The sequence below is a fragment of the Ammodytes marinus genome (genome assembly GCF_949987685.1).
Source record: "Ammodytes marinus genome assembly, chromosome: 19".
Lineage (NCBI taxonomy): Eukaryota > Metazoa > Chordata > Actinopteri > Uranoscopiformes > Ammodytidae > Ammodytes > Ammodytes marinus.
The window spans coordinates 6,472,850-6,544,938 of record NC_137223.1 but is presented as its reverse complement, the minus strand read 5'-3'; the positions used below and the strand labels follow the sequence as shown (position 1 = coordinate 6,544,938).

The 72,089-nt window shown below is 38.7% G+C and overlaps 3 protein-coding genes across 3 annotated transcripts; all 3 read right to left on the bottom strand.

Annotated features, from left to right (window-relative positions):
* Positions 1 to 24,665: 24,665 nt before the first annotated feature.
* epm2a (EPM2A glucan phosphatase, laforin) lies at positions 24,666 to 32,870 on the bottom strand (the record flags this gene model as incomplete). Its single annotated transcript, XM_080048225.1, has 4 exons — positions 32,624 to 32,870; positions 28,314 to 28,488; positions 26,644 to 26,888; positions 24,666 to 24,949 (listed from the first exon to the last, which is right to left on the bottom strand). Exons 1-4 carry the CDS (start codon positions 32,790 to 32,792, stop codon positions 24,666 to 24,668), a joined length of 873 nt encoding a protein of 290 aa, XP_079904351.1. The 5' UTR covers positions 32,793 to 32,870.
* Positions 32,871 to 34,359: 1,489 nt separating this feature from the next.
* LOC307266332 (hydroperoxide isomerase ALOXE3-like) lies at positions 34,360 to 41,545 on the bottom strand. Its single transcript, XM_080048322.1, has 14 exons — positions 41,212 to 41,545; positions 39,304 to 39,508; positions 39,113 to 39,194; positions 38,881 to 39,003; positions 38,618 to 38,721; positions 37,930 to 38,102; positions 37,594 to 37,737; positions 37,259 to 37,462; positions 36,598 to 36,684; positions 36,289 to 36,455; positions 36,032 to 36,153; positions 35,832 to 35,932; positions 35,266 to 35,436; positions 34,360 to 35,139 (listed from the first exon to the last, which is right to left on the bottom strand). The coding sequence occupies exons 1-14, from the start codon at positions 41,356 to 41,358 to the stop codon at positions 34,960 to 34,962; spliced, it is 2,010 nt and encodes a 669-aa protein (XP_079904448.1). The 5' UTR covers positions 41,359 to 41,545; the 3' UTR covers positions 34,360 to 34,959.
* Positions 41,546 to 59,015: 17,470 nt separating this feature from the next.
* LOC307266248 (hydroperoxide isomerase ALOXE3-like) lies at positions 59,016 to 68,618 on the bottom strand (the record flags this gene model as incomplete). Its single annotated transcript, XM_080048224.1, has 14 exons — positions 59,016 to 59,220; positions 59,451 to 59,621; positions 59,866 to 59,966; positions 60,079 to 60,200; positions 60,362 to 60,528; positions 60,667 to 60,753; positions 61,540 to 61,743; positions 61,897 to 62,040; positions 62,228 to 62,400; positions 66,536 to 66,639; positions 66,789 to 66,911; positions 67,012 to 67,093; positions 67,202 to 67,406; positions 68,472 to 68,618. The coding sequence occupies 14 exons, from the start codon at positions 68,616 to 68,618 to the stop codon at positions 59,041 to 59,043; spliced, it is 2,010 nt and encodes a 669-aa protein (XP_079904350.1). The 3' UTR covers positions 59,016 to 59,040.
* Positions 68,619 to 72,089: the final 3,471 nt, after the last annotated feature.

Genomic DNA, 72,089 nt, shown 5'->3' with positions numbered 1-72,089 from the left:
TGAAATGCCCCTGTCCTTCAACTTTACACAACATTTTAAAATGTACTATGGCATTAAGGCCACAGATTTACAGGAAAGTGTAGCTAAAGACAAGTACAGACTCACCACACATAGACTACTACAGAAACATTTAGATCCGACCAAAAATCTTGACACTGACAGGAGTCTCATACTAGCCTTGAACTGATGCTCAAATCAGAATGCAACACCCATCACCATGCAACACGTCATGATGAATATAAATATTTCCATAATAAATGACCTTAGGGCATACAAAGAAAATAATTAGCATGCAGGTTTAACTCTCCTGCATAGATTTATTTAAAAGTGAAGACAACCTAGAGTCACATTACTTTGTAGTGAAGTGATATCTTTATACCATACCATCATAGCCTAATTGACGTTGATCTAAATGGTCTCTGGGAATTGTAGTAGGCTATGTTAAATGTTAGACATCAGCATAATAAAGTTCATCATGTTCATCTCTAAAAAAAGGGATCTTTTATTAGGCCTTGTATAGCCTACACTTCATCAACGTTACATTCTTATTACTGAAATTACTCTGTATTGAAATTTAACCTACTTTAACTTTCTTTAGGCCTATCATATTTGTTATGCAAAGGGAGAAATACTAAACCTCCTTTATTTGGATCGAAAAGTATTGTTTTATCACTTAAAAGTAGACTTATCTCGTGAAATAACAAGAAAGATGTGTGGGGAATGGGGATATATCTCGTTTCTTGTTTAGAAAATGTCCCTCGCTTTTGAATTGTTACTCCTGGTTTCATATTCTGCTTCTAATCGATTGTAGTAGGCTATGTGTAGCTCTTCTACGAATATGTTTCTAATAGGCCTTCAAAATAATACTAGAAAACTAACTGCATCCGCAATAAAGACGCTACTTCCGACGGCACATGCAAGTCGAGCCAACTCGGAGCTGTCGGGTTTCAGTCAGGCTTTTTGCTCACTCCCCTGTCTGCACTCGGCTACTGTCGAGCCGCAACTGGGCTCTAATGAGCCTAGTGTCTCTCTCTTTGCACCTGTCCATACCTTGTGGCGTCACATCGGCTTATAAACTCACCACAGCTACACATTAGCAGATAGAAATAATGGCCGATAAGCCTTACCTTTTATAACTTATTCCTCCATTTCTTGCTGGCAAAAAAAAACTTCCGACTGAAGGAACATTTTGATCCGAGGCTTTTGTTTACATAAATTTGGCGCGGTTTGGCGCCGCTGCCGCCGTGTCATTGTGGACTGGTCCATGATGGGGGAGGGGGGCACTTTGCTTACACCCAAGTCAAAATAATAATAATTTTTCTCATTAATAATCTTTACAATGGTTCATTTTGTACATGTTTGTGTATCTTCCAGTATATGGCCGATATACAATTAGAAAAAAATGTTTAGGGTCTAATCATTGTCCTGATCATTTGGTGCCCCCCTAATGGCTGTATTTGGCTGGTGCCCCAGGGCACTCGCCCGATTCTTTATATGGATAATCCGGCCTTGCACTTATGGATCTGAGATGATGCTAGATAACTTGCTGCTCGAAGACCGCAGTGCATTAATGTGGTGACGTAGGGACGAGCGAGGGGACTGCTAACTGTAGTAACTGACAGGAAGTTAGCTAATAGAACCATTCCGCTTACAGCTCCTTTAAGGTGTTGGCTTGAAATGTGTACCCCTCACTTTTTCTATCTTATTGTAATAAATAAGAAATGAATCATCAAAGACACCTTTACACATTGTGACAATGTTGTCACACACTACGGGGTTGTTTGTAACAATGTTATCTTAATGGGAATAATCTTAAAAAGAAGGCAAGAAAGCAGAACTAAATTTGAAAGTTTAATTGCATTGTCAAGTTGACAAATAGGCCTACATAACTTACTGTAGCCTTGGCAGCTGGTCTAGTTTGGGATGCATTGGGTTGTTTTGATTTTGTTGCCCTTTTTTCTTTTGCATGCTAGCTGCCTTTTCCTGCTCTATTCTTTACTTCTCTGGGGTGTCAGTGAGGATACAGCTTGACACTTGCTTTCGTTATTGGGTTCCTTTTCTGGCTGCAGCCTTTGGATAACATGTGACAACCAACCCCCCAAAAAATGTGACGAGCAACCCCAACTTGAATTTCTTGCTAGCATCAAGGCCAACAACCATCTGACAACTAATTAGCTTGCTAACCACAATCTAAACTATAGTTTACCCTTCACACTTTTTATGGGTAACAGGTGTTTTGTTATAAACCCATTTTGTAAAAGCCTAGAAGTAAAATACTGAGGAGCTAAATATTATATAACACAAACAGTCCTCTCACCTGAAATTCAGCCGTCTAACTCTAAGGAAGACTATGTAGGTGACCTCTGATCCCAATTCTGGATATTTACATACCAAAATTTCACAGACAGCGCCTTCTGGTTCCGAGATATAACAATTGTGACAGAACCCGTGTGACATATAACCCCGTTCTCCCCTACTGATGGTTGACCAGGGTGAGGATACATTTTTCAATTTGTACTAGCCTTTACATACTCTAAATTGATTTTGTCTGGATCAACAGACCATGACCAGCAACTCAATATCAGATATTATCACTTCTGTCCTAAGGTATTAGGAGACGTTATGGAAAATATTGATCACCCCATTTTTACTCTCATTCTATTGGAGTGAAACGAGGGAGCAGAATAACAGACAAGATAAAATTAAAATCACAAACTCCTGGAGTTTCTTGATTTCCCTCTTACGCCCTCAATACCTCATCATGTCTATATGCCATTATTCATGGATGACAAGAGTTGCCAGGGAAGTGTGGCCCCATTGTTTTCCTCCCTCCCTCCCCTCTTCCTTCTCTCAAAATATTTTGAAGTAAAGCTCAAACCAATCCAGCTTAAGGCCCTCTCTGTATTTCCTCAAAGCCCCTTTCAATTGCTGTAGTCTTAGTGAGAATTAGTTGGGAATCGGGCGTCTGTGTTGGATACAGATTGCAGTTAGAAAGGAGGTAATCATTTCACAGGAAGAGGCCTGGGATGACACCATACAACAACTTGTTTTTTGTTCCCAAATCCAAACGTGAACAATTGAGGACTGTGCTCTGGCTCTAACATCAGCTGAACCATAGCTGCCAAACTTGTCTCCTCCTCACACTTTGTTTCTTAGTGATGAGGAACAAGTCATAGTGCAAAAGTAGAGCATGCATTTACTGTGTACCTTGCTTTGAGTGGGTGCATGTTTCTATTTACCTGAATTATTTCAAACATCAATGCAGTTGTGCTGTCTTATGTTGTGTGCTTTGATGTGACGCAGAGCTTTGTTTACCTGTGTGCAGCTGTGTGCCTGCATATTGTTGAGGTTTATTACAAGTCTATGGCTTTGGGGTATTGTGAGTTCTTCTCTGGGAGATATGTGTTCGGTCTTTCCATTAACTATTGAAAACAACATCTGCTTTGGATAATTCCTTGTCAAGCTCCGGATCTTCGAAGAGCTATCTGATATGTGCTCCAGTCATAATACGCAACTTTTGGATTTGGGAATTTCAAAAAAATTAAAAATACTTACGACCAACTGGTTTTCTTGACATGTTATGCCAGGACAGACAAAAGTTTGATCCGTCAAATTCCTAAAAAAACTTTTTTAAACGGGTTGAAGTTTCTACGACAAATGTGGATGTATTCAATTTGCAAATCAACTGATAGATTTCGAGGGAAAGCTTAGATATGGATTTCTAGGGAGGGCTCCAAGAACATGATTTCAGCTTTGTAATTACAATTTTATAAAGTAATGAAGCGGACCAGAGGCTAAATGAGCATAAAGGTTAATCATCTGATCAATAGCTAGAGGTCACAATTTGTGTACTTTGGATTATGTAAGAAATTAAGTGTGTACAGGCTGCTTATATCAGCTGTGCGCTGACATGAAACTAATGGACATGTTAAGTGTGAGCTCTGACAAGCATTGTTGATTAAAGGTTAATTGTTAATTATCACATTGTGTGGAGAAACACCAATAGCACAGCAGGAAAGAATGAAATATTGTCAATGACCTTGAAACAGCGTGAGAGTGAGCTTGTGTGCGAGACTTGAGAAAAGAAGAGAGTGCCTGCCCTAGATAGTCTTATGTGTTGATGCATATGATTCTGCATGTATTCAGCAGGGAATCGTATTTCCTTTGTACGCTGATTACCATTCAACCTTTGTGTCTGTGTACTGCAGGGAAAAAATATTGCAGGTGAATTAGCTGTCCCAGAGAGTCTTATTAGGAAACATTGCAGCAATCACCTAATGGTCCTTATCCATCCTCTGCATTAATTAATCCCACTCATTTTCTCTTCCCTTTTTGCTTCCCTCCATCACCTTCAATATTTGCTTATCTCCAGTTGAAATTGTGTTATCCCTCTCCCACATTTCTCTCATCCCCTTCTTACGCTTTCCCCCCATTTCTATCATTGTAGCACTTAGTCTTTCATACCTCTCTTCCTTGCTCTCATTTGCTCCTCTGTTCTTTGTGCCTTAATTTTGCATGAACAAAATGGTGAAGAGAATCTCTGTGAAGTTGTTTATGTTCATCCTTAAAGTACATGTTAAGTAGTTTAAGTTAAATGATGCTCCATTTTTGCGTATTTAAACACAAACATAACCAATCAATCCAAATTGCTCTGGTCAAAAGCTACAAAGGAGCAGTGAATATGTATCACATACTTACACAATGAAAAACAACCTAATAAGACTAAGCTCATAAATGTAGTTCTGTCCTCAAATAACACAATAAATATACATATATTGGCACAACTAAATACCATAAGTGAGAGACTTGAATTTTGAAGGTGTTATTTGGTTGGTGTAATTGTCAATCAGTTCCAAAAAAACCTCTTATGCATGTCCTATAGTCAACCTTTATGCTATCTTTCTAAAAAAAAATCCCAGGCCAAGGGTTGAGTAAGAGCAGTTTTTTAATGCTTCTTTGGGAAGCCTTCTGTGGAAAAACCTCCATATATAGGCTTCTCCATGCAGTAGTGGTTTTCTGGAATGACAAACTCATTGATTAGTTGGCTTGATGTGTAGGAATTCTGACTTGCAAGGGTGGCTGTAGTGTATGAGTAAATTAAACAATGCATTCATTAGATAGAAATTTGATTCTCTTCAGTTACTTGAAATACAACAAAGGTAAACCGACACATTGGATTTAACACTTGAATCAATGACACAATGTGAGCTATTCTTTTGGGCAACCTTTTCACTCTTTCACAATAATCCACAGATTCTACATGCTGAAAGCCCTTCCCCTGATTTTGAAAACAAAACCTTGGTAAACAAACTCAAACAGCTCTTTCAGGTAGATGCCAGTTGCTGTAACATGCTCACTGTGTGGGATCATTATTGATTTAGGTTAATCCCTCCCTATGTGCAGGATTATCTCTTCCAGAGACTGTACACACAACTGTTTACCAAAGACAACAGAATGTAGCAGAAAGCCCTGTTGAATTCACTAACACTGATCTGTGCTAATCCGGACAATGAGTGCAGGTGGTCATGGTGAAACCTGATGTACTGGGATGGAAAGGATATATCTTTTGTTGACTGAGCAGTTGTGTAAAGCAAATTATTTTTGGCCTTTTTTGTATTCGACCAATATTTTTCTGCAACACTTGCAGATCTGTGGGCAAGAAATGGACATGCAAAGAAGTAAAGACCTGTGTAAAAAAAAGAAGCTCAGAGATACAAAGGAAAACAGAGAATACACTGTATGTAAATTGAACGTGGTTGTGCATATATTTTCACATACAAAAATACACATACAGATAGGTCGATAGTCCCACACATTCATACAGTTCATATTTGCTATTTCTTTTTCGCAGCCACCACTAAATGAAAATGGGTGCTTTTTTGTCTGGTACACTCCCAAGTGAAGTACACTTCAGGTTGTCTCTTCCTGTGTATTTGTATGCTGCATTGTGTGGAGGGTTGGTGAACACTGTTTGCTGAAAACCTGCACTCCCCTATAGTGTGCTGTTTTTGTTTTCCAGTCAAGTAATGGAGTAGCACAGGACTAAGCATAGTGTGTGGTATTTGCTGAGAGGCTGAAATTGGCTGTTTTATTTTGCTGTTTTTGATGACAACTGTTTCATGCTAATGTGACGGGCTTAGACCTCCCCACTGCCCATTTCAGTGGGGAACGATGTTACACACTCCCCTGCACCCCTGCACCCCCCACCAACTCACTCCTCTCAAGCAGAGGGGTGTTTTAAACTAATTAGTTGTTTTTGAGTTTTGCTTTCTTTGTGAGTGTGGGTGTTGGTATGTACTGTTTAAGTGCTGGATGCATGCACAATTTTAAGCTTAGCTAAGCGTAGCTTGTATACAGTGGATATGAAAAGTCTACACACCCCTTCTAAAATGCATGGTTTGTGTGATGTAATAAAAAGGAAACAAGATAATCATTTCAGAACTTTTTCCATCTTTTAATGTGTCCTATAACCTGGACAAGTCAAAGAAAGACAAACTGAAATCTTTTCAGGGAAAATTAGAAAAACTAAAAATACACAATAACCTACTTGCATAAATATGCACACCCTTAAACTAATACTTAGTTGAAGCACCTTTTGCTTTAATTACAGCACTCAGTCTTTTTGGGTAGGAGTCTATCAGTGTAGCACATCTTGATATGGCAATTTTGTCCCACTCTTCTTTGCAAAAACGCTCCAAATCTGTCAGATTGCGAGGGCATCTTTTGTGCACAGCCCTCTTCAGATCACCCCACAGATTTTCGATCGGATTCAGATCTGGGCTCTGGCTGGGCCATTGCAAAACATTAATCTTATTCTGGTGAAGCCATTCTTTGGTTGATTTGGATGTATGCTTTGGGTCGTTGTCGTGCATAAAGATGAAGTTCCTCCTCATCTTCAGCTTTCTGGCAGAAGCCTGAAGGTTTGATGCCAATATTGACTGGTATTTGCAACTGTTCATAATTCCCTCAACCTTGACTAAAACCCCAGTTCCTGCTGAAGAAAAACAGCCCCAAAGCATGATGCTGCCACCACCATGCTTCACTGTTGGTATGGTGTTCTTTGGGTGATGAGCAGTGTTGTTTTTGCGCCAAACATACCTTTTGGAAGGATGTCCAAAAAGTTCGACCTTTGTTTCATCAGACCATAACACGTTTTTCCACATGTTTGTGGGAGACTTCATGTGTGTTTTAGCGTAATGGAGGCGCGCTTGGATGTTTTTCTTTGACAGATAAGGCTTCCGTCTTGCAACCCTACCCCATAGCCCAGTTGCATGAAGAATACGGGAGATTGTAGTCACATGTACCACACAGCCAGTATCTGCCAGAAATTCTTGCAGCTCCTTTAATGTTGCTGTAGGCCTCTTGCTAGCCTCCCTCACCAGTTTTCTTCTGGTCTTTTCATCAATTTTGGAGGGACGTCCGGTTCTTGGTAGTGTCACTGTTGTGCCATATTTTCTCCATTTGATGATGACTGTCTTCACTGTGTTCCATGGTATATCCAATGCCTTGGAAATTCTTTTGTAACCTTCTCCTGACTCATAACGTTTAACAATCAGATCCCTCTGATGTTTTGGAAGCTCTCTGTGGACCATGTCTTCTGCTGTGTGATGTGACTGAGAAAATGTCTGGAAAAGCTTACTAGAACAGCTGAATTTTATTTGGGGTTAATCAGTTGAACTTTTAATCATTGCAGGTGTGTATGGACTCCTATTTTATATGGGTTTGAATGTGATTGGTTCATTCAAATCCCATTCACACCCCCAGTAATAAGAGGGTGTGTACACTTGTGCAGTCACCCTATTTCAGTTTCTTATTTTTTACTCCTCCCCCTTAAGATATTTCTGCAACTTTTCAATTGATTTGAACAGGTTAAATGTCATATTACTGGTGGATTTTTTTGTGAAATTATTAAACGGGTTCTTATTTTTTTACATCAAAAACGCAGGCATTTTAGTAGGAGTGTGTAAACTTTCTATTTCCACTGTATGTGTCTATCTGGTTATGTGTTCATGGATTGCTGAGGGCCACAGAATAAAATAGAGTGATGTTTTTCCCATAGCTTCACTCTCTTATCATGGAAATTAGTGTTCTTGTTTTTGAAGGGGCAAATATACTGCACACTGAGGTCTATTCTTCATATTAATATCACATTGTGACTGTCTTATCATGTGGAAGATGGGCCTCAACAGAATTAACACTAGCATTATCTGCCTGGCCTGCACAACAAATAATTAGCAGTGTTTGTTTTGGGGCATCAAGGTTGTGGTGAGACAACAGTTTATTAATTATCCCCTCATTGCATATGCTATGTTTCAGTGCAAATGTATTTCCAGAAATGCATAAAAATATTTCAACGCTGTAAAAATAGTACTATTGCATTGTGTTATATACGAGTGTTATGCAATGCTGTTAATACATGTGGTGCCAAGTGTTTTTTGGCTGTGCCTTGAAATATGAAAATATTTTCTTGAGTAGTTAGTGGATGCTTTTCTCTCCTCTAACTTTTACTGCAGTATTGCATTGCTTAATGTTTGCCGTTGTAATGGCAAATAGTGCATATGATATATCTCCGGACTCAAATGTTAAAATGCTTATTAATGCAATAGGAAACATTGTATTTATCTTGTATTACTCCTGTATGTCTAAGATTAGATTCCTCAAATGTTTATTGGAGAGCACTCAGACTGTGCCCCCCCTCCCCTCCCTTGGATACACCCCCCCTGCAGCAGTAAACATTCTGTCATGAGCCCTCCCCCACCCCCTCCCCCTCTCCCTCCCCCTCATCTGACTGCCAATTGAAAAACATTCTTGTTGATGCTGAACTGACTTGTATTTAAGATGTTACTTGCCATCTGATCTGGGCCAACCTTCTCAGAAAGCCACCGCGGGGATTCCTGGGTCGGATGGGCCTCCATGTTCTACTGGATCCAAGAACATGAAGCCTCTGTTGTTTGATTAAATACTCTTTGCTTGATTATTACAGCCTTATGATCTCATTTTCTCACTACACCGTATAACATATTTCAAATTAAATCTATCATCAGATTATTTAAAAACAAATATGTATTTGCAAATCCTCTCCTTTGCATTGGTTTTTCATTCTAGGTTAATGTGAGGTTTAAAGGTCTCCACACTAAGCAAGGCCTTTGAGTCTTCAATACACCAACATGACCAAATCCATTTCTCATCTTCATATTTACACACACAGACCACCGCACAGACATATTGAATGCCCTTTTCTTTGCTCTCCCAAGATTACCTGTCAGACTTGTCATGGTTGGCTGATGTGAACTTTGTTTCAATTCTTTCTCTGAAGGTGGTGTGTTTGCGTATGTGTGTGCGCATTTGCTCCAGCAATCATGGATAGGTGACATTCTTTATTCACATCTTCAGACATTACCTTTAAGGCCAGGACACACCAGTCCGACACGTTCCGACTACCCAAAAACTGGAGTCGCCGTTTCAGGAAGCTCCAGTCTTTCCGTCGCGGCCCAAAAACACACCGAGACGACTGCTTATTTTCCGTACGTCCCGCGCTTGTAATGTCTCCACAACAGCAGGCGGCGCTAATCTGTATTGTGGCCCGAAAAAATACGAAAGCCGTAAATGATGGGACAGCTCTCTAGAGCATAAACATATGGCGCTTTTCCACCGCAAATGTAGCTCGACTCGACTCAACTCGACTCGACTCAACTTGGTTTGGTAGCAGCACGGGTCGTTTTCCACCGCAAATAGTACCTGCTGAACGTGGGCGGGGTTGTCGTAAGGGGCTGAAAGCCTACTCCGGAGCAAAGTAGCAGAGCAGAAATTGCGAGCAGTTGTTGCACTATTAACTGAACCAACCGCCAAAAACACGGATGAAAAATGTTTAAGAAATACCCCCCTTGTATCTGTTTGCTAAAAGAAGTAGAAGAATATTGCTACGGGCCATTAAAAGGGATGGTTGTTGTCCCGATGTGTGACTCTGCCACACAGTCAGCTGTAGGGATGCGTCACGTACATCCCAATGCACGTAAACACGGGCATGATAAAGTTGACTGTTTAGTGCTTGTTTCAGGATACGTGTTTTCAAATGCAAGCCGTGTCTCAGCCTGAATATTTTATTGAGGTAATCAGTTCAGTCCGAGGCTTGTAATGTAATCGCTCGCTATCATGTCTGTCCCAGCTGGCTACTATTAGCCTAGCTGCTAGCTGCCCTACATGTCTCCTCTCGTATGATAAGTAACTTCCCCAACAACCAACACTGGGTGAGCTTAGCGAATATATGGAAAATAAATTCAGATCTGTGATGCAAATCAAATGAAAGAGAGCCAGAGAAGGCTGCACGCGGCGTAAATACACTCAAAAGTCCCGGAGAGTTGGGGAGAATAAACAACAGAATGAAGCCGGTAGTGTCTGGCCACTGATTGGCCAGACAATAGTCTCTGGCCAATCAGTGGCCGGCCGTCTGCCGACGTCACCTTTTAGCATCGGCTCAGCTCGCTTGGAACCTAGAGCGAGGCGATACCAAAAAAGCAGCCGCTACGTGGTACCAGGTACCATGAAATTGCGGTGGAAAAGCCAAAAATGCGAGTTGAGTCGAGTCGAGTCGAGCTGATACCATGCGGTGGAAAAGCGCCAATAGATAGAAATACGTATTTATATTTATGGACCATAAGAGCACAATTTTTAGCAGAGAGTGTCGAGCATGGTGTCGAGCAGTCAACAAGGGTTGATGCATGTGAGTACTCGCAAAACGAAACGAACAAACACATTAAAACGATGGCTAGCTGTTGTTAGCTGTTTGTGCTACCCGCCTCACTTCCGGGCTTCACTGATTCGCTAGCCCTCCACCAATCAAATTGCTCCAAATGAAAGACGGTCGGCCGCCGATTGAACATGTTCAATCGGCGGCCGACAGGCTCAAAACAAGCCCGACGACCTCTACGTCGGCCGACGTCACGGCACACACCAAACAGATTCGTCTTTTTTTTTGACGACGGCGATTATCGGGCTGGTGTGTCCTGGCCTTTAGAGCTTCCTTGGTTACAGTCCATGAATAGATCCTACAACAGTAAGTCTTAGCCTGGTAACATTGCATAATAGAGATATCTTGAGACTGGAGGGCTGTATAAATGATGGTATTCTGCTGCTGCTTATCCTTGAAACCAGAATACATAGATTTCATGCTTGAATGCACAAGGAACAGGGGAACCTACGTACACAGGAGGGTTAAATATTCAGCGTAAGGAAAATATGTGGGCATACAAGTTTTTTGTTTTACTGAGGGACTTCTTCAAGCCAAAGACTACTAGTCAAGCAGGAGCAAGATAGAAGCACTTGACATTGCATACTGTTTTGTAATTCTAATTGAGAAAAGTTACACCAAAGGAAAAAGAGATCAACATTTTTAGTTTACAGTGTATTTAAACTATTGTCTGGATAGCCACAATATAAGAAATAATAATTTTCTGAGAGCCTCAATACAAGAAAAGATCGCCGTTACAGCTTTGTAGATTGGAGAGAGAGCCCAAGGCTCTGGCTTGCTCCAAAAATCTGATTAACTTACCTGGAAGAGGGCCATTATACATCATTACCACTTGTTGTCTGTTCTGTATGTATCTTTTTCTGGATTTTTCACTTAATAAACAATGTATCTGCAAGGTAGCAGTTTCAAACCAGTCTCCTTAGGGCAACTTGTCACACCTATGGACTCAAAGTTTGACTTTCAAAGGCACTCTGTTGGGAACAACAGTTCTAGTAGTATTATGTTAATCAGTTTGCATTATAATATAATGTATCTTTAATGATATTACATATTTCTGTTGATCGTATCTCTTATCAGCCAGGTAACCTCTCTTTATTTTGAAATATACATTATAATATAAGCTATGCTAGGCACCAAAATGGTGATAATTGAATTCCCATTTTGTGAGTATCTGCACCTTTCGCACTGTTTAATGTACAAGTGATGTAATGATCATGTGTTTATGTGCGTATAATTCTGTAAAAGCAAACTCTTTTGAAGGAGTTGATATTGCTCCCAGCCCGCACCCTCAAAGACTTGTAGAATGAGATCATTTAATGGAGGAACTTTTTTTGCTGAACAAAATGAATTGTATACAGTCCCCTCCAAAAGTATTGGAACAGTGAGGCCAATTCCTTTATTTTTGCTGTAGACTGGAAACATTTGGGTTTGTCACCAACATATAAGACAATAGATCAACATTTCAGCATTTACATCTGGATCTGATGCACAACTGAGAAGATAGCATTATTTGTAAAGGAACACCACATTTTTAGGTGAGCAAAAGTATTGGAACAGATACACTTAAAATAAATTAAAGTAAATAAGACTTAATATTTTGTTGAAAATCCTTCGCTTGCAATAACTGCATCAAGCCTGTGACCCATTGACATCACAAAACTTTTTTAGAGATACAAGGTGGAATGGATTCAAATAGATCTCTGAGGAAATTGGCACAAGCTTTAAGCAGAGGGGGCAATCACTAGCAAAGAATGAGAAACCCAAGTAAGGCATCAGCTGGCTACAAGGAGAAAAGGATCCAAGTGGAATGAAGGGATATATTATTCAGTGCCTGAGGGCAAGAGCAGGGCCACTATCCTGAAGCAATGGGGCACTGCCACAGTGGCATCTGCTCTCATTACTCCATGGATGGAAGAGGGGCCAATACACGTGGACACGCAAACACCTACGGAAAAAAATATATCATCATCACTCTGCTTTTAATATCAGTCACCAATATCCTGCAGTCACTTTTTACTCATCCAGGCCGAATTTGAAGAAAATCCTCCAACCTTTGAACTGATGTCAAAGAGTGGGCACTGATTTGGCAGTGATTTGACAGTCTTTCAAACTAGTATATTTAACTCCCACCTTAAAATAAGCATCTTGTGTTTGACACAACGCAGTGGCAGGGACAACATGCTGATGATTTAGTACACAATGGACCAGTGAGTTTCAGACAGTCTCAGTGAGTCTCAGGCTTAAAGAGGGTAAATCAATATTTTTTTATTTGTTTCACATAGTGGAAATCCTTTATAAACCGAACCCAGAGTTTGCAGTCTAACGCGCCCCACACACATCCTGCGTCTACCTCTGGAGCGCGTCGCGTTACCTTACTGCTGCCTCTCTCGGACTTTTCTCGGACACACATGCAACGTCTCAGCAGCTGCTGCTGCAGCGCTGCTTCTAAAAGCCCTATCTTTCTACATAGAGTTTTCATAGATAATTCCCATTAAAAATGAAGTTCTTTCATGTCATCTATGATGCATATGATTTATATTGAGTCTGGACAGTAATCCGTGCGCCCCATTGCCATTTTTTTTTCTTTTTTTTGCCATATTTTCGCTTGTTGGAAGTTTTATTTTGAAGGGGACACACCAGGAAATGGTGAAACTACAGCGAAAGCTGCCAGTATGAAGTCAATATGACTCTCAGCAGAGTATTTCAAAAATCACTTTACTGATTTATACGGGAGAGAGAGAGGGGGGTGTGGTCGGGGAAGAAGAAGGCCGTAGACACAGATAGAGCAACGGAAAACTGTTGCGCTCATCATGATCTTTTTTTATTTCTTCACTATATTGGATCTCTATATGTGTCATTTATCCAAAAATGAAATGCCAGAACTAATTGAAAATTAGGTTTTAAATCCCTCGGATTTTGATTGCACAATTAAATCGTGAAATAAAGGGATTATTCGCGTATACGACTGAGGGATGTTTTATTTTGAAATAAACACACCGGGTAAACGTGTAACTAGAGTGAATGCTGCTGGTATGACTGAGGTAGGATACTGCGCGTCTACCTCGCGTCTGCGTCTGACTTTTGGTCACAGACTGTGAAATCAACGTAGAGCGAGCACACATCCAACCTCAGACGCACTGCTGAGGCGCGTCGGAGGCACGTCTGCAGCGACGCTCCCCTTCACCTCAGGAGGCTCGCCTATTTTTTTCTGAGAGCAGCGCGTCTCTCTCGCGTCTCTGTGCTTTAACTGATAGAGAAATACTCTGCTGACAGTCATACCAGCAGCATTCACTCTAGTTACACGTTTACCCGGTGTGTTTATTTCAAAATAAAACATCCCTCAGTCGTATACGCGAATAATCCCTTTATTTCACGATTTAATTGTGCAATCAAAATCCGAGGGATTTAAAACCTAATTTTCAATTAGTTCTGGCATTTCATTTTTGGATAAATGACACATATAGAGATCCAATATAGTGAAGAAATAAAAAAGATCATGATGAGCGCAACAGTTTTCCGTTGCTCTATCTGTGTCTACGGCCTTCTTCTTCCCCGACCACACCCCCCTCTCCCGTATAAATCAGTAAAGTGATTTTTGAAATACTCTGCTGAGAGTCATATTGACTTCATACTGGCAGCTTTCGCTGTAGTTTCACCATTTCCTGGTGTGTCCCCTTCAAAATAAAACTTCCAACAAGCGAAAATATGGCAATTTTTTTTTTTTTAATGGCAATGGGCGCACGGATTACTGTCCAGACTCAATATAAATCATATGCATCATAGATGACCTGAAAGCACTTCATTTTTAATGGGAATTATCTATGAAAACTCTATGTAGAAAGATAGGGCTTTTAGAAGCAGCGCTGCAGCAGCAGCAGCTGCTGAGACGTTGCATGTGTGTCCGAGAAAAGTCCGAGAGAGGCAGCAGTAAGGTAACGCGACGCGCTCCAGAGGTAGACGCAGGATGTGTGTGGAGGCCGTTACACTGCCTGATTCTGCATCCATCATTGCTACTGTACATGGGCATTACCTAAACAGGTATGGACTATTGAAGCCGTCAAACTTGACAAACTTGAAATTTCTAAGTTTAAATAGCTAGTTCTCTGTGCTCACTGTGCCGGTAAAGCCATATTTCATTACAGGGACCTTTTCTAAGTATTGACATAAAAAGGAGGAATATGGATGGATGGCAAAATGCACTAATCAATCTTTGCAGCCTGGGAGTAATCCTGTCTGTTCTGTAATCATGTTTCTTGTAGTATTTTTCACCCTCATATTTCACGTCTTTTTTTATTCAAAGGACAGAAGTCATCTTACCAATGGATCATAGAGATAATTGATCGGGTTAATGAAAATGGACATGGGTTTCTCATGAATCTAATATTTAGTAATAGTTTTATAACTTGCAGGCACATAGATATCACAGTAAAGCAACTATTCAAGTATGCTTCAAAAAGTGAGAAATAAAACACTTAAACTGGTGTCCTTGACACTAAATGTTCCACTAATTCCAAAAAGTCATTATCAAACTTTGTAGGCATCGTTAACGCACGCTGATCAGGACATCCTTCAGCAGGATTACTGTTTTCCAATCAATTTGTATTTGTGATTCAGAATATAAATACGTCTCTTTTCACCAGATCCCTCCATGTCGGTGAATCTTGCTAATTTAGGTTTTAATTAAAGTTTACGATTTAAGGTGGGCACTGCACAGATAGTATGGGCTCATATTGTAAATCTCTGAGTATGATTAACTTTGTCTCAGTGATGTTGATGAGATAAATCTGGCTCATAAATACAGTATAATTCAGTGGACTGTAATGATGATCAGCTATTACTTACGCTTCACAATTGCCAGATTAATGCTGTCTTTGCATCACATTCCTGGTGTTAAAATGGATACGTTCACTGTCGTGCACAAGCTAGTCTCCTCTTTAAAGGAGAGATGCGGTTTGTCTCCTGCTAATAGGGCAGTCTATTATTTAGCCGCAGCCAACATAATTTATCCTGAAACATATTCAGTGTGTGTGTGTGTGGGTCAATCTTCACAGGGTTTATTCTGTTTTAACCATTGTTTTGCTTGTGTGTTGAAAACCTTGAGCTCTGTCAATGTTTTAATTTCTGATGGTAATGTATTCCACAGATTAGTGCCTATTGCTACATAGTCCGAATGTGGTTTTGCGGTTCGCTCTTCTACAATTTCCGCTCGTTGCACCCCTAGTTCTAATTCTACTGTTCTGTTCATTTATCAATTGGCAGAGTTTTTCTGGAACAAGGTTGTTCACAAATTTGAAAGTTAGTTTTAAAAATGAAAAGTTTACAAAGCTGTCAAAACCCAGTAAATTGTGTTTTTTGAGAATTTGGCAATAAGGCCATCTACCAGGTTTCTTATCCATTATTTTAAGTGCCTGTTTGTATAAAGATTTTATTGGTGTCATTGTTGTTTGGTTGGCTTGACCCCTAACGGTTATACAATATGACAAATGGGAAAATATCATGGCATGCATAAGTTGTTGTTCTGCCTTAAAGCGGATACGAGTAACATTTAAATATCTTTTAAACAACCTCATGTTTCCTCTGATAATCATAAATTACCTTTAACAGCAAACGAGACCATCAGTGCAAAGAAAGACGTTTTTATATAGTTTTTATTACTGCTTTTGGTCTGGTTGCACACCCAGTCCGATTTTCGGTTCGCTCGTGCAGGCTCTATGGTCACATATCCGTATTGGTTGCAGATTTCAGTGTGGCGCTGCAACGCGATTTGAGAAGCCTATCCCTCCAGGTGAGGGAAGGGGAGCGGGAGCCTTGTTTGAGACAGTTATTTGTCGTCATAAATGACTGATAACGGGGCTGAACCATCAAAGAAAAAAAAGAGAATGCAATGAAGAAAAGCGAAAAGGGAGAGTGAGTGATAGGCGGGCGGGAGGACGTTGCCAAGCAACGTGTATACAATTTCACGAGAGCGAAACTAGACTGCTAAATGAATGAGCGGTTGGTACTAACACAAAGTTTGCTTTGCTTCACCATCATCAGATAACCATTATCTGAAATAGTCATTATTTACATCAACAACACAAACACATTACCTCATCGTGATCCATAGTCTACTAACTGCCGTCTCTCATTCATTCGCTTTCTGTGAGGACACAGCTCCGTGAGAGAGAGAGTAGTTAGGTGACGCTGCTGAATCAACTCATTGCAAGCAGGTGTGTGTACTGACTGGCATTAGTTGATGCAGTGTCAAAACCACTCTCACGGAGCCGAAAAGAGTCCTCACACTTTCAACACACGAACATGCACTATATTGCGCCCTTCTCAGTCCACGCTCACGCGCCTGGCACGAGCATTTGCGACAGCGGGCGTCGTAAAAATACTACCGCTTTTGTCCAAAGGGGACGCCAACGTGCCATCTTACTCGTAGTGCCTTTAAGAGGTATATATTGTCTTATTAGGCGAAAGTTGGTCTTGACGGTCTTGCAAAGATTCTTAACATGTTTGTTAAATTTAAGCTGATAATCTAAAATAACACCTAACAATTTGAACTCATATACTTGATCTATCTCTATCATCAATCTTTACTCTGCAATTTTCATTGGCTTTTATTTTAATTGAAAAGCACATTGACACTGTCTTTTTATAATTTAAAGTCAAATGATTTTTTCTGAGCCACTGGGATACATCAGACATCTCTTCTGACAGAGTTTTGGCTGCCAACTGAGTAGTTTTTGCAGACACAAATACCACGGTGCCGTCCGAACCTTTCCCATTGAAGTCTGGACAGTTGACAGGGTAGAATTGGATCTGACCCACTGCTCTATGTTTAAGATATTAATGGAACCAAGCAATTACCTCATCTGAGAAATTAAAAGTTTTGAGTTTATTTAGGAGAATTTCATGGTTGACAGTATCAAAGTTTTTTTTTAAATCTAAGAATACTGCCACCACAACATTCTCCTCATCTAACAACTGTTTTATAGTTTCTGTGAGGTATCAGTTTGACAACTCTGTTGAGTACCTTGCTCAGAACCCAAATTGTTTGGGGTGCAGGAAGTGTTTATTTTCTAGGTAATCAACAAGTTGTTTAGCAACTGTTTTCTCAAGAGTGCAGGTAAGATAGAAATTGGCCTATAATTAGAGACCAGGTCAGGTGAACCAGACTTGTGAATGGGAGTTATAATTGCCCTTTTCCAGGGCTCAGGAAATGCTTTACTTCTGATAGAGCAGTTGGCAACTTGAATCACTGGCACTTGAACAACAGAACTGTGTTTTCTAATAATTAAAGTATATAATCCAAAATAATCCTTAGCCTGAGATTGCCATAACTGCATTCTAACTTTACAAATCTCTTTGATTTACCTCTTTAATATGAAAAGAAGTCAAGAAATCTCTCTGTATATCATCAAACTCAGTTTGTCGGAAATTAGTTGCCAGTTCCTCAGTGATTTAATGAAAAACGTATAAAATGTATTTATATTCAATCCCACATTAGATTTTTTCATATTTGATATCCGATTAGTCAAAGTATTTAGATGTTTCCAGAGTGCTGTGCTTTTCCCTTTTGAGTCAGCAATTAGTTGCATTAGTTGCATAAAGTAAGAGGTTTTTGCTTTTGTTACCTAATTTCTTAAACCTTTGAAAATAAGTGTGTCTGAATTATTTTTTGTTACCAATGACTGTTTAAGTTCAAGATCTCTTTTTTCCATTAGTTGGTGAATATCCTTATTTAATCACGGTAAAGCCTTGGAACGGATAAACAATAGACTTTTACAAAGACATTAGGAATAATACTTCATAAAGAGTAAATGTCTCTTGAATGCTTTTGAATTATTTTCTTTTAATATATATATATATATATATATATTTTCTCCAAATAATTTTTCTTCCTTCCTGTGTTTGACTGACTTATAGACTCAATTATTGTTCAACCACCATGGCTTGACCCCATGCGCGCTGCACAGCCATTCATGACATCCAAATTGTGGCTGTGAATTGGTAAAAGTTTATTCAACTGTTGGCATCAGCTAGGATATTACGAAATAAATTACATTAAAAATGTCAGTTTTTAAGACAAGATAAGAAAAACTTTATTGTGACAATCGATAGTGACATAAATTCATCTTTGACAGGGCAGGTTCAATTTGCACAAAATAAATAAATACATACAAGACAGAGGCAGAGACAGTCCAAAACAATGACAATAAATGAATGCCAAAATATACAAGCAGTGCAAAGGGATAACTGAGTGGAGTGAGATATGTTGCCTATTTTGTGACTGTTCAGTGTGGTGATGGCAATGGGGATAAAAGATTTTTTGTTGGTGTTCTTTCGTGCCAACGGGACCCTGTAGCGTCGACCTGATGGCAGTAAGTCAGTTCAGTGCATGTTGATATTTGTTTCAACCTGCATACACTTTCTGTTGACATCAAGCTTTAATAATGTAACATACCTTCTGCTAAATTCATGAAATGGAAACATATTGGACATAATCACCAACAAATTTCACATGTAGGTATACTACTTATATGCACATGGGGTTGGAATCAACTAAATAAGCAATTGAGGCAATTAAGACAGAATAGTCAATATATTTATTTATTTTTTAAATTAAGTATTGAGTGTTCCCCCTCAGATATATGTCATGGAGATGCAGATGAAAATGACTGATTGATGATTTGTTTGGAGGCTGACAGATCTCGGTAATTAACAGACATTTGACACATCACAAATAAAGTGATGATGTTCATGATATCAGTAGCCAAGATGGCTGGTGGACAGACAACCTATGGAGATTATTATTGTTAATTAGCCACAGCTTTTTTGTCTTGTTACTGCCAGCTTTGCACATACCCAAACTCTACATACTGACGTCCATCACTGCTTTAAAGCTACACCATGCTTTGCTTGGGCCCATTGAGTTGATTGACTGTTAACAGTGCATACAATACAGTTTAAAGGGAAGGATTGTATTTTTCGGACCAAAATGCACATTGGGAGTGGTAGTAAACTTTATCCATTATGTTTGTACATACAGTCTTGCACCTTTTTGATTTCTGAAACTGTCAGTCAGCTAACATTATCTATGCAAGCCAGGGGCACTATTTTGCCAACTTCGCTACTCTTCACATATTTGTTTGACCAAAATCACCAATACTTATATTTAAAAAAAAATCACTTTATCATTGTCTCTTCAAGGTGACACAAAGAGCAGGCTGTTATTTCCCATTTCCGGGAAATGTGAAGAAAAGTAGAGTATTCTAAAAGAGAGTACGCCATGCCTTTTCTTTCACTGTGAGCTGTAGGCTATTATCTGTCCAAAGAGACATCAGTCTGCTGCAAATGTGACATGAAATTACCCACAATCCCCCTCTCTCATCCCCTTCTCCCACCAACTTGGCAGTTTCACAGCCCCCCAGAGGTACAGCATAATTTAGGTAGGGATTTCAAGAGAAATTGTGTGTTCTTGTGTGCATCTGCATGCTTGTGTGTGTGTGTGTGTGTGTGTGTGTGTGTGTGTGTGTGTGTGTGTGTGTGTGTGTGTGTGTGTGTGTGTGTGTGTGTGTGTGTGTCAGTGTCAGTGTCAGTGTCAGTAAGAATGAGATACAGATAACTGGTATACCCAGGTTGAAAGACTGACAGTTAAGGGAATGGAACTTTCTTGTTGAAGATAAAGACCGATAGGTAAAGTCCAACAGAACAAACTTCTTCTTGGGACTGCTTCAGTCTTAGCGCAAGTGATTTGACCGTGAAGGTAAACTCTTCAAGTGCCTCATTAACTACTCTATGAACTTGAGCAACATTCATTCAAGTTGTCATCTTTCTAAACGGTATATGACAATGTGTGGTAAAATATTAGCCTGCTTTACAAAACTAATTCGCCAGTGAATATCGCCTCAAGACTTTTCAATCATTTTCGGACTCACCAACCAGACATTAATGCATTTGCTAAAGGCCCTTACCGATGTCTTTCGGGAGTTGTTCATACCAGTATATTCCTGAAGTAAACACCTGGCTAATTCCCAAGACTAAAGGCAGGCCTCATCTACCTTCCATCTGTCTGGCTATGCGACCCAGATGTGCTGATGAAGAACAGTAATAAAGGCAAGGTAGAGAGAGCAGACATTCAGGACATTTAATAAATGGTATAGGTATACCGGTTAAACATGTTATAGCTACATTTATATAAAGAAGAGGTTTTGGAGAACCTTTACTTACCTCTATTGAAATAATTGTTTTGTCCCGGTCTTAACTTTTTCATACCTAGACATTGGCCCATGTGTAGTTCATGTTATTTCTACCATTGCATCACAGAGCTGATACAGAGATGGGCAAACCAACCTTCTCTAATAGGCCTGCATTCATGTTGTCACTGGTGATTTATGAGTTTGGCTGTCGGGTACTGGCAGCCATATGTTTGTTCATCCCTAAACACACAGGACCATCATATTAATGATGTTCGCTTGGATTCATCACCCAAAGACACAATACACGCACTGAATTAACTTTTAATTGTATCAGCAGCACAAGAGCTTTTTCTCTTTTTAACTCCTAGCTCTGCTAAGGAAGCACCATATAGACTTTGATTTCGGAAAGAAAAAGCTCCGTAAAGCAATATTGAGATCTACTGAAGGGTGTTGTTGCCAAATGCGGACGGAGAAATTACCCTATTCCAATTATCCATGAGCCATTCTTGCATAAGGTTGTAAAAGAGAAAAGCACATTTGGTCCAAAGAAGTCGATTAGCATGTGGGTAATCTAAATTAGCTTTTCTTTATGTTTAGTGACATTAGTTGGCTAGATCTGAAATACCATGTACGTATTAATAAGATACACGTCATCAGCTTTAAGCACAGTGAATACCCATGTCTTCCCGCTACATCTTATATAATTAGAATATCATTAATGCAATTTTGCATTTCATTAGAGAATAAAGGTCCCAGAGCATGGAGGAAGAATGGAGAGGCACAAAAAAGTTGCTGGAAGTCCAGTGTAAAGTTTCCAGTCAGTATTGATTTGGGGTACCATGTCATCCGCTGTGTTTCATCAAGTCCAAAGTCAACACAGCCTTCTACCAGGAGATTTTTTGATGAATATGAATATCCACAGTGGTAAAAAGAGGTCACTGGCTCTGTTTGTGTGTGTGTGTGTGTGTGTGTGTGTGTGTGTGTGTGTGTGTGTGTGTGTGTGTGTGTGAGAGACTCAAACTGTGACTGTCTGTGCTGAATTGTTTCCTGCTCTGTAGTTAATTTGATCTGTTCTCACAGGGAATACATGTCAAATAATGTACGGGTTAAGGGGGTGGCAAAGCGGGTTAAAGTTATGCTCTGTCCCTTGTCAACATATTTCAGGTCTCCCTCCTTCCCCTAGTGACCTGCTGGATCTCAGTGATCATGGACAACACAGGCATACTGGCACATCAGATGGTATAAGGGCAGAAATATTGGACATATTTTCTTTAGTGGCATCTTAAGCAGCAATTGGACAAGGCATTCAGGGACATGGTTTCTGTTTAAAGTTTACAGTTACCTCACACCTAAGATGTCAGAGGTAGTGTGCAGAAAGATTAAGTTGATTGTATTTGAAAGATAAGATTAAAAGAGTTGGGTGGGAATCAAAAGTAATCATCTGGTTGTACTTGTACCAACTGTTGATATGCAATGTAATGTTACAATGTACTGACCATACCACTAACACGTGATATGGCAGCCTTTTCCCTGCAACATCATGCTGAAAAGGTTTGGCGTCTTTCATTGAATAGTTCAGTGCTTATTGATCTTGATTACCGTGTTAACTCAGCTGTCAGCTTTGACATCTGGCATTACTGATTCAAGCAGGGGGGAAGAAACAAGGGAGGCAGGCCCACTTATCATGCATGGCCACACAATCTCTATTGTCTTTCTCTGAAGACTAGGCAGCTTAATTACGTGCAAAAAAAATTCTTCAAACGAGCGCCTTTCACAGCGTAATGTATAGCTGTCTAGTCTTGTTTATTTCAAACAGGATAACAATTTGAATACAAAGAGTTTGTACGCACACTCACAAATGGCACACATACATTTCAGATAGAGGGATCTCTGTCCCTTTTTTAACGGCACTGCTGTTGTTTACTGCAAAACCGTATAATGGATTTGTGGATCAGGAGAGGATTTACAAAAAGGAACTAAAAGAGAAACGCACAAGACGTGATTTGGAGAGCATTGAGAACTGAGTGGTTGTTTTCTTTCATTTATTTATTACGGCTCACGGCCATAGCACATGGCATGGAGCACACAAACATACGCTTCCTCACAGGACTCAGATGAAGTGAAAAACTGTTCGACATGCGACCACCAACAAAGGTTAAATGATAGTATTTTAGGAAACATGATATTCTGATTTATTATGCTGTAAATTTAAAACGCAGAACAGGAAAAAAGGCCTGCATCCTTTTTCGTTGCACACAAAGAGCTTGCATCAGGAATCATTCAGGAAAGGATATTTTAAGGGGTCCAATTTTTGATTAATACTCTTTCAGTGTGACGACACACAAAAAACAATGCAGGTATGATATTGGTAAAAAAATGCTGTGTTATCTATATTTGAAGTTTGTTGAAGGGTGCGTATATCTGCTGCTAAGAACAAGTTTTAAAATTGGTTCATACCCAGACAAATAACATTACTTAAGGAACAGTATGAAGTCATCAAATTATAGTTTTCAGCAAACAATAAGTGACAGATCTATTAACCAAGAATTGCTCTAACCCTAACCCTGCTCAAATGTTTCCTTCCTTCTCAAAAGTATGTCACAAGACCTTTGCCTAATTTCTAATGTGAAATTGTATGCACAGACCCAAGCACAGCCTCAGGTAACAGATGGGAGTTTATTGATTTGGGATATATCACTATTAGCCAAGTCCAAGGTTATTGAACCTAGCGTAGCATCTACCTGTGGGATGTTGTCAGTCTTGGCTAAGCATGACAAATACCATATTTCCATATGCAGAATTTGTAGGAATTAGATGACGGAATACATATAATGATATCAGTATTTTGATATCACACATTTCATCCCTGTAAAACACACTGACACACACACACTACTAGTATTACTACAGCTCTGCATCCTACCCCGTTGTTAATATCAGAATCTGTCCTGCTGACAATGATCAATGACAGGAGGTAACGTGGACGATGAAGAGAAAAACAGAGGTATTTACGGGAAATATGGATTTCAACCGCAGCCAGTCAGTTCAGTTGCACAGTGACTTGAGGACTTGTCAAAGTAAATGACTTACTTGATCCATTTCCGCTTACCCACTACATTTCCTTTCTCTGTGTTGAACAGTAGTGTGCTTAAACTGAGTGCAGTGTTTCAGTATCGTAAATGGAGGCAATCATTACAACAACCAACAATTATCTATATTGCATAGAGTTGTGTTTTGAAATGTAAACATACAGTATATTTGCAGACCAGCAACTATGAACAACAGTCTGGTAACATAACCTTACATAACTAAAGACATGCATGTAATGAGAGCTTAAGTAATCAGTCCTCATTCGCTTACTTTATTTAACTTAATTAAAAAAAAAATTATTGTATAACCAATGATATGGCATTACTCATGCCTGTTCATATTGCAGATAATTATTATATGATCTTGAACTAATTAGATCAACCCACCTTTTGGCCTTGCCTTGTGTGAGTGTACTTTGTGTATAACTACCTTGTTTTCATTGACCAATAAAGCAACTTAACTTAACGTAACTTAATGATTAAGTCAGTGTTTTGCATATGCTGTTTTATTGTAACAAAGAGAGTGGGGGAAAAAATAAAAAATAAGACGGCTCTACTCCAACAATCAACATAAATTGCGGGGTATCCAACTGACCATTCGACTTTCAATACTATACAGTTTTTTTTCTCAAACAATATCAACTCTCATGTCTCTTGGTAGAAAAAAGATGAGTGCAATTGTCCAAACTTCTGACTGAAGTCTGCCTGAGCCTGAACTAAAGCTTCCTCATCTATGTAGACTGCCGGTCTCCTGGCTGTAACAAAGTACTGAACCTTTCTCAGGCTCCAGCCAAAGACATACATGAGCAGGCCACACACAGCTGCTGTCGACCTGCCTACTCCAGCGTTACAGTGGACATAGACAGTGTGACCATTCTCCAACAGACCATGAAGCAGAAACACAGCCTGGGGAAGCATCCTGATCCGACCTGCAGAACAAGACAACAGCACACAATACACTTACAAAGGGAAAAGTATTAATAAAGTAAGAATTCTATGTTTATCTTACAGTATCACAATAGTTCCTGAGAGCAAAGACCAAGAAAGTGCTTGCTCGTGTCAATACTTCTCTACTCTGTCTATGGCACTCAGGCCCAAGCTCATTTTTTCCTACTGAATAAAATCTTAGCCTAAAAGCCAAAAGATATTAATTAAATTCAATCACATTTTACTCCATATGGCATTTTCATTCGATATTACTTAATTTTGCGTAAAAATGTGTGGATGAAAACATATTTACTGATGTGTTTTTAAATATCCTTGGTCAGCAATAGAAGTCTTTGGCACGAAGGAATAAGACAAATCAGGCTTTAAATACAAATACAATACTCAAGATCCACAGTGGGTTTGATTCATTGTTGCTTTGTGTTTTTCATTAAATTAGTTCACAACCATCCCCAACCACAGCGAGTTCTACCAGCATCCAATGCGGAAGTGACAAAAAATGCAGTTCACGGAGTGGCCACTAAGCAATTTCTTATTGACTCCGATGTTAAATAGGCCGTTTTCACAGTATTATTAAACCTATTTACGGCCTAGTCCAAAAATAACTTTCTAGTCTGTATGTTTAGGTCATATCTCCATGACAACACTGAGGCGGGTGATTTTTTTTGGACCACGCTAGTTTTTATTCTATTGGAGGTTAAAATGTATGAATAATTAGCGGGGCATCCTCTTGAGTGACAGCTAGCCGCCCGCTGGCCCTCACTTCGCCTCAGAGGTATACGTCAGCTAGATGGGCGTATTTCCCTCGCCCCGACGTCATATCAATGCCCTTTTTTGGTAAGAGGAAATGAGGCGGAGTAAAAATCTGACAAGTTGGCGACGCGCATAGGCCAGGACGATTGGACGCAGTTGAAAAAACTGAGGTCAGCCCGGATGCTACATTCATTTTATATACTGTCTATGTTCACAATAAGAAAAAATAACTCTTCTAAATAGAAGAAGAGAATAACCGGATTTAACATCATGTGACCAATATGGATTGACACAAATATTTACTATGTTGCATCACATTTGGAGAAGAATTCTAAATATACCCTTGAGGATTGTCAGCAGGGGTTTGCCTCAAGGAGTACCAATGTACATATTCTTAAAAAATTTAATTTATCACACACTCACTTACAATGTTATCACAACGAATAATACATCGGGTAGTTTAAATTCCCTGTGAAAGCACAACTGGGAATACTGACACAGCCCATGAGAAACTGTACTGACTACTAAATGATCCATTCTTAAATTCTTGTTAAAAGGAAACTGATCGGTGATTCATGGTCATGGTTGGCTATTATTTCATTAATTACAGACCCCTCTGATTGCTTACTTCTTGCATCATTCTAGTTACTTAAAGTATTCATCTTTGCTGATTACAAATATTTAAATTGATCCTTCAATTAGCTACCTACGGTGAAATAACACATCCCAGTGAAGGTTGGCATTAGTAAATTTAGAGGATTTTAGCTGGACGACCCAGACACATCACATGGCTGTACTGTACTTTATTTGCAGAACCAAATTCAAGGAAGATGAGTCCCAAACAGCTCCAAGTATCTATCCTCTCACTCTGACTATAACTAAATACTGAAATGACTCCTGAATTTATTCACAAAATCCTTCTTACCCTCAGTGCTCATGTCAGGTGTGGGTATCCACACATACACCAGGCCACAGTCTTTATACAATTGCATCATGATATCTGGGGTCATGGCTTCCCCAGGGTTGGGCCTACAGTCACTAGAGTTATTCACCACATCCCACTCCGTCTGGAAGTTCATCACTGCAGTAATTCCCAATTCATGCTTCATCTTTATAGTCACATGTTCCACCTGTCGAGGGCAGCTGCCCAGCAAAACACGTGGCAGCACCCTGGGGAATAAACAGGAATGGGTTATTAAATGCTGAGTTTGAGATATGCATGCAATAAAAGCTACTAAAAAGTTTGCAACATAATGTACAGGTGGATATTGTCAGATCATAAAGTATCAGTATAGATCGTCTTTCCAAGAGCCGCGTTGAGATTTAGAAACAAAGGATGCAAAGTCGAGATACAGAATAGAGAAATGTGATGATGGATTACAGTTGTACAGAAGAACACATTTTTTAGAATATATTATAGATGCTCAGACACACACTCAAAAAAGATTGGTAGAGAGAGAGGCTGCAGTGCTGGCTTGTGCATTGGTTAGGAACACAGAATCTAAATTAAATCCTGAGCAAAAAATGAATTAAGTTATTTTTGAAACTGTTTTACCAACTGATCAGAGGACTAATAAGCAAACGGCTTCATCTCTCCTCCATCTTTCACTCATAGCATTGATCTTTTTTCTGGTATACCATGGCACTGTATACATAGTACTGTATGTGCCTTAAAAAAAGAAAGCATGCAGGTTGATTGAGTGTATGCTTGATGTTGTGTGATGTATTTGTTCACTCAATGATGGATGGCTGATGGAGGGCTCTTGCCTATTTGCTTAGTTTTTTGGCTGGGCAGTGTATAACTGCTACTGGTCTACTTTTTGTCAAGTGACAAATAGCATTATAACTAAACAGGAGAGAGCAAGGTTAAAAAACAAAGGAGTGAGCAGGCATAAGAGACAATTTGTTGCCATTGAAAAAGGAAGGTAATTGTTTGTAACACTTTGATTAAGAAGGGGCAATGATTCATAGCAGAAGATGGGCCGGAGAATCGGAGCGGATGGGGCTGTATTGCACTCGCTTAACTGCACAGTAGATGTCGAACAATTCGTTTCCGATTCTTGGGGCCAAGATTCCATTCAAAATGGATTTCTCGATTCAGTTCATAAGTTATATCGCTTTTGTTAAATCTGTATAACAGCCACTGTTTTACAGGGGGGAGGTCTCCTAATGTTATTTCCGTATACATTAATGTGTTAGATTTCAACAATTTGAACTATGCATTTTAACCTTAACACTGTAAAAGTTTAATAGATAAGAGGAAGAACAGAGAAAGCGCAGGATTTTAGGGGTCTCATGTTTCATTAAAATATAAATATATAGGCAACTGTCGATGCCGCCTTTAGTAGTTGCTCCTGCTTGTTTTCTTCACAATTTACCCCTGGGGATAATAGTTTTTCTGATGCCAACTTATCGCTGAAGTAACCTTAGCAGTTTGTATTCAGTACTCAAGACTGACCTTCTGTATAATGCACCCCATGTTGCCCCCCTCTAACCTCTAAATCCAGGAGGCTACCTTTTAGCTTCAAGTGTGTCATGTTTGAATTGCTTCAGGGAATTTTGACAGCATTATCATACATAATTGTATTGTATTACCTGGAGAAATGTATGGCTTTCTGACCAGCCACACTGAAGTAAAAGCTGGTGGTGTGTTTCATCTCATCTGTATGTCCTGTTTCCTCTATCCAGTGATCAATTGGGTGGCAGTGCACTCCTTCCACCATGTTCCCCTCATCATATGAACAGCATCTGTCATGGCTTGATCCACTACCTGGTGACAGAGAATACAAGCGCTCTGCATGTTAGTGACACAATTATTGCTGAAATGCTACTTCAAGGAACTCAATTAACTTGATTAGTGAAAATCATCGAAGCAAGTTATTTGCATCAAAGCTGTGTTTTCATATAACTATATTTAACAACAGTGCAGTGGTTTCACATGATGATTGTCAGACAACGTGCTTACACTGTGCACACTTGACCTTTCCACTGGCTATTACAGGCTGTTGACATGAAAGCTCATATAGGCTCTATTGAGATGTGTATTTCAAACGATACAGCAACAGTCCGTGGAGATTTTTGGACGTCATAATAACGTGTTTTGCACCAAATGTTACTGGAATTATTGTGTGGACCTTTACAAATGTAACAAGACACACAGTACCTATAAAAAGTGTATTTATCTTTGAAGGTTTCTTTTCTAAATAAATATAGGAAAATTGATGCATTTATAATTTTCTTTGAGGAACAAAATATTTAATGTATTATTAAACAGGAAATTATGTTAAAGGTACAGTGTGAAATCTTATTATTTTGGTCTCATCTAGTGGTTCTAGATTGCAATGCTCCATCTCTACCCCTCCCGTTTGGAGAATTTACAGAAGCTACGTTGGACTTCAACAACAAGAAGCTACTAACTAAAGTTGACATCAGCCAACACTGCCTCAATTCTTTCTACAATATCAAGTGATGAGGTGAAAATGCATTTAGTTATTTATTTAAAAAATGCGTAAGGCCGTTAAGTTAGTCCGTTCTGTGCTACTGTAGAAACAGTGCAACATGGTGGCTTCAGAGGAGGTTCTTTTTGGATATAAAACACTCATTCTTTATAAGCTTTTATACACTAATTAAAACATACTCCTATTCAATTTCAACAAAGTCTGGTCCGAAAATGGTCTTGTTTAATAATAACCAGTGTGGGAGTGCAACAGACAGTGTACATTATTTTGGAGGTGAGGCTATTTGTAATGCCCTTAAGTGTTTCCACTATCTGCTACCTAATACTTTGTCAACACAAAAACCCAAAGAGAATATTTTCAATCCACTACATCCATCTGGTACATTAAAATAGTTACAAATATTAATTGAGCAGAAATAATAGGCTACAATCAATTGATAAATTATGATGCATCGTTATTCACAACCCTATAGCATAAAATAGTTTAAATTAGCTCCAACTCAACCATCAATAGCAATAAGATACATGCTAACATGTTAATATTTACATTCCAGTAATACAATATAAATAATAACTAGAAATGCAATTCCTGAAGAAATTGCGGTGTGAATGCTGCGCTGCTGAACTGAAGCTGATGCTGAATAAACTTCACTGCTGAATGTTGATGAAGAACGAAGGATGAATATATCTGAATGAACAGAATGGTTGAAAAATAGAATGTTTGAGAAATGTGGAATATTTGGAAGTTTGAATGGACTTTCTAGCTGGAATTAGGAATTAATTATGACCTTGAACTATGACCTCCAAAATGTAATCAGTTCATCTTTGAGTCAGAATCAACATTTGTGCAAAATTTGAAGAAAAACCGTGGAAGCGTTCATGAGATAATGCAGTCACAAAAGGCAATGTCACAGTGACCTTGAAATTTGAACTTTGACCTCTAAACTCTTGTGATGTCATCTCTGAGTCATACTCAACATCTGTGCAAATTTTTAAGAAAATCCGGTGAAGTCTAAAATTTGGTGTTGGAACGGGGAATCGAACCCCCAACCCTGTGTTCAGCTCAATCAGGATACTACCATGTAATGCCCTGAAGGAGCTGAACATGTAAAATGTGGAATGAAGTTTATCGGATGAAAAATTACTGAGTTAACGCATCTTGAATTTTCTCCATAAGCTCTCTCTCTCTCTCTGGTGTGTGTGTGTGTGTGTGTGTGGGGCTGTTGTGTGTCTGTGTGGTGTGTGTGTGTGTGTGTGTCTCTGTGGTGTATGCAGGGTGTGTGTGTGTGTGTGTGTGTCTCTGTGTGTGTGTGTGTGTGTGTGTGTGTGTGTCTGTGTGTGTGTGTGTGTGTCTGTGTGGTGTGTGTGTGTGTGTGTGTGTGTGTGTGTGTGTGGTCTGTGTGTGTGTGTGTGTGTGTGTCTGTGTGGTGTGTGTGTGTCTGTGTGTGTCTGTGTGTGTGTGTGTGTGTGTGTGTGTGTGTGTGTGTGTGTGTGTGTGTGTGTGTGTGTGTGTGGTGTGTGTGTGTCTGTGTGTGTGTGTGTGTGTTTGTGTGTGTATGTGTGTCTGTGTAGTGTGTGTGTGTGTGTCTGTGTGGTGTGTGTGTGTGTGTGTGTGTCTGTGTGTGTGTGTGGTGTGTGTGTGTGTGTGTGTGTGTGTGTGTGTGTGTGTCTGTGTGTGTCTGTGTGTGTGTCTGTGTGTGTGTGTCTGTGTGTGTGTGTGTGTGTGTGTGTGTGTGTGTGTGTCCCTCTCCCTCTCTATGGAGCATAAGGGATTGGAGTTTGACCTACATTAGCCTATGTCAAAGGCAGGTGCACATTCAGGGGTCACCATGGTAACAGACAGCTAATCAGTGTCAATTGTAAACAGCTGGTAATCTACACACGTACGGCCACTTGTCTCCCCAACCAGATCACACAGACAGAGGTTTTAAATGAACGCATAAGCCCAAACTGCTTCTCATATCTCGCAAACCGTTTGTCTGACAGAAAAAATGATCGTACTTTCAGAATCAGAAGATTCCAATTAATATTCAGTGTCAAATGTGTTTCTTTAATGTAAAAACTTTTGAGTTGAGAGCAATTTACGTTTAGATTTCTGGTGTTCTTTTTTATTCCCTCTCCTCCACTCTGCCACACTCTAAATATCACTAAAATTGATGTTACATGCATCAAACATGGCTGAGTAATTTGAAAACTATGCATTTTTTTTTAAAGGTTGAATTTTAACAATGAAAGACGAAAGATAGCTGAACTGTTAGTTGAAGAAATTAACTTTGTTGGATGAATTATCAGTGAGCTTGAAGTGTTAGAAATCAGTGCAAAACGCTTCGCGTTTTGTGGATTTCCCAATGCATTCCCAATACGGATTTTGGGTGTAATAAACCTTTAAGTATCTCTGAAGTTATGAATTTTATGAAAAAATAGTGAACTATGGAAACGTGCTCCCGTGCAAGATGAACATGGGACACTTTGAATCGAGTTTCTACGATGAAGTATGAACGAGTAGGAGGAATCATAATTTTGCATGAAATATTAATTTCATAAAAAGTCGAATTTATTTGAAATTATGGATTTTATGAAAAATCTGTTCACGAATAATTGTTGTCTGGAATGAGCTGAACATTTAGACGAAAGAATGGAGTTTCTAGGATGAATCCTCAGGGAGGAGAAGAGATTTGAAACTTTTCATAATTTTGGTTTAATTGCTTATTAATTATGAAGTTATGAATTTTTTTGAAAATTTTGAATGAAAGCAATAATGTGAAAAATGGGCTGAATATGAGGATAGTTGAAGGAAGTTTGTGGAATGAAGCATGTTGAAGATATGGCCGAACATGAATATGGCGGAATAATAAGAATAAATGCGGTGAATATCAAAGCTGTGAATGCTTTCAGCATTCACACCAAAAATACATTTAACAAAGGGGCCATTTGAGACATTTTACGGCTGATATTAAATAGACTCTGTAGGCAAGATAATACAATTTTTGTACTTTTTAAATATGAATGCTATAGGCCTTCTTAACTGCGGTATTGCTGCTCTTACCCTAGGCTGTACTAGGCTACCACAGTCTGCGCCTATCTTCCGCCACTGATTAAAACATATTTATATTTGAGTGTACAGTTAGGCAACGTTTAAATCTTAAATGTATTATACTATCTGTGGTTTAAATCCATCAGCCAGTGAACAGTTAATACACAACACATGATGTCACATTACCGCCATCATGTGGCTATAAGGATACTTTACATAGTATGAGCCAAACATGGCGGAGTTGTATTCCTATTTTGCTCTTATAACACGCCCATGATTTTGCCTTGCTACGTTGGGAATAACATTGAGAATGCGTGACGTCGTTAAAGCCATAGTGTCTATGGTTAAAGCAATATACGTTTTGCACGCGGCTTATCCTCATGTTTAATATCGAAGTAGCCTATTGATATGTACCTTCCCAGATGTAACTGCCGCTGACTTTCTTGACGAACTTAAACCACAGCATGTCTTTGAACGGTTCCGCAAGCTGCACGTCGCCGATCCACAGACACGGTTCATTTGGTGAGGGGAGCTTCTGTGTGGCTTTCATTTGAACCGCTCTGTTCGGGTCCCAGTGGCCCATTTCCTCACGCGATCCCAAAACGTAGACCTCTACATCCGATGACTCCGGAGTGAGAATTACACCGAACCTGAATAACACTGTCGCAGCCATGATTTAATGATAGGCCTATCTTTATATTTTATTTGTTGTTTTATTGTAGCCTGTTTTAAAGATCTTGAATTGAATCCGTGGAGCACATAGTCTGCATTGGTAGTCTAAGAATAGTCGATCTTCACTGGTTGGTGTTACTTGATTCAAAGAGGTCGTGGAAACGGTGATGTCCCACTCTGCCATCATAACTGGGCACCATCATTTAAAATGATGTAAATACTTTCACGATTTGTAACCAAAATACAATTTTAACATTTATGTGATCAGAATATGGTGTTGTTGGAATGCATTTGACTGACTGGTGTTTCTTTCTTTTGTCCAAGTTTATTTAAATCACTTAAAAAAAACAGAATCCTTGACTCAATTTATTACTAAAACAATTGAATAAAAAAAAAGTACATCATAACCTTCATGAAAGGAGGGTTTTTTTTGTCTAATGAATAGGCTTCCGTTGGTTTTATTATTTAATGTACTTTTTATTCATAATATTTCCCACTTTATTTTAAATAGGATTTAAAATACAGGACTTGTAATATTTTGTTTAAATTGCTGACCTGCTTAACATTTCTTTAACTTAAGTTAAGGATCTGAGTAGTTTCTTCCACCACTTGCCCTTCACAAATTACAAAAAATGCTTTTAAACTTAGAATTAGAGAGGCTTCTGCAGATGCAGCAGATGCAATGGGAGTGACAGAACAGGGAACGTAAACGTGTGGTAGGGAGGATGCTAACTTGCCTGAAACATTGTAGGTTAACACTGAACCACTCCAAACTCCAGCTTAGTGGTTGTAGTTGTAGTATTTCTGCTTAAATCATTTGGTGATGTTGCCTGATAGATTGTGGGCATGGTGTACTTTTTAATCTTTCCCAAATTATTTCTGCTGTAATGAACACTTTCGAGTGGGCCCAGGATCAATTGATGGGATAATAAAAGGACTGTACACATAAGTGCATTAAAGGTGAAGTAAGCGGTTTATTTATGTTAATATAAGTGTAAAATCGCTCTTTATTCATACAGTGATCACTTACATAATGTGCGCGTTTCATAAAGCCGATCTCTCAGTCAGCTGCTTTGCATGTAATCGGCAAATAAACTTATTGTAGTATCCCAACATTTTTATCCAATCAGAAGAGAGAACGCTACAAACCGACACTCATTTCACTCATATATAATATATACACTCCATGGTCTCACTGCCGGTGCACGCCAGAGCAACAGATGGGTGAATGTGTATGCGCCTACAATGGCGGAGCAGGTAAAAATCCTTCCCAATGTCTGTTTTGATGGTTTTTATCATGTTTTATCACACTTATGGATCTGAGGTGATGCTAGATAACTTGCCGCTTGAAGACCGCAGTGCATTAATGTGGTGACGTAGGGACGAGCGAGGAGACTGCAAACTGCAGTAACTGACAGGAAGTTAGATTAAAGAACCATTCCGCTTACAGCACCTTTAGGAGACGGTTGACACCAATGTAACACATAATTCCACCTTTATTTAGATTTTTTTTTAAAGAATTCACGCATTTCCCTTTTACATGATACAATAAAAACCCTCTGACACATGTATGAAGACGCAGCAGCTTTATCTAAATCCTTGCTGTCCTTATGCTCTCAATACTTTACAGGAAAAGAAAAAAATCCAGACTACTGAACGAAAACCTAGTAAAAGGTCTTTGCTTTAGTTCTGAGCCAGAACTCTGTCTGACATTAGTTAAACAAATACTTCTTCTTTCAAAATTAATGATACTTAAAAATGATTGTAATGCAGTGTAAGAAGACTGAAAAACAAACACACAACTGAATTACACAAATCAGTTGCACAAAAACTAATACAGTGAACTTTCAAATTAAGAAATGTCTTATTTCCCTTGCTTATCCTTTGAATATACCCCTACATATATATAAAATATAGTCCTCTTGCCCCAGAATGCATTGCCTTACTTTCTCCAACATCTATCCAACACCACCTTGTATTTACTAAATTCAAAGCATAGTACACCTATCATATGCCAGACATGTGTTGAAAATGTGTGAATGTAGTAGTCTAATGCAGACATAGTCCCTCAGACTTTCTCAGGCAGTTACACTGTTCTCTATCTCAGTAGGATTCAGATATGGGTAGGGTACTTCAAGCGAGGCATTTCTTGTTGCAATTGCTTCACTGAGGCAGCACAACTTTACTTGAAATTCCTCCATCATCTGCTTGGTGGCAGGCTCATTGAATCGTTCTTCAGGGTATGAACCCAAGTAGATCTGCAAAAATTTAACTGTTTATCAGACTGACGTAGTATTTTGCTTAGTTACATTTTTGAAAGCAATATGAAAAGGCGGATTGGTTAGAACCACTTTCCTTTCTGTGTGTGTTCACACCAAACTTACCTCGTCAGTGTAGTCGCCTGCGAGCAGCCAAACCAATGATGGAAATTTGACTGTCTCTCCAACATTTGGAAGGGTCTCCAAAACTGTCTTCATGCTTGACTGCCCCTTAGTGGTTGGAGGAGGTTTGCACAGCGAGAGTGTACCGTTGGGCGGCCAGGAGAAGTAGTCAAACTAAATAATGGAAAGGGCTTTAATATACATTGCTTACGTTTATTTATATATATTGGTATATGTCGTGGGGTCGGGTGAAAAATGTTATGGAAAACTAATACAGCTATTTGGATCAAATGTTCAACATTACAGATAACAAAATATAAACCTATGTTAGACATGCAACCTTTGCACCATTGTAATGCTCAGCTATTGCCCTGTTAAAAGAGTCTTCGGTCTCAATGGGATTTACCTGTATAAATAAAGGTAAAAGAAAAAGAAAGAAGAATGCAAATGGATGAAGTAAATTGTGATTCTGCTCCATGTTCTATACATTTGTGATCTTAAAACAAAGTTAATATTTGACGAAACATCAATATGTATTCCATTGTCCCAACAATTTACTCTTGCCTCACCTGTCCATTATTGACTGCAGCATGTTGAACACTCACTGTGAAGATCACCATGGTGATGAACTTGATCACTTCTTCCACAGTATTAAAAGCTGCTGGAAACCCTGTTCATAGCAGAATTTTCTCATTGTCAGTTATCGACCTTTCCTTCAAATATACATGCAGGTTGCTTTAATATATTTCTTACAAACATGGGTTTATACCTGATGCCTTGTTTCCCAAGAAGCCATGTGTGAATATCTCACTGATCCATTCCTGCAGCTCAGTGTCTTTATGGACCTCACTGTCGGAGGGATAAAAGTACTCCACCATTTCCTTCACAAAACTGGTGAACACAAAATAATTTTGGTTTCTAAATATTTACATTTGTATCTGAAGGAAGACAGGGCTGAAACAAAACTATGATAAGTCTTGCACAAAGGAAAAGGATCTGGGTAATACCACCACAGTAAATAGAAACCTGTGAATGATGTTCCACAGTCTCAGGCCATCATCTCTGTAGTAGAAATTGGGAATAGTATCCAGTCCTCGTGCAGTGATGTTTTCTGGCAGACAGAGGGAGCTGTAGGTCGTTTCAGAGTGAGACCTTCTCATGAGCTCCACCATCCCCTCATATCCAAGTGAACTCTAATAATTGATAATACACACTTTAAAAAAAAACTACATTATGAATGAATCTAAGCCTAACACTCAATTTTGTAAGGGTGCAATGTTATTGGAATTATCTGAATATTCAGAATTATGAAAGGTTGAAGAGCAAGAGCCATACCATTGTGAAGACCCCGCCAGGTTGAAGAAGTTCTTTGCGGCCCACATTGTTTATTTCAAGTGTGTACCGAAAGTGTGGGAACAGCAGCTGTTCAGATAGTGGAGAGAATATTAAATGTCAAAGGAAAATCCTCATGTCATGCACAGCTTGTTTTTGTTGATCAGCAAAGAATGACATAAACAAATGAAACTCATTAAATTGATAATGTTTTGATATCATTTGAAACAGCAACAAAAGCACCCTTTACCAGTATATAACATTATAGTTGTGGATAGAATAGTGTGGTTGGACTCACAAATGTATCTTTGGTCCATACTAATACGATTATTCGCATGTGCAATGGCTTAATAGTGAAAAGAACCATGTGTGATGTCCCTAATGAGCTACCTTTCCTAGACATGTCTCTAAAAGATACTCAATTGAAGGGGAAACTCTTTTACCTTCATGAATTTGCAGTATTATACAACTGGCCCAACCAAGCACACATCTTGTACAAGGTGAAGAACTAAAGGGGTTGCAATATTAATAATTCAATTGAAATTAATAATAATATTTATTTTGCATATAACCCAACCTGTTCTTACCAGTGTTTTCAGAACTATTAATTAATTAAAAAGGTTACCAACACAAAGTGCATTCCGTTCCTGATCTGTAATTGTACCTTGTAGAGGGGATGTATCACAGGCAAACAGCGGAGGGTGGCCACAGTGCAGAATTCTGCCAGGAAGTGTGTGTTCATGAGGTGATGGACTGCTCCGTGATCCAGGACATCTGCATTCTTAATAAACATCTTGGCAAGCAGCCAGTCAGTCTCCAGGTCATTGGGCAGAAAGATGGGGTTCTGCTCAGAAGGTTGTTGACGCAACTGGAAAGTGATAAATGCTCATTTAATTTATATATAAAACAATCGCATGTAATATTATTATATGACGTGTGATTTTATTTTAATGTATACACTTTACATAATGTCACTGATTAGCTCGATCAGTAAAATACCTGTATTGCAATTGGCATCAGTTTGTTTTCAAGGTTCATGTATAACAAACAGAGACCAGCAGTCACTTGCATAGGCACACCATTATGGCTTCTAGTTGGTAGATCATCCATTTTCTTCTGGTCATAAAGGAATATATTGCCTTTCTGAATGTGAATGATAAGGGAATACAGAAAAAATAAGGGTTAAAACATAAACAGATATCATATATTTTTAATAAATCAAGGTAAAGGGATTCAGGGACTTTCCATGGTGATAGTACACTCCTTTTAAGTGTATGACAAATCATGTCCCATATCCAAATCTATTGCCAATTTAAAGCCCCTCATCTTGCATACTTCCATTTCCTTCTTCAGAGTGCTGCCCTCTTCCAGGAACGGCTTCACCATCTCCTCAGTCACTGGAAAGTTTGGAGGAAGCTCTGAGCAGCGCTTGATCACATTGGGGTTGACTGAGTTCAAATACTGGGATCCGTAAAAGTCATCTTCCTTCCAGTGCTCTGTTACATACTCTGCAGGAATAGAAAATAAATGATGTAATTGCAAATTATTAATTTTTTCTTCAGGTTGGAATTACAGCATCATGGTCATTTTCTTAAAAATATCAGTTATGATCTCAATTATTTTAAATGCCATAACAGCTTTTTTTCAAGTGCAACCGTACTAACATGTGTGGTTTTTTGCAAAACATATGTGCGTTCTTTTTCAACATTATTTCTGTCCCTCCTGGCCTTTTCTTTTCTCAGGGGAAAACTAAATTCTAGTTTGGGTGAAGGCCTCAGCGGCCTACTGTGTTCAATTATCTACACAAGGAAATACAATTTTAAAAAAGAACGTTGAAGTATTTTACTCAGCAAACTTTTCCAGAAAACTGTTTCTTGTAAAATTCCATGGAAGGTATGTCACATCAATAATGCATTGTTGTTGAGGATGTTAAACTGCAGAACAGTGGTAGCAGTGAATTAATAATAGTGTGTCTGCTAAATGCTTAAATGCAGTAGTCTCTAACAAACTGTATAAAATCTACCTGACATCGTTGTTTTTTTGTACCAGAAGATTCTCTTCATGTCTTCAAAGCTTTCCCATTTTTCAGAAGATCCAAGCATTCCCTTAAGCAAGAGTTCGAAACCACTGATGGAAGAAAGGGTTAAGAAAATACCATGCGGGATTAAATCACATTCTGATATTGTGCTTCAAATGTACCCTTTGCTTCAACATATAGACAATTTCATTATATTTGAACCCTGCTTTTTAAAAAAAAAAAAATTTAAGATATTGATAAAAACGCACATTTTCCGTTTCTCATTTAATCCTTCAGTTGCTTTGGATTTAGAGAAGCGGACTTCAGCGGGAAGCTCAGATTCATCATTGAAATTACTGATGTGGGGTAGTCCTTCAGCCAGAATCTTCCATCTAAAAACAAACAAGCAAACAATGTTACAAAAATCACATAAATATATCTCTAGATGAGCCTCCAGAATAATATCTAGGCACATAGTTCACTGTACATGTGAAAACTTACTGGTAAAAGTTCTTCTTAAGCATCAGCTCTTTTTTTCGCTGATCAATCAACAGGGGATGGTCCTCCTCAAAAACTTTCATGGCTGAAATGTAAGAAGGACCAAACAGAAGTCAAATCTTCCATTCCAAAACTAACTCCAAATGTCAAATAATAAAAATTTCTATAAGTGATTTTGTGAATTTCAAGCAGACCTCTCCCTCCTCTCAGCTCCACCAGTTCTTCCCTGGAGATCCATCTGTAACAGGGGAAAAGAAGGACTTCTCCCTCTGGAGTGGTCACCTCTATTTTGGAGCAGTACCACTCATCTTCTGGGAGAACAAAAAACGGATCCTTCTCGACCTTAAGCAGCAGAAGTTTTCCCAGAGGCAAACTGGTTTTCATGGTGTAGGTCCCTGTCTTGGAATAAGGGTTGTTATAAATATATAACTATGCATATTAATTTGTGTATGCCCATTGTGAATTTTTTCGCCTAATTTTTTAAAAATTTCAATACAGTTCATCATGCTCCTATAGTATATTGTACAATCTTAAATTACTGCAATGACACAACAAAACAAAAAGGGAAATAAAATGTATTTAATCAAAGAAGGAAATAAAATACAAAAAGTACTTCTCCTGTTTTAAAAAGTGGTAATCGTTACAAAGTTGAGTAGATGTATTGCAATAGATGCAAAATATAACACGTATTTAAAATAAAAATGTATTCTACAAGCGCAGAAACTGCATTGTCCACAGAAATGACACATTTTATTGATCCTCTGGTAAATCTTAATCCTTAATATAGTTACTGAAAGGTCTACATATATTTTCCAATCTTTGCTGTTTAGCTTTTAATATGTAGGTATCCTTTTTAAACAAGTGCATGTCAGATAACATCCGTCTGATCCATTGAGTCATATTTAGTTTATGAACCTTATTCAATAACATTGCAATACGTTTTGGCAAACAGCAAGCTGAGGTCTACAAATGCTTGTTCATTTATAGTAGTATAGTTCGTTTTTCTGGGTATAAACCTAATAAAAAAAAGCTTAGGGTCCTGTAAAATTTGATTTGAAATTATCTTCTCAATTATACGTATCTCGTACCTCTTCCCTGAACATTTAGATGTTTCTGCTTTGCCATATACAATGCAACAATGTTCATGTTTATTCATATTTCTATGGCTAAGTATGCTGAAGAAAGGAGGCCCCAAACATGGGAAATGTGGACATTTTTAACACTGACTCTCCATTAATTTCTATTTAGCCATTTCCAGTTTTTTTTTATGATAATTGTGAAGACCTCCAGGGAAGAAAAACACTAGAACACCATTCCCAATAATGCAAAATCTTGAATAGGAAAGAAGAATGATAAAGATCAAAATGGCGAATACCAAGTATGGGGTTACCTTAGTGCTTTGCCCTGCAGGCACACCCATTCATTTGCGTATGTTGGAACCAAACAAGAGACTCCTTGTATAGTATGCTAATCAAATAGGGGCTTTAAAATTGCACTTCATATAAAATCAAAACATTTTTGTGGTGATAATTGTTAAGACCTCCAGGGGTTCTAGACCTAATTTCAGAATCACTATATGACCAAAACTATCACAGCATTATATGACCAATGTCTAATTTGATAAACAACTATCATATAATAATTTTATTTATTTGTCAAATTAACGAGACTGGAGGAAGTTTGTTGACAGACTGTCCAAAAAGTGAAAACCTTTGAAAATTTGGAATATTCTCGACTGATCAATGGAATATTTTGTTAATAATATAAAATGCCGCAATTACAAGATGAATGATTTGGGTTTAGAACAAAGTTCCTACCATGAACAATTGGATTAGTTAAATGCCCCAAAAAAATTATTGCAAAAAAAAGGGGGGGGGGGGGGGGTTTGGCCTTAGACTTTTTCACTTAATTTTCTCTTGTGTGCTGTTCATTTTTGGGTAAAACGATATATTTTTTTCTACAAATGAAAGGCCCTTTTGACACAAACTAACAAACTATGTTTTTTTGCCAAAAAAATTACATTGTTCTAGACTAATTTGAGAATCGCTATATGACCAACACTATCACAGCAATATATGACCAATGTCTAATTTGATACTTACTGTCCCGGTCATCAAGTCGATACCATAGTTGTCCAACTCGGCTCGGTCACTCTGCCCTTCAGTTCCAAATAAGGTGACATATACGTGGTCCATTGTTCCTGCATATTGCATGTCACCTGTTTTCACCTTGAGATTGTACTCAGCCATGTTCACTCAGTGAAAACTGTTTGTAAACAGAAAAATAATATCTCCTAATTGGGAAGTAAATGCTCTTATCCTCTGCAAATGAAAACAGAAATGATATTTTGTAGATTGTTTGATTATCTCGACTACCTCATTGCCTTGTTGCTACATCTCTAGGTGTTCCTGTCTTTGTGATCAGACGTGTTGTTCTATGTCTCTTTATGTCTTCGCTTCAAACCCTAACCCTCCCCACCGCGTGTTAACAGGAAGTTTTTCAAACAGGTTTTCATGGCTGTCAGTGCTAAGAGGATTTGAGCTGCTGTTTTAGTCAACGATACATCCTGTTCACAAGTAAAAACCACACCCTGAAATCTGAGAAAAACACCTTGATGAATTTTGTTTGTCAAAGTCAACTTTATTAACAATTTTTGCAATTTGTGGCAGAGATACAGAGGAATCAAAAATACGTTACTTCCCACCCACCGTGCAATAAGTACAAAGGATGAAAAAAAGATAAGTAAGGTACAATAAATGTATTCTAAAAGGCAAAACTAAACATTCAGAGTCCAAACTAATTTCATATTTCTGTACCATGAATCAGCCACTTGATATGTGACAACTCTGCAATAACAAACGACGACATCACTTTCGAAGCAATTTATGGTGTAGGATGACTGTAGCTCTTAAGATTCTCTGTACGTACACATATGGCAATCGTATGCTCACTGATACTATGTACTATGCCTTATCTGTCAAGTCATATAACTGTCCATATCTCTGCCAATAGTGCTATAATTTATTAATTTAAAAACAGGTCACCATCAAAACATAAGAGATTCCTTACCTGCCCCGACTTGCTTTACGATCAGGGCAATGTCAGAAGGTTTTAAAGACTTGGGGTGTAATCAGTATAACAACTATCTGCCACGTTCCATGAAAAGCAAAAGTATTTAATTCACAAGTTTTTTACTGTAGGTTTAATTTAGGTCTAATTCAGTTCCATCTCCTCACCTATGAAGTCTCTCCAATACTCTCAGCATGCCTGCTCACTGAATTCTCGTCTATCCCCTGCTATTGCTCTTGCAATAGTTACAGTATGTCTCGACTTCAAACTTGGAAGCTGTAAGTTTTACCATTTTTAATGCCGTTTTACTGTTCAAATGGCAGGTTAGCCTGTTAAATACATTTTACCATGTTGCTAATGTAGCTAGTTTGGTTGTAGACCTTAGCAATGAGTATATAGTGCAGTCAGTGTCCCAAAGAAAACTGTATACATTTTAAGCCTCATGTGAAGCCAGTTAAAACAATGGGAGCAGGTGATATGGTGCTAAATGTTTATTTAATTTAATATAATGTATCCAGGCTTTGTTATCTGACATTCCTAATGTGTTGTTAACTCTAACTGATGTTATGCAGTAGTAAGCCAATGGAATATTGACAGTCTCCACCCGTGTGTATTTATTTAGCCTTGAATTATTTTTAGTTTTTTTAAATATTAGCTAGAAGTGCTAGCTTCTTCACGGCTGCTTCTGGTCCAGGTACTTTGTCTGTTTCCAGGATTCATGACATAATTTCAAACTTTGCACCCTTTCATATGACAACTGGTTCCTGGTAATGTGCACTGTCAGAGTATTATTTCCAACCAGGAGTTAGCACATTTAAATGCTGGAAGAATATATCTTCCTGAACAGAGTATGCTATTATATCATTGTATCATTTCAGCTTGAAAGTGATGTATTTCCTTGCCAAAGCTAATAAGCAAAACTAAACAGCAGCCTTCTCCTATCACCTATCATTCGAGACCCCCCCATCATCTTCAAGACCAACAACCTCCACAGGGCAACCCCAATCCAGACCAACAGAGAGGAAGAATGAGGAGCGTGAGATCACATTACTGCAGCACAAACTGTTCTAAGGCATTGCGTTGCATTTTTTTTTGTGATAAATTCAATTGGTGACGCCGAAAATATGAGCAAAAAAATTTGTTGTTGCTCTCACTGATCTACTGAACATGATTGTAATCGTCCCTGGCCGTTTGCACATGCAGACTGTGAAAGAAGCAGGCATGCAAACTCATGAGCCATGAAAAAGGTGAGAAACCCGAAAACAAACAACGGTAGGGGGGTCTGGGGGCGTCCCCCCTGAAGATTTTTTTGTGATTTGAACATTTAAGAGAAGCAATTTGGTGTATTCTGGTGAAGAGAATTAAGGACAAAAAAAACGTTGTCAGATGAATAGTAAAATTAGCAAAACAAGTTAGTCAGCCAACCTTCTTGACGTTTCCAATACAAAGTGTGTAGGTATATTTACCAAGAAAAACGGTTAAAAACAGCTTAGAAAAACGGTTAAAAATGCTGGCAAAACCAGCTTTAAATAAGACAGAAAATAACATGGAGCCTCAAATCAATCACACCAAATTCCCTTACAATAAACTAACTATTTATATTGTGGCAAACAGGATTTGCCTTATCTTTGTTACACAACCATCAATATAACACATAAGAATACACTCTGTCACCATAGTTAATCTCGTGTTCACGCACTCACACACGCGCACGCACACACACACACCCACACACACCTCAGTCGTGCGCAGGAACATAATGGTGCAAAATTAGACGATAGTGGAGGAAGCAGGTGAGTGTGTTGTTTCGGCGCTGATCTGCTAAAATCACTACATGCACGGCCAGAACACCACGCACCATTAAAAAACCGTGAAAACCGCAATAGACAAAAGCACATTATTAACTTGAGGTGACACGTTAATCTGCAGTGACAATCCGCCAACCGCGGCTGTTAATAAGCGCGAGCATAAAGCAATGCAAATGGCTGTAAAACAACGGTTGGCAAACTCCGTGAATTTATTTAAAAAGTGATTCACATAAACCGAGTAGGCACTAGGGTTGCCACCTTGGATTTAGGAAAAAAAGGGACACTTGATGTTTGGGGCGGAGGGCTCGGCCATTATTAGGCTACCAGTTCAGACTGACCAGTATAATGACCTATAATAACCATAAACACCTACAGTGCTTTTTACAGTAGGATATATAAGGAGACTGAGGTGGGAACCCTGGACCTTGTAGGGTGGTCCGGGGGAATGCTCCCCCGGAAGAAAAAAATGCAACCTTTTAAAGTACAGGGTCCAAAAAGGTATCGCCTAAAATAAGGAAATAAATCATCATGGGCCCCTCAACTAGTAGGTGAATAATAGAAAAGCAAGTGCAAAACTAAAGCATTATTAGCTCTGTTTTAGGGGCTTCATGAGGGGCCTTGAAGGGCCCCTCACACCTACAGTAATAAGCTTTCTATGTGTAAATTATATACTGTTCATAAAAAGTAGCTATCCACCCTTTATCTGTTGAATAGGGATAGGGAGGAGTGGGGGAGGTGGAGGGGGGGGGGGGCTTTAAGAGTCTGGGCCCATGGGCCCATTATCTCATAATCCGTATATGAACCAAATGGTTTCCACAATCTTTTTTTCCCACACTGGGTCTTGAAACGGGCCCCGAGATCGTTGAGACCGCCCCTGCCCACTTGTCGTGCCGCCTGACAACGGAACGCTGCGCTTTCTCTCTGCCCGGCCCCGCTCGCCTCTCCATTGAGAATGCATTAGTTGGCGCAACAAACGCCTCGGCCCGTGTGAAACGGCCTTAACTACTGAACAAAGGAAATCAAATTAGGTTTTGGCATTTCCCCCCAAAAAACGGGACAAATTGTGTCCCGGGAGAGATTTATTTTTTCCCGGGACAGCTGGTGAAAAAAGAGAACAATTCTGGGAAAACCGGGACGGGTGGCAACACTAGTAGGCACATTAACACGGTAAAATACTAGTACTGCGGCTACTTGAACGCTCCGATGACTCAGAGAGAAAAAAAATTTAACTTTCCTGCAGACGCTCTGACTGACTGATGTCACCACCCCTCAATGACAAACACTGTTTCTGATTGGCCAAATGACCGTCAAAGCTCATATGATAGGAGTTAACATCCGTCAATCATAGTTAGTCACTATGGTCACTCCATGTCCATGCTCCGCTCCGCTCCACACACACACACAGGGGCGTAGCACCAAATTCTGGGCCCCTATACAAAAAGTCCTGATGGGCCCCCTGAAAAGCGGTCTTACAATACACATGTCTCTCTGAGCCAGACAACTCCACAATATTTCATCTGATGAATGACCAAATCATTACTTTTACCGGTGTTTCCCCCATAATATGTCTTAGTCAAGGTGGTCACTGGGCAATTTTGGGGGTATTTTGCTCAAAGATGCCAATGCGCACTATAGAAAAAACAACTGTTTATTTGAATACAGATGTGCAATTTTGTTTGCTATGTGCAAGTATAATTTTACAGACAGTAGGGGAGAACGGGGTAAGTAGGCACACTTTTTACTCTAGTGAGAATTGCTCCTCACCAAAACATCTGTCAATAGCCATTCCTACATTAAATTGAAGCTTAAGGTGTTGGCTAGAAATGTGTGTCTCTCTTTTTTTCCAACTTATTGTAATGAAGAAGTAATTTACCATCAAAGACACTCTGACACATTGTGACAACCAACCCCATCAAGGGGTCGGTTGTCACACACTATGGGGTTGTTTGTCACAATGTTATCTTAATGGGAAAAATCTTAAAAAGAAGGCAAGGAGGCAGAACCAAATTTGAATGTTTAATTGCATTGTCAAGTTGACAAATAGGCCTACATAACGTTCTGTAGCCTTGGCAGCTGGTCTAGTTTGGGATGCACTGGGTTGTTTTGATTTTGTTGCCCTTTTTTCTTTTGCTTGCTAGCTTGCTAGCTCGCCACCAGAGCTAGCGCGCTCTGGTGGCGAGATATAACGTATGTGACATCCAACCCATGTGACAAATTACCCCGTTCTCCCCTACAAAACACAATTAAAGAAAACTTCTACTGTTTTTGTGCAATACTATGCAGACACACTAAATACAAATAATAGACCATACACTTGTGTAGGCACATCAAGTGCAAATTAAACTTTTTAAAGTTCCTTTATGGATGGGGGGCTGTGATTATTGTGGACAATAGGCCTACTGTGATGCGATAGCCTATACTTCATTAATGGTTATTATTAGCCTACTTGCTTGATTTCTTTTTAAATACAGGTTGTTTTGGAACATGTCTTTCCCTATTTAAAACATAAAAATAAAGCAGCATTGAAAATTCAGAAAATAAATCTTCTTGGCCTACACTAGCATGCTGTTCTACAAATAACTCAATAGTTGAAATAATAAATACAATGTGTTTTCCCCTTAAAATGTCGAAATGCATTTCAAAGGCAGTAACAGTGTGGCACTTCTTTAAACTTACTGAAACTTGCAGGGGCCATCACTCTCATGTATTCATCAGACTTTTCTTTGCGCTGTCTGAGCTGATAGATAGGTTGTGTTGCCACAGTGATGTGGAGTCTTAAACTGTCCTAGCTTTGCCAGCACTTATTTCTGTCCAGCTAAATATCCCCATAGAAACATTGCTGCGTTTATTTTCGCCACCAGTTCAATTCAATGTTGGCTTGCTCCTGCTTACTCTCCCGCATACATGGCTTAGTCATGCGCAGGCCCCTGATCTCCTTGCAAGGGTCAGGGGCCTATCACGAGCCAGTCAATTATTTCTTTTTTTGGAATGGCATTGTTCAGGGCCTTCAAAGATCGGGGCCACACATTTAGCTTGTTAAAAAAAAAAAAAAAAAAACATTTTTTTTTTATGGGCCCCCCTCTGCCTTGGGCCCCCCCACGACTGTATCACTTTTCTACCCAGTCCGTCGGCCCTGCACACACACACACACACACACATTTTTTTCCAAAATGTTTATGAATAACATATAATATACATTATTTACAACATAATGTATCTTTTTTTTTTTATCGCAGTATTAACTGTAGGCAGCCTGATCTGATTGAAGAGAAAGCTTTGGGACTGGGCAACCTGGATGGTGGTAGTCCAGAGAAAGTGGGAAGGCTTTCTAGGGCCCAGCCACTTGGGGGGCCCATGGTCTTTGGAAGCCAAGAACCTAACTAAGCTAAACTTTATTTTTAGATTTTTAGATATTTATGTCAATATCTATTCAAAGTTGGGTGTTTACACAGAGCCGCGGCTCCGCTTACAGCCATTTAAAAACCAGTTGAAAAGCAGAAATGTTAAAAAAAATTCAGATTGAGCACAGCGGAGTGTAACTGTTTCAAACATAAACCATCCTATAAACCCTTTGTGTGCCAAATGGTGACAAGATTGGGTTTTGATATTAAACAGTTTTGGCTGGATTATATTTCCTGAGTCGTTCCTGCTCACGAAAACACTGCTACTTGTGTCTGGGTGTCGTTGTGAAAAGTATTTGGACCCAATGAAAAAACAGGTTGGGTACCTTTTGTAGTTCTTCTACATTCCATAGTTACTCTGTAATTTTCCTGAGTCTACAAACAGGTTTAAATTCTCTCTCCCCATAACGTACATTTTTGTGAAAAAGAATTTCCGGTAACGCTTTATATTAAGGTTCTTGTTATAAGCCTTAGTTAATAGGTAATAAGGACCTTATAAGATGCTTATTAACATCAGTTTGTGTTAATAAGACTATATTTAAGTGTTAATAATAACACAATAAACATGTTTACTGTGTGATTATAAGACTTTTATAAGCACTTATGAGAAACTTAACTATTTATTGATTGCTTAATATCATTAATGAAAGTCTCATGAGTTTCTGATAGCTGTTAATAAAAGCGTTACAAACCCATGTATTGAGTCTTACTAACTTACCTATTATGTCATTGTTAAACCTTTACTAAGCATTGTTTGTTGCTTTATGAAGGTGAACACACCTTTATTATTTGTTTATTAGCAGTTAACTATGTTCTAAGAACGATGCTTATTAAGGTTAATAAGTCCTTTATTAAACAGGTAATAATGCATTTCTATGCTCTAAGAACAATGCTTATTAAGGTTAATAAGTCCTTTATTAAACAGGTAATAATGCATTTTGAAGGTACCTGATCTAAAGCGAGAACAATGCTTATTAAGGCCAATAAGTCCTTTATTAAACAGGTAATAATGCATTTTGAAGGTACTGGATCTAAAGCGAGAACAATGCTTATTAAGGCCAATAAGTCCTTTATTAAACAGGTAATAATGCATTTTGAAGGTACCTGATCTAAAGCGAGAACAATGTTTATTAAGGTTAATAAGTCCTTTATTAAACAGGTAATAATGCATTTTGAAGGTACTGGATCTAAAGCGAGAACAATGCTTATTAAGGTTAATAAATCCTTTAACATACACTTTTTAACAGTTAATAAGTACTATATCTTGTCAAGGTGGATACAATGTGAATTAAAAAAAACTACATGTAAATAAAATGTTACAGAGGTGAAGCACAAAAACTTACTTTTAAAGAAAAAAAAACACTTAACAACTGTGCAATTGTAAACATGTTTGTTTCCCAGAACTTTCATGAACAACATTTTACTAAATGTAAAAAAATAAATACCTTTGTAAAATAAAAATGCTGCCTGACATCAATTCAAGTGTCCAATGATGAAGACTATTAATTTAAAATATTAAATGAATAAGAACAACAAAACAATTAAACGAGTAGAGCAATAAAAACTTCCATCAAACAATAATAAAAAAAAAACTCTGTTGTAGGTAAAACAATATAAAACGACGTGGGGTTGTATGAGTTGCTTCTGCATATTGAATCTGTAACCTTATGGAGATGGCAATCCTCACTAGAGGAATTTGGGCGAGACGTTGCTGTATCAGAAGTCAGCATTATACTGTTGCAGATAGGACAAGCAGAAAACCACATACAACTATATAGATGCTAACCCAGTGGTTCTCAAACTTGTTTTGTCATTCCCCACTTTGGAGGTGGGAATATTTTCAAGTCCCACCGTTCCCCGATTGTGTCAACAAAATAGTAAGAAAATTGGTCAGTCTTAAGTTTAAAATGTATTGAAATAAAATCAAGTAATACAATTCAAAAATAGATAATTTAACATAATTAGACAGATAGCAGACAGGTTATACTAAGCATTTAAGCGATTTGGACATGGAATCTGCAAAAAGGGGTGCAGTATCAAAGTAAATTTAGTCTGTAATGGTGACAATTGTTGGAAAAAAGTAAATATTTTCTTTCATTCAGATAGTTGTCCCTTCAAGAAATCTCTCTCCGTTGTCAGGTCTTTTATTTTTACATCCTGGCATTCTAATTTATACCTGGCCAGCTCATGTTTATATTTCTGTAGACCCAGTTTGGCAGTTAGGACAATTTGGGCAGCATCTGGGTCAGCACAGAAATAACCATTCAGCATTACTTTGCCCCTTCCTGACAAGCTAGCATGACACAACTGTTAATAGATACGTTTGGTTGCAGTTTTTATGATAGTGTAAGCTAAACGTTAGCTCAAAAAGAAGCTCACCAAAGCTTCTGAAAGAAAGTAATGTAAGCTAGGCAAACAACTAGCAAGCTAGAACCAGCTAACGTTACTATAGCATTACATTCTTAAACTTACCAGAAGAGTCATCCTCCAGTTCGGACCTCACCCTCTTATTTTTCAGAGACCTGGTTTGGGGTGCTGACCGTGCTGACGACTCCGACATGTTCTCCTTACTTTCGTGAAACAAAATTTGTCAAGCATGGCCGTCAAGCTGGCGTCAAGCCATCAGCGACTTGCATACGGAACTTCCGGTTTTACAACTACCTTCAAAATAAAAGCCCTTTAAGGATCTGATTTGAGGCACAACACCGATCATACGAGTCATATTCATCATAGATTGTGAAAAATATACTACGTTCTCGGGGCATCTCATTTTAACACTCACTCAACATGTGTGCGCACACATAGAGGTGAAAGAATCACTTCAGAGCAAAAACTAATATATTATGCACTCATTATGCTAGATGCCAAAAGACAACATTTTGGAAAGAGGGATGAAAATCAATGACTTTAGCCAACTAAGATATGGCGCTGCAAACCAAACTCAGAAAACTCATTTTTTAAGGTACTTCAACAAGAAAACATTAAAGCTAATCAAATACCTTCACCGCTCTAACATTGTATTTACATGTCGTTTTTCTAATTCTCATTGTATCCTCCTTGACAAGATATAGTACTTATTAACTGTTATTAAGTGTTTAATAAAGGACTTATTAACCTTAATAAGCATTGTTCATATACATAGTTAACTGTTATTAATTGATTAATAAAGATGTGTTTACCTTCATAAAGCAACAAACAATGCTTAGTAAAGGTTTAACAATGACATAATAGGCAAGTTAGTAAGACTCAATAAATAGGTTTGTAACGCTTTTATTAACAGCTATCAGAAACTCATTAGACTTTTATTAATGATATTAAACGATCAATTAATAGTTAAGAAGTGTCTTATAAGTGCTTATAAAAGTCTTATAATCACACTGTCAGCATGTTTATTATGTTATTATTAACACTTATATATAGTCTTATTAACACAAATTAATGTTAATAAGCATCTAATAATGTCCTTATTACCTATTTACTAAGGCTTATAACAAGAACCTTAATATAAAGCGTTACCGAATTTCCCTTTGGGGACTGTAACTTCTAAAGGCTTTGACATAAGTATTCAGGTTGACACGACCAGCCAGGTCTGACCAGTTTTTCAGAAACCTGGCTAATTGACCAACCAGCCGGGTCCTACCACAATGAAGCTGACGAGCAGCATCATCCTGTTTTAATTAATGCCGTAACCACCTAGGTCCTGCTTTCTGTATTGTTTCTAAAAATTTAAAATAAAAATAGACCTAAAAAAGTTCTTAATGCAAAGAAAGACACAAGGCACAAAGAAGTTGGAAATAATCGAAGGAACAGATTTGAGTTCAAAGATTAAGAACTTTTTTGTAATGATTTCAGTGCTTTTGCAGTGATGAGAGCAGAATGAACTAAGCCTAAATGTTGCAACCAAACATAGGCTAACTTTATAGTTTTGAAGGGTAGGTTGGTTTGGTTATTCATGTAGAGAACCGCCTTTTTTCATTTGTGTGTGAATAATTTGTTGTTGATGTTGTTTTTTAAGTGTTACTTATTTCAACAATACCCCCAAAAGATTTCAAATTATTTAATGTCACGTGCAGAAATACAAAAAAGTGCAATATTTGGTGCAGTCAATTAATGTAAATGTATCTTATACCAGAAACTAGTAGCATAGAAAACGTGCAAATTGTGAAAAAACTGTTCGCTTTAGTGAATACTAAAGAAGAGCAATGTCTCTGTGTGAACTGATTATTTTGTAGAGATCTGTTGATCTGTTAAACAATTGTGTGAGTGTCAGGGAATCAAAATAAATTGGTATGCTGGGTTAAATCAGAAATGTGCTACTATTTAAAAATAATAATGAGCCCTTACTCCCCCAACTGTCTATGCAAGTCCCTGGTTGATAAGATGGTTAGTCTCTCTACAAATACATGTATGTGTTTATTGAGGGATGAGCGCACTCACACACATTGATAGGAGTAAAAGCATGGGTAAGGGGGCCCATTGACTGGAGGTCTTCAGGGGCCCAGCCATTTGTGTGGGCAGGCCTGTACACACTATATAGATATACAGTGGAGGAAAAAAGTATTTGATCCCTCACTGATTTTGTATGTTTGCCCACTTACAATGAAATGAACGGTCTATAATTTTAATGCTAGGTTTATTTTAACAGTGATAGACAGAATATCAAAAAGAAAATCCAGAAAATCACATAAAAAAAAGATATCAATTATTTTGCATTTCATTGAGTGAAATAAGTATTTGATCCCCTATCAAAACATTGCTTAGTACTTGGTGGAGAAACCCTTGTTGGCAAGTACAGATGTCAGACGTGTCTTGTAGTTGATGACCAGGTTTGCACAGCTCAGGAGGATATTTGGACCACTCCTCTTTGCAGATCCTCTCCTAATCTTTAAGGTTTTGAGGCTGTCACTTGAGCTTCAGTTCCCTCCACAGATCTATTGGATTAAGGTCCGGAGACTGGCTAGGCCACACTCCATGACCTTGTTGTGCTTCTTCTTGAGCCACTCCCTTGTTGCCTTTGCTGTATTTTTACGGTCATTGACGTGCTGGAAGACCCATCCATGACCCATTTTTACAGACCTGGCTGAGAGAAAGAGGTTGTCACCTATTATTTCATGGTACATTCAATTATTAAGCTATTAACTAGCTACCAAAACATTGTATTCCTTTTATTGTATGATAACTTACATTTACATAATATGATGTTGATATCAAACACACAAACTAAAAAAAAAACTAAATAAAAAAAAATTGTGGGGGCCCCCCTGGCAGTCGGGACCCTAAGCAACCACTAATTTCGCTCATGCCTCGGGCCGGCTCTGCTGACCAGTGACCACTATAAGCGGATGGGTAACTTGGAGGCAGGCTGTCCTGCCCACCCAATAATACAATTAGAAGCAATGCATGGTAATGGTATATTCTTTAGTATTAATTAATTATCTGAATTTTATTTGACATTTTCTTGGAGAGCGAATGAACAGGTGCGTCCGATAGTGGGTCTGGACTTCCACCTAAAAAAAATTTATTTTTTATTTTTTTTTGATTGGGTGGGCACAGCCCACATTTGGGTGGGCACGGCCCACCCTGGCCCCTGGCTGCCGCCGGCCCTGGTTGGTTGTTTGCCAGTATACATTTCTCTCTCACCTTCCTCGTAGCAACAATGTTTGTTTTTGTCATACAGTAGTTGTCTGTTGTCACAACCTTTTCCTCCTGAGTCAAGTAGGTTGGACACAATCGGTCTGTTTCGTGCAGAAGAAGAGTAAAAGTTTGTGTCAAAAGCGCCATTTTATTTAATGAACACTTTCGAGTGGCCCAGGATCAGTTGATGGGATAATAAAATGACTGTACAAGTAAGTGCATTGAGGTTAAAGTAAAATAAAAAAAAATTAAGTAGGAGACAGTTGATACCACTGTATTTATACACATAATTCCACATTTATTAAGATTTTTTTAAGAATTCACGCATTTCACTTTTACATAATACAATAAAAACCCTCTGACACGTATAAAGACGCAGCAGCTTTCTCTAAATCATTTCTGTCCTTATGCTCTCAACACTTTACAGGAAAAGAAAAAAATCCAGTCTGTACTGAAAGAAAACCTCAAGTCAAATGTATTTGCTTTAGTTCTGAGCCAGAACTCTGTCTGATACTGGTTAAACAAATAGTTCTTCTTTCAAAATTAATGATATTTAAAGAAGACTGAAAAACAAACACACAACTGAATTACACAAACCAGTTGCACAACAAATATTACAGTGAACTTTCAAATTAAGATTTAAGATTGAAATTAACATTTCAGTGACTGCTTTAGCCAAGTAAGGCAAAAGTAATGTTTAAGAACTGTCTTATTTCCCTTGCTTATCAGTTAAATATAGCCTTACATATACTGTATATAAAATATACTCCTCTTGCCCCAAAATGCATTGCCTTACTTTCTCCAACATCTATCTTGTATACCTTGTATTTACTCATTTCAAAGCACAATACACCTATCATAATTATGCCAGAAATGTGTTGAAAATGCTTGAATGTAATAGTCTAATGCAGACAGGCTCCCTCAGACTTTCTTAGATAGTTACACCTTCAAGGCCCCTCATGAAGCTCCTTAGACAGAGCTACTAATGCTGTTGTTTTTAACTTGCTTTTGTATTTCTACCCTACTAGTTGAGGTGCCCATGATGATTTCTATCTTGTTACATTTTAATGGGTATCCTTATATTTAGTCTATTCCTTTTTGGACCCTGTTATTGACAGAAGTGACTAAGCTCTTTGACTATGCAACATAAAAAGTTACTATCAGTATCTCTGGCTTAGGGCTCCCCTGAGCCCTTGGGCCCCTGTGCCGTGCAGTAATCCACCCCTGCTGTCAGCAATATGAGGGTTGCAGCTGCTCTTGTAGTCAACATCTATTTTGTTCACAAGCCAAAAAAACACCCTTTGATGTTTATAATTTGCTTTGTCGTAATGCACCAGAGCCTAACTTGTTTGACAAACCTTTACTCCACTCCTGACGAAGGCCTGGCATTAGGTTATGTGCAGAGTGAATTTACAGCATGATAAAATGTTTATCAAAAGCTCTAAAGAAGTAAGTTGACAGTGAAAATAGGAAGAATGGAAGGAGACAACCATACTTTTCATTCTACCTAGTTTCATGAATACAAAGCCAGTGTCTTATCTGAAATAAAGTAGTACCTGTATGCAAGGAATAAAATGTATGACGGCATCAAGAGGCAAAACATGGTACCTTTAAAGTGGACTTTACGCTTCGGACAAATAGAAGTTTTGGTTGTTTTGAAAGAAGTCAGATGGATGGGATCATTGACTGAGCCAGTCTTCACCTGTGTGTCATGGCCACTTTCCAAAGGGCTGATCCTAGACAACAGGGATGCAGGGGCTGTGCCACTGATTTGAATATCAAACTGTATATCTAATTCCCCAGAGTTGTATCTACAGCCAATGGAGTTCTTAACCACATCCCACTGTTTCTGGTAGTTCATCACTGCAGTAATTCCCAACTCACGCTTCATCTTTATAGTCAACTGTGCCCATTGTCAAGGGCAGCTGCCCAGCCAAACACGTGGCCACACCATTTGCTTTGTAAGCATGAACCAAGGACAAGGACCCCTTCCGAAGTGTGGTATCTTGAGAGGGGATATGTGATAAGGCTAATTTAAATGTAGCCATTGATTAATAAAGTAACTTAACTTAATTTTGTTCATAATACATCTGAACTTTAATTTAAATAACATTTATAATGCAGGAATATTAGAGTGTAGACTGTAGCCGTCACTTAAAGCCACTACGAGTAACATGGCACGTTGGCGTCCCCTTTGGACAAAAGCGGTAGTATTTTTACGACGCACGCTGTCGCAAAGCTGTTTTCTAGCTCGTGCCAGGCGTGAGAGTGTGAACTGAGAAGGGCGCAATATAGTGCATGTCCGTGTGTTGAAAGTGTGAGGACTCTTCACTGCATCAACTAATGCCAGTCAGTGCTACACACACCTGATTGCAATGAGTTGATGCAGCAGCGTCACCTAACTACTCTCTCTCACGGAGTTGAAAGATTACGTGTCCTCACAGAAAGCGAATGAACGAGAGACGGCAGTTAGTATGGATCACGATGAGGTAATGTGTTTGTGTTGTTGATGTAAATAATGACTATTTCAGATAATGGTTATCTGATGATGGTGAAGCAAAGCAAACTTTGTTAGTACCAACCGCTCGTTCATTTAGGAGTAAACACTGCAGTCTAGTTTCGCTCTCGTGAAATTGTATAAATGTTGCTTGGCAACGCGTTGCTGCTCCACACTGAAATCTGCGACCAATACGGATATGTGACCATAGAGCCTGCACGAGCGAACCGAAAATCGGACTGGGTGTGCGACCAGACCAAAAGCAGTAATAAAAACTATATAAAAACGTCTTTCTTTGCACAGATGGTCTCGTTTGCTGTTAAAGGTAATTTATGATTATCAGAGGAAACATTAGGCTGTTTAAAAGATATTTAAATGTTACTCCAATGTTACGAATAAAGCGGCTACGAGATTTGAGGAGCCTATCCCTCCAGGTGAGGGAAGGGGAGCGGGAGCCTTGTTTGAGACAGTTATTTGTCGTCATAATGACTGATAACGGGGCTGAACCATCAAAGAAAAAAAAGAGAATGCAATGAAGAAAAGCTAAAAGGGAGAGTGATATAGGCTACGGGTGGAACGAGGGCGTTGCCAAGCAACGTGTATACAATTTCACAAGAGCGAAACTAGACTGCAGTGTTGACTCCTAAATGAATGAGCGGTTGGTACTAACACAAAGTTTGCTTTGCTTCACCATCATCAGACAACCATTATCTGAAATAGTCATTATTTACATCAACAACACAAACACATTACCTCATCGTGATCCATACTAACTGCCTCTCTCGTTCATTCGCTTTCTGTGAGGACACGTAATCTTTCAGCTCCGTGAGAGAGAGTAGTTAGGTGACGCTGCTGCATCAACTCATTGCAATCAGGTGTGTGTAGCACTGACTGGCATTAGTTGATGCAGTGTCAAAACCACTCTCACGGAGCCGAAAAGAGTCCTCACACTTTCAACACACGGACATGCACTATATTGCGCCCTTCTCAGTTCACACTCGCACGCCTGGCACGAGCTAGAAAACAGCATTGCGACAGTGGGCGTCGTAAAAATACTACCGCTTTTGTCCAAAGGGGACGCAAACGTGCCATGTTACTCGTAGTGGCTTTAAGTAAGTGATCTGAGTAGTTTCTTCCACCTTTTGCCCTTCACAAATTACAAAATGCATTTGAACGTAGAACTAGAGAGGCTTCTGTAGATGCAAAAGACACAATCTGGAGTGACGGAACAATGGATGTAAATGTGTGGAAGGGACTCTGCAAACTTGTTTAACACTAACACTGATCCATTTGGAACTCCGGCTTATTACCATTAGTATTTGTAATGATACCATTTTGGTGATGTTGCCTCATAGATTGTGGGCATAGTGCACCTGGGGATTTCTTATGAAATAGCTTGATGATCAAGAAGACAAAATCACTGAAATTACTTTGGAAAATAAATATGAATCATATTGTTATGACCACTACAGAGTTTGCCCAGGATTAGGTGATAGGATAAAAGGACTGTGCACATGAGTGGATTAAGATAGGTTTAATAGAAATTTGAAGTAGAAGACCGTTGACACCAAGGTAACTATGCACATAATTCCACATTTATTTTTACATTTTAAGCTATGAATTCATGCATTTCCCTTTAACATAATAAAAGAGAACCCCTCTGACACACATTAATGAAGTCTCAACAGCTTTATCTAAATCATCTATGTCCTTATGCCTTCAATGATATACAGGAAAAGAAAAATGACATACCTAAAATACCTGAAGTTAAATCATCTTGCCTGGCATTAAACTTAGTAGTTCTTCTTTCAAAATGTATATTTGAAAATGATTGTACTGTGGGAAGACTGAAACAAAACTTAACTAAATAAATCCATTGCAGAAAAATGCAGTAATGCAGAGAGCCTTCAAATTAAGATTATTTCTGTTACTGCTTTAGCCTCATTGATAAGTATGGCTAAAGTAATGTTCAAGAAATTACTTGTTTCACTTACTAATCAGTTAAAATATTGCCCAAAATATATATTGCCCCAGCATGCAACACCTGACTTTCTCTAACACCTTTTTAACACCACCTTGAATATTTACAAATTTCAAAGCATAACACCTGCCATATGCCAGACATGTGTTGAAAATGCTTGAATGTATTGGCCCTCATTTATCAATTTTGCGTGGAAACTGGTGCAGATTCTGGCGCAAATACCTCCCTACGCCAGGTATCGCGTGGGATTTATCAAACAGGCGTATCTCGCCAATCTCAGCGTACGCCAGGCCATTATTGATAAATGCGGCGGATGAAAACTAGCGTATCACGCCCCTATATTTTCTCAGTTTAGAGGCCTCACCCAGAGGTTTTACGACATGGATATGCGCAATACGGCACTTCCCTGAAGTAGAAATTGACAGAATAACAGCGAAAGTAGAAAAAAAAAAGTTTCATTTCGGAGCATTAGCCTACAAGCAGCATCAAAGAACGACAGAAGGCAGCAGTTAGGAAGGAAATAACTGCTGCGGTCAACAGCGTTGGTGTTGACTCAAAATCGCCACTAAAAAAAGCGTGTTGCTGTTCTGAAATGCAACCAAATGGGGGTGCGGGGCTGCGGGCATAATATAAGTGGTGGAGGAGAAAAAGACGCACCAACTGTCCGATAATGGTCCCCATAAAATAAATACAGGTCTGCAGAGATTTGAATGATTAGAATGTATTGGCCCTTTTAGATAGCACTATTCAAAAGGGTTTTAAAAACTAAAAATAACACATTTAGCGTTTTACTGTATGACAGCATGCGCTTGGCACGAGTGGTCAGCCCGGCCGTCAGCTGCACAAGCCGACCCGGCAGCGATCAGCTGTGAGAGCGCACCGTCCTGCTCCACCAGCAGATAGGAACAACGTGCCGGTTAACGGTGGAAATAAATCGCTCGCTTTAGCATTAATGACACATTAAAAGAGGAACTAACATCTACAAAGTGCGTCAAATAAATAAAATGTTAAGCTGAATGTTGTGCCGTGTATTTTTTTGTATCATAAAGAGCAGTGTATGTCTACTACATATTTAATACTTAGGCTAACATTTTGAATGAATGCAGCCCCCGTGTCCCCCCAGCTGCTCCAAGACGGAGACAACTGCCCTTACGCAGTCCCATGCAGCCCTCCTAAGTGGCCGGTGTGCGCACTATTGAATCAGCTCTCCTACTCAGTTGCACACCATAAGCTGCTAATTTTTAAGTGATTAATATCTTTATTTCGGTCTTATTTGCACTGCATTTGTATTATCTTCTAATAATTGTCCAACAAAGTCATCGGCTACCCGGCACAGCCTGCACTGCGAGTCCAAGCTGTTTTCAAATTTGCGTACACGAGCTGAGAGCTGGCGTGGGATTTGAGCGTACCCTACGCTCACGTCCATATTGATAAATGCCGAGATTTGCGTGTAAATGTACGTACACCCATTTTTCTGGTCTACGCAAGATTGATAAATGAGGGCCAATGTGTCTAATGCAGACAGGCTCTCTCAGACTTTCTTAGATAGTTACACTGTTCTCTATCTGAGTAGGATTCAGATATGGGTAGGGTACTTCAAGCGAGGAGTTTCTTGTTGTAATCGCTTCACTGAGGCAGGACAACTTTGCTTGAAATTCCTCCATCATCTGCTTAATGGCAGGCTCATTGAATCGTTCTTCAGGGTATGAACCCAAGTACCTCTGCCAAAGTGACAAAATGAAACCATAAATCAGATTGACACAGTAATAATAATAATGGATTGGATTTATATAGCGCTTTTCAAGGCACTCAAAGCGCTTTACAGGGTTCCAGGTTCCATTTGTTTACACACAGTCATACCAGTAATTGTCTTAGTTACTATTCTTTAAATAAATATAAAAAATTATTTGTTATAACCAGCTTCCTTTCTGTGTGTTCAGACCAAACCTACCATGTCATGGTAGTCATCTGAGAACAGCCAAACTAATGCTGCCAGTTTGACCGTCTCTCCAACATTTGGAAGGGTCTCCAAAACTGTCTTCATGCTTGACTGCCCCTTAGTGGTTGGAGGAGGTTTGCATAGCAGGAGTGGGCCGTTGGGCGCCCAGGAGTAGTAGTCGAACTAAATAAGGAAAGAAGCTTTAATATATATTTCTTACGTTTATATATGTTTTATTAAATATTTTGGGCCTAACTTTGATGGAAAATGTGACTATCTGGATCCAATGTTCAACATTACAGATAACAAAATGTAAAACTTTGCACTTTGCACTTTGCATTGTAATGCATTGTTGCAATGCATGTTATGTTGAATCAAAGTTAATACTTGAAGAAACATCATTATGTATTCCATTGTCTTGCCTCACCTGTCCATTATTGCCTGCAGCATGTTGAACACTCACTGTGAAGATCACCATGGTGATGAACTTGATCACTTCCTCCACAGTATTAAAAGCTTCTGGAAACCCTGTTCATAGTATAATTATCTCATTGTCAGTAATCAGCATTTCCCTCATTTATGCATGCAGGATGTTTTAATATATGTAGCTATACTGTAAAGAATTTGGGTCAATAGTAACCTGATGCCTTGTTTCCCAAAAAGCCATGTGTGAATATCTCACTGATCCATTCCTGCAGCTCAGTGTCTTTACGGACCTCACTGTCTGAGGGATAAAAGCACTCCACCATTGCTTTCACAAAGCTGGTGTACAAAAAACATGTATTTAATAAACTAATAAAATGTTTAGATTTTAAATAATTACATATGTATCTGAAATAAGACAGAGCTGAAACAAAAATATGATAGGTCTTGAATCAAGGACAAAGTATCTGATTACTTCCTCCACCAGTGTTTATAGAAACCTGTTGATGATGTTCCACAGTCTCAGGCCATCATCTCTGTAGTAGAAGTTGGGAATAGTATCCAGTCCTCGTGCAGTGATGTTCTCTGGCAGACAGAGGGAGCTGTAGGTCGTTTCAGAGTGAGACCTTCTCATGAGCTCCACAACCCCATCATAACCGAGTGCACTCTAATGATTGATAATACACACATTTATAAAATCAATCTACTTTATAAAATAATCTTAGTTTAAGACTTACTTTTGTAATGTTGCAATGTAATTGGAATGATTTGAATATTCAGAAATATGAATGTTAAACAGCCATACTATTCTTAAAGCCCCGCCAGGTCCAAGAAGATCTTTGCGGCCCACATTGTTTATGTAAAGAGTGTAGCGGAAGTGTGGGATCAGTAACTGTTCAGATAGTGGAGAGAAGATTAACAGTCAGAGGAAGATCCTCATGTCAGACACAGCTTGTTTTTGTTGGTAAGCAAAGGATGCCCAAACCAAACAAAACTCAAAATTGTTTAATTCTCTTGCAAGAGTAAACCCTGTTTGATACAATAATCCTAATCTCTAAGATGTTTAATATATATTAATGCATAATTAGACACAGTGGTCGGTTCTCTGCATGTCCTCCTCTCTTTGCCCCATTACAACTCTGTCTCTCCAAATCTGTCTAAGTGCGAAAAACGCCAGGTTATAAAAATAAGAAAATTCAGGGACATCACCATCAATGGAAGACAATAGATACCGTTTATGATACGGTTTCATTTTGTAAAGAAATTTCTAGGATGTACCATTATAGCTGTGAACTAAATAGTTGGGTTGGACTTACAAATCTATCTTTTGTCCGTACTACAAACTTTATACAAATGTGCAATGGCTTAATCGTGAAGAGAACCTCTGTTTGATGCTTTTCTATGTGCTATCTTTCCTAGAAATTTCTCTAAAAGATTAGAGGGGGAACTCTAAATCCCTTCAACAATTAGCAGTCTTATACAATTGGCTCAACAGGGCACACATCTTGTACTGTATAAGCGGACAAGCGGGACTTGCACTATTAAAAATGTAATTTAAATAAATGATAATCTTAATTTCTTAATAGCCCAAGCTGTTCTTACCAGTGAACTCCAAACCATGAATTGAAAAAAGGTTCACCAGTACTAAGTGTAATTTGTTCCTGCTCTGTAATTGTACCTTGTAGAGAGGGTGAATCGTAGGCAAACTGCGGAGGGTGGCCACAGTACAGACTTCTCCGAGGAAGTGATTGTTCATGAGGTGATGGACTGCTTCGTGATCATGGACATCTGCAAGCTTAATAAACATCTTGGCAAGCAGCCAGTCAGTGTCCAGGTCATTGGGCAGAAAGATAGGGTTCTGCTCAGTAGGTTTTTGATGCAACTGAAAAGTGATAAATGGTCATTTAATTTGATGTAAAATAGAATAACAGGAATTCTTAAAACTATGGTATGTAATATAATGATATGACCTTCGATTTTACTTTAATTAATATGGTATCAATAATGTCACTGATTAGCTTTATTAGTAAAATACCTGTATTGCAATTGGCATCAGTTTGTTTTCTGGGTTCATGTAAAACAAACAGAGACCAGCAGTCACTTGCATAGGCACACCATTACGGTTTCTAGTTGGTAGACCATCCATTTTCTTCTGGTCATGAAGGAATATATTGCCTTTCTGTATGATAAGGGAATACAGAAAAAATAATGGTTGAAAACATCAACAGATATCACTTATTTGTAATAAATCAAGGTAAAGGGATTCAGGGACTTTCCATGGTGATAGTACAATCCTTTTAAGTGTATGACAAACCATGACCCAAATTAAAATCTATTGCCAATTTAAAGCCCCTCATCTTGCATACCTCCATTTCCTTCTTCAGAGTGCTGCCCTCTTCCAGGAACGGCTTCACCATCTCCTCAGTCACTGGAAAGTTTGGGGGAAGCTCTGAGCAGCGCTTGATCACATTGGGGTTGACTGCGTTCAGAAACTGGGATCCGTAAAAGTCATCTTCCTTCCAGTGCTCTGTTACATACTCTGCAGGAATAGAAAATAAATTATGTAATTGCCAATTATTTGTTTTTTCTTCAGGTTTGAATTACGACATCATGGTTAGTTTGTACCAGAAAACTTTTTCCTTAGCAAGTGGTTAGCAACAATAATAATTTTACCCATCAAGATGCAGCAAAGTGAAAATGTTGAATATTATTTATTTTTTAATATTAAAAAATATTTATTTAATATAAATTTAATATTATTTAATATTTTTTAACTATATTGAAAATGTTGGATTATTAATGATAAATTACTGTTTAACTATAAATTGTAGTTGGAATGGGTGTTACAACGGTGTCAAAGTCATCTACAGTGTGATGCTGCGACAAAATGTTGAATTTGACATATTGTCAGAACCAGTACAACTCAGCCCAATTCTTAATAAGTATGCATTTAATTTTCTTCAAATTATCAGTTGGGGTCTGATCTCAATGATTTAAAATGCCATTAACAGCTTTCCTCATGTGCTACCCTACTAAAACAATGTACTGTATGCGTGTATTTTTTCAGGCTGTGTTGAATTTCTCTGTATTTTCTTTTTCAACATTATCTCTGTCCCTTCCCCCTTTCTTTTCTCTATGGAATTCTAATTTGGATGAAGGCCTGATCTAGCCTGGCACCACCCGCCTAACTATTTCTGCTCAATTTTCATTTCCCTTCAGCACAGTGTGTTCCAAATTATTATGCAAATTATATTTTTCACAGATTTTCCTAAATAGTCGATGCTAATGACAGTCAGTATAATTTTCAAGTCATCAACCGTTAGAGTATGATTAACATTTTATTGAACAAACCTCCCAATGATAAAAGTATTTTTTTTTTAAATAAAAAACTCAAAATGCACCGTTCCAAATTATTATGCACAACAGAGTTTCAAAACGTTGTATAGGTTGTGAAGAACTAAAAATGGTAATTTGTTGAATTTGCAGAATGTGGAGGACATATTTAGTGAAATCAAAAGCTATTTCAATCAAAAACATCTTATCAGGCCAAGTTACATGTCAACATAGGACCCCCTCTTTGATATCACCTTCACGATTCTTGCATCCATTGAACTTGTGAGTTTTTGGAGAGTTTCTGCTTGAATATCTTTGCAGGATGCCAGACTAGCCTCCCATAACTGCTGTTTTGATGTGAACTGCCCCCCAACCTCATAGATCTTTTGCTTGAGGATGCTCCAAAGGTTCTCAATAGGGTTGAGGTCAGGGGAAGATGGGGGCCACACCATGAGGTTCTCTCCTTTTATGCCCATAGAAGCCAATGACACAGAGGCATTCTTTGCAGCATGAGATGGTGCATTGTCATTCATGAAGATGATTTTACTACGGAAGGCACGGTTCTTCTTTTTGTACCACGGAAGAAAGTGGTCAGTCAGAAACTCAACATACTTTGCCGAGGTCATTTTCACACCGTCAGGGACCCTAAAGGGGCCTACCAGCTCTCTCCCCATGATTCCGTCCCAAAACATGACTCCGCCACCTCCTTGCTGACGTCGCAGCCTTGTTGGGACATGGTGGCCATTCACCAACCATCCACTACTCCATCCATCTGGACCATCCAGGGCTGCACAGCACTCATCAGTAAACAAGACAGTTTGAAAATTAGTCTTCATGTATTTCTGAGCCCAGTGCAACCGTTTCTGCTTGTGAGCATTGTTTAGGGGTGGCCGAATAATAGGTTTATGCACAACTGCAAACCTCTGGAGGATCCTACACCTTGAGGTTCGCGGGACTCCAGCGGCACCAGCGGCTTCAAATACCTGTCTGCTGCTCTGTAACAGCATTTTAGCAGCTGCTCTCCTAATCCAATGAATTTGTCTGGCAGAAATCTTCCTCATTATGCCTTTATCTGCACAAACCCGTCTGTGCTCTGAATCAGCCACAAAACTCTTCACAGTACGATGATCACACTTAAGTTTCCGTGAAATATCTAATATTTTCATACCTTGTCCAAGGTATTGCACTATTTGACGCTTTTCGGCAGCAGAGAGATCCTTTTTCTTTACGATATTGCTTGAAACATGTGGCCTGCTTAATAATGTGGAACGTCCTTCTTAACTAGATTTCCTTTGATTGGGCTCACATGGCAAACTAATTATCACAGGTGTATGAGATGGATTTCAATGATCCAAGGCGTCCTGAGACACAATATCATACATGAGTTTAATTGAAAAACAAAACATTAAATGTTTATGACACTTCAATCCAATTTGCATAATAATTTGGAACACGGTGGTAGTCAGTCTGGGTCCGCGGTATATTCGCAGGTTTTTTCCCTGGCAGAGGTTGTGCGCATGGACCTATGAAGAAATGGACAACGGATTGAAACATGGCGCCCATAAATTCCTATGAAAGCTGCTCATTGGCGGAGCGCAACATACAGAATCAGAATTTTCTTCTGCATCGTGGGTGCCTTACACGCCCCTAAAGCATGACATTCCGGATGTAGAAGTATTCTCATTCTGTAGCATTGTAAGCTAGAAGTCGTAGGCCCCACCCTTCCTCGGGCTAACGGCTAAAACTGAAAATAAAACAGCTATTAAACGCTTGCGATGGCATTTTGAAAAGAGAAAACTTTCATTTTATTAGTACATGTTCTAAAGGTAAGTATAAGCCTGATTGATTGCAGAGACACATTCCTATTTGACGCTGTATTGTAGTGAACAGGGATATCTGCTTACGGGCTCGTATGAATTCCATTTTGTTTTACTGACTCGTCCACAGCCAGCCAAAACTATTTAAATACCAGGCTTAGCCACTGAGCACTGCTGGATAAGGAAGAAGGCAATGCTCCTTGAGGCCTGGTCGTGCGCCAGTTTCATTTGAAGTCAGAAGCCGGCGCATGTCATACGTCACGACCAAACGTTATGCGATTGGTTGGCAGATCCAGAGTGGCACTGGGCACATCCAATAGTTTTAAACTTCAACAGAGACCCGCCTTCAAGTTTACATTTGTCAATTGAGCGATGCTAGACCTTTTGTACAAATGAAATGAAGTACGATGGTCTGGTAGGACCAGGTAAAGCCTACTGTGTTTAATTATCTACACAACGATAATTTAAATTTAAAAAAAGAACGTTGAGCATTTTACTCAGCAACTTTTTTAAAAAATTTCATGGAACGTACAGTTTTGTGCAAACGTTTTAGGCAGGTGCTGTAAACTAAGAAAGCTATGAAAAATATAAATAATAATTTTTTACTTTTCTTATTTAAAAACATTTTTGAAGAGGTTGTTATACTGGTTAAGCAAGGTCTCTCCCAGACAAAGATTTCAAAGCAGACTGGGGTTTCAAGATGTGCTGCTCTTTTGACAAAGCAAAAAGAAACGGGCAATATTGAGGATTGTAGGACCAGTGGTCGGCCATAGAAATTTAGTGCAGTAGATGAAAAACACATCAAGCCTATTTCCCTGTGAAATCGAAAGATGTCCAACAGTGCCATCAGCTCAGAACTGTCAGAATACAGTGGGGCCAAGGTAAACCCTGACAAGTCTCCATGGAGGGTTGCAGCCAAAAAGCAATATCTGCAACATGGAAACAACAACTATGCACGAAAACATAGGAACAGGGGCTCAGAAAAATAGCAGCATTGGGCTCTGGACTGATGAGTCAAAATGAAATATTTGACTGTAGCAGAAGGCAGGTTGTTCGATGAAGGGCTGAGCAGTACAATATTGAGTGTCTGCTGGCAGCAGTGAAGCATGGTAGAGGTTTCTGCAAAGGGATTTGAAGATTTGGTCAGGATTTATGGTGTCCTCAATGCTGAAAACAGTAGATGGATGTACCTGGGTCCCACTGGTTTCTGCCAGTTCTGAGATAATGGCACTGCTGGATTTAGATTTCTCTTCTGTTCATTGACTGCATTTTGTTAATTTATCAAAATGTAACTATTAAAACTTAAATTTTTGAAAGCAATATTAGTTTACAGCATTTTTCACACCTGCCTAAAACTTTTGCACAGTACTATATGTTGCATCTTTAATGTATTGTTGTTGAAGATGTTAAACAGCATGGTCACAACAGTGGTTGCAGTGAATTAATGATAGTGTGTCTAATAGTGTGTCTGCTAAATGCTTAAATGCAGTAACTTGTAAAAAAAAATTAGAAGAAGAAATCTACCTGACATTGCTGTTTTTTTGAACCAGAAGATTCTCTTCATGTCCTCAATGCTTTCCCATTCTTCAGAAGATCCAAGCATTCCCTTAAGCTTGAGTTCGATACCACTGAAGGAAGACAGGGTTAAGAAAAAAAAATGCAGGATTAAACCACATTCTGATATTATTCTTAAAATGTATCCTTTGCTTCAACACAGTTAATATGACTATTTTGGAACCCTGTTGTGTCTTTTATATAGATATTGATGAAGACACACATTGCCCTTTTATCATTTAATATTTCAGTTGTCCTGGACTTCGAGAAGCGTTCTTCAGCTGGGAGCTCAGATGCATCATTGAAATGGCTGATGTGGGGTAGTCCTTCAGCCAGAATCTTCCATCTAAAAAAAAAGCAAACAATGTTACCCAAAACCCATTTCTCAAGATAAGCCTACAGAGCCATAGCTAGACACATACTGTACTGCACACATGCAAACTTACTGGTAAAAGCTCTTCTTAAGCATCAGCTCTTTTTTTCGCTGATCAATCAACAGGGGATGGTCCTCCTCAAAAACTTTCATGGCTGAAATGTAAGAAGTACAAACAGAAGTCAAATCTTCAATTCCAAAACTAACTCCAAATGTCAAATAATAACATTTTCTATAAGTCATTTTGTGAATTTCAAGCAGACCTCTCCCTCCTCTCAGCTCCACCAGTTCTCCCCTGGAGATCCATCTGTAACAGGGGAAAAGAAGGACGTCTCCCTCTGGAGTGGTCACCTCTATTTTGGAGCAGTACCACTCATCTTCTGGGAGAACAAAAAACGGATCCTTCTCGACCTTAAGCAGCAGAAGTTTTCCCAGAGGCAAACTGTTTTTTATGGTGTAGGTCCCTGTCTTGGAATAAGGGTTGGTATAAATATTGTGCAAAAAACAGTACATAGGCCTATTTATGTATAATACTTTGTCTGTGTTTGAAGCAAGCTCATAACAATTTTGCAATCTATGAAAATGTAAATCTATCCCTAATACATGTTTAAGTCTTGTGACCATCCTGAATTTGTATTCATATTTCTATGTTTAACTATGCTGAAGCAGAGAGGCCCCAAACATGGGACAACTGGGGCATTTTTTAACACTGATTCACTATGGATTATTAAGCCATTTTTTCAGCTTGTTCGTGTCAATTGTGAAGACCTCTGTAAAAAACTCTAGAAAAAAAAGCCATTGCCGAACAAGACAATAGTTGTCGACAAGAGCATAGTTGTCGACAAAAAGCTATAAGAGGAATTATGCAACATTTTCGATAGGAAAGAAGAATGATAAAGATCAGAATGCAGAACAACAAGTAGGGTTACCTTATTGCTCTGGCTTTTCCATATTGTTTAGCCTACATAACCAAAGCAAGCTTACCAAGTAAGCCAGGCTTATTTTGGTTAGCCTAGCTCATTTTCAGGTAGGCCTAATTCCATAGACATATAATATACTTATTTAACCCCTATGTTTAAAAAAGAAATAAACAAACAAACATTAATTAGTTAAAGCTTGCTTGATAGGACAGCCCTCTGGATAACCGAATATATCACGACTAATCTTGGGTGTGTGCACCACTAGCCCCCTGGCAAATTCCTTGCCTGCATTTAATGGCGCAGGCACTGACGCCTCCCCGCCCAGATCAGATAGATAATAGGCCTAGTACCATTTGTTTGGTCAGTCGGAATCTTCCGACATAGTTAATTAGCCCCAATGGTTCGTTCACAGGATAGTATGCGGAGCAAATTTAAATTTGCTAGCGGTGAGTCTGGATTTCCAGGGTAGGCCTTTTTGACACAAACCAACAAACTATAGGCCTATGTGTATGTAAACAAGAACATTAACATTGTCCTAGACCTAATTTGAAAATCACTATGACCAAATATTATCACAGCATTATATGAGCATAACCAATTGATTAATACTTACTGTCCCCTTCATTAAGTCGATACCATAGTTGTCCAACTCAGTTCGCTCACTCTGCCCTTCAGATCCAAATAAGGTTACATATATGTAGTCCAATGTTCCTGCATATTGCATGTCACCTGTTTTCACCTCTATCTTGTACTCAGCCATGTTCACTCCCTTGTTTTGAATACGAAAAAGAGGGAATCTCCTAATTGCAAAGTAAATGCTCTAATTCTGTGCAAAAGAAAACAATAATGATACTCTGTATATTGATTCTCTCTTCTAGCTCCTCGCCTTGTAGCCACAGGTTTTCCTCTTTGTGTTCAGACTAGCCCTCCATCTCTTTTTATAGCTTTTTGCTCCTCCTGTCCTGAGGTCCTGACCCATTCAAAAGTATGTGAACAGGATAAACTGGTTTTTAGAACAGCGGTTAGTCCCTTAGGCCTACACATTTCAAGTGGACAGCCCTTGTTAACAACCACCCATTTTGTTCCCAAGCCAAAACAATCTGAGAAAAACACTTTGTGAATTGTATTTCTCTACCATTAATCAGCCAACAAAGGTTGTAAAGACTTTATTAAATGGTTGCATATAACATGCAGTGTAGGGCTATCATATTCACATCTGTTACATCCTGCAAACCCAGACCACTTTATTGGGTTGTAACCTTCAATAGGGAACTGAAAGACTAGAGCATTTAGGATCAAAGATCAACATAGGAGACAATAGCAAATCATGTATAAAGTGCTGGCAAAACTTCTGTCACGCAGAAATAATGCAATATAACCAGACATTTGTTTTTTCCCATGGCTACTAATAGAAGGCAATATAGTAAAAACATTTAAATTCCACTTTCTCAGTACATCATAGAATAATATAAATATATTTTGCCTTCAAGAAAATATACTTTATCTTCTCAGAATAAGGGAGCATTTTCAGCAAAAATCCATGCAAAGCTAAATTTGTGATGTTTTTCCCTTTCTCCACATAGGGACCACCTACAAGTACCGACCTTCATTGTGGCAAGTAAGGTGTTATTTCATTAAGGCTTTTTCCTAATATTGTGTAATACAGGAAGTGTTAATTGTTTACAAGACTGAAAATCTGAAAAAAAGCCAGTGTAAGGACCTCAGAACTGGGGTAATGTGATCCACTTTTTTGGTCCTAGTGAGGACTCGAGCAGCAGCGTTCTGAATTAGCTGAAGCTGTCTGATAGATTTTTTTGGAAGGCCAGCAAGGACACTGTTACAGTAGTCAAGTCTACTAAAGATAAATGCATGGACAAGTTTTTCTAAATCTTCCTGAGACATAAGCCCTTTAATTCTTGATATGTTTTTAAGGTGGTAATAGGCTGATTTATTAATTGATTTAATGTGTTTTTTTAAATTCAAGCCTGAGTCTATGACAACACCAAGATTTCTGGCTTGGTGTGTGGTTTCTAGCATAACAGATTTAAGCTATGCACTGACTTTTAATTGTTCATCTTTGGCACCAAAGACAATTACTTCAGTTTTGTCGTTGTTTAATTGAAGAAAATGTTGGCACATCCAATCATTGATTTGTTCAATGCACTTACTTAGTGTTTGAATTGGACTATAGTCACCTGGTGATATGGTTATGTAAATTTGTGTGTCGTCTGCATAATTGTGGTAGCATAATTTGTTCTTATTCATAATCTGAGCTAGTGGGAGCATGTTGATGTTAAACAGAAGAGGCCCAAGAATGGAACCTTGGGGAACCCCACATTCAATATTTGTTCGCTCGGATGTGAAATTGCCTATTGACACATAGTATTCTCTGTCCTTAGGATTCAAACCAGCTTAGCACAGTTCCAGAAAGTCCAACCCAGTTTGCAAGGCGATCTAGTAATATGTTGTGGTCAACTGTGTCGAAAGCAGCACTGAGATCCAGTAAAACTAAGACAGAACTTTTGCCACTGTCTGTGTTTAAGTGGATGTCATTGAGGACCTTAACCAGAGCGGTATCAGTGCTGTGGTGTTGTCGAAAACCTGACTGGAAGACATCAAAGCAGTTATTCATTGCTAAGTAGTTATTTAGCTGTTGATAAACAACTTTTTCAATGATTTTGCTTAGAAATGGAAGGTTAGATATGGGCCTATAATTGTTCATGAGTGATGTATCTAAATTGTTCTTTTTTAGGAGTGGCTTAATGACTGCTGTTTTCAGGGCCTGTGGGAATACACCGGTGCGAAGGGACATGTTTACAATTTGTAAAACATCTGAGGCCATACAGCTAAAAACGGTTTTAAAGAAGCCTGTGGGCAGAATGTCAAGGCAACAGGAAGAGGAGTTCAGGTGTTGTATAATGTCCTCCAGGTGTTTGTGGTTGATCAGATAAAATTCTGTCATTTTATTTGCATTGATTTTAAGTGGGCACAGGGAAAACACATATGTTGAACTTGGCATTGATGCGGTGACCGCTTGTCTAATTTTGTGAATTTTATCTGTGAAAAATGAGGCAAATTCATTGCAGGCTCTTGTGGAAAGATGTTCAGATGCTACTGGCACAGGAGGGTTTGTTAATCTGTCGACAGTAGCAAATAGGGCACGTGCATTGTTGTTGTTTTTGGTAATGATGTCAGAAAAGAAAGACTGCCTTGCACTTTTCAGCTCTGAGTTATAAGTGCAAAGTTTCTCTTTGAAGATTTCATAATGAACCTGGAGATTAGTTTTTCGCCACCTGCATTCTGCTTTACGGCACTCTCTTTTTTCTAGTCTGACCTGCGGGGCATTTCTCCAGGGAGATCTTTTCTTACTAGAGACAACCTTCATTTTAGTGGGTGCAATAGCATCTATAACGCTTGTAATTTTGTCGTTAAAGTTGTCTAAAAGCTCATTAAATTAGTTACAAGGGGGAGGGGGTATTGAAGAAAAAGCTTGAATAAATGTTTCACTGGTATTTTCTGTAATATACCGTCTTTTGATTACTTTTGATTGATCAGTTGTGTGGACAGAAGTTGTACTCTCAAAAAATACACAGTAGGGGAGAACGGGGTAAATTGTCACACGGGTTGGTTGTCACAATCGTTATATCTCGGAACCAGAAGGCGCTGTCTGTGAAATTTTGGTATGTAAATATCCACAATTGGGGTCAGAGGTCACCTACATAGTCTTCCTTGGAGTTAGACTGCTGAATTTGAGGTGAGAGGACTGTTTGTGTTTTTCATGTCAAATTGAAAATATTTAGCTCCTCAGTATTTTTCTTCTAGGCTTTTACACAATGGGTTTATAACAAAACACTTGTTACCCATAAAAAGTGTGAAGGGTAAACTATAGTTTAGATTGTGGTTAGCAAGCTAATTAGTTGTCAGATGGTTGTTGGCCTTGATGCTAGCAAGGAATTCAAGTTGGGGTTGGTCGTCACATTTTTTGGGGGGTTGGTTGTCACATGTTATCCAAAGGCTGCAGCCAGAAAAGGAACACAATAACGAAAGAAATTGTCAAGCTGTGTCCTCACTGACACCCCAGAGAAGGAGAGAATAGAGCAGGAAAAGGCAGCTAGCATGCAAAAGAAAAAAGGGCAACAAAATCAAAACAACCCAGTGCATCCCAAACTAGACCAGCTGCCAAGGCTACAGTAAGTTATGTAGGCCTATTTGTCAACTTGACAATGCAATT

Excerpts from the sequence above, each read along its gene's own strand:
- LOC307266332 (XM_080048322.1), bottom strand. The coding sequence starts at position 41,358 with ATGGCTGAGTACAATCTCAAGGTGAAAACAGGTGACATGCAATATGCA. Across the intron at positions 37,738-37,929 it reads CTCTGAAGAAGGAAATGGAA|AAAGGCAATATATTCCTTTA; the intron begins GTATGCAAGATG and ends ATTCACATTCAG. Across the intron at positions 36,685-37,258 it reads TGATACATCCCCTCTACAAG|CTGCTGTTCCCACACTTTCG; the intron begins GTACAATTACAG and ends CTATCTGAACAG.